Source organism: Aplidium turbinatum, chromosome 3 (assembly GCF_918807975.1).
Source record: "Aplidium turbinatum chromosome 3, kaAplTurb1.1, whole genome shotgun sequence".
Classification (NCBI taxonomy): Eukaryota; Metazoa; Chordata; class Ascidiacea; order Aplousobranchia; family Polyclinidae; genus Aplidium; species Aplidium turbinatum.
The window spans coordinates 7,230,650-7,300,027 of NC_137474.1; the positions used below are offsets into that span (position 1 = coordinate 7,230,650).

A 69,378-nucleotide genomic window follows, 5' to 3' on the forward strand; every position below is an offset into this window, starting at 1 on the left:
TCCATGTTTTCGCACCTGTGAATTCTATTTAATGTTGAGTAAGCGTTTTTGAGAAGTACCAGTATGGAATGTTTAGAGAATCATTATCATGGTTTCTTGTAGACAGGCTGTGAACCTCTTTGACATATTTAAAAAGGTTGGTGAAGCAATCTGGTAGTAAATTGTTGTGAAATTTAAACACGAAAACACCAATTTCCAGTTTGAACAAGGCAACTGTGTGGAAATTCATTGGCGGTGTCTTGCAACACTGATGTCACATATCCAAGTGGTACCGTATATATTACAGAAGCATAGTTCTACCAGCTTAGTGCTACCAAATGTTTCTTGACAGTCAAGTCAAGTGTAACAAGAATTGACAGCACTAGACTTGTTATTGTATTGCACAGGCGCGGATCTAGGATTTTTTGGGGGGGGGCCAGAAAATTTGAAAATGAATTAAAAAGTAAGAAAAAACAGATATGAACAACCAGTGGCGTAGCCAGGAATTTGGTTCGCCAAAGGCGTCACGCAGCGGCAGAGGGTCTGGAGGGCCTCCCCCAGAAAATTTTGAAAAATTACTTTGAATTTGGTGCATTCTGAAAGCATTTTCAACAAAAATATGGGTATAAATATTCCTGTGAAATGGTGCTGTCCGGTGGCATAGCAAAAGGATAACATCATGTTTTCTTCGTCATTTTTTCGGTAATACAGCTAAGTTTCTATGTTTTCTTGTTGCTAATTCCTAGCTGAGATGTTTAAATGTTTGGTGTTGGCAAAACTCGCTCTTTTAATGCAGTTTCGCTTCAAATTAGGCAAACTTTGTTTTAGAGACATGTAGACTGAAAGCATCATTCTCAATATCGTGGCACCACACGCGTGCCAAAGGGGGGGTTGTAAGTCCGCTGTGGGAGTAATATCAGCTGTTTAGAAGCATATCAAACCATTCAACAATTTCTCACAAAATTTCGGGGGGGAGGCCCGGGCCCCTTGGGCCCCCCCTATAGATCCGCGCCTGGTATTGCATTAACTAGCAGGGTGTAATGTGTGTAATGTATTGTTGTAAATAATAATTACAGGAAGCATGGTTATTGTAAATTATAATTTACAGGATATCTGGTTAAGGCTATTTTTTTAAATATGGTAATTTTATTAAAGATATTTTTTAATCACATTTGGCTTATTCTTAAAATTACGTTTATGGAACAGTATTCCAGGTTATATTATGGACTATTGTATGAAACTAGAAAAAGAAATATTACCCCAAAGATTTGCGTCAAAAAGAACTGGTGAAATCTTTACTTCGTTTAAAGCGTGGATTGAAAAAACATGTTTTTCCCGCTTTCTGGATAATTTAGAACATTCTGACTTCAATGCAGCTGCAAAAACATTTTTCAAAGAAGTTGAATACACGTTTCAGCATGCATTCAACCAACAAAAAAATGGCGATGAATTCTTGATGATTATGCAATCTGCATGCTACATTGTGCTGTTTGAGTCACTTTCTGAATTCGAAAACGTTTACTTGTCGTTTCATGGAAAGATTTCTTTCCACATAAGCTTGATATTGTGTTACTGTACATTATTAAATGTGAAGAATCGAATGTTTTTGGAATGGTTATCTGCAAATGTGAATAAAAAAGCATTACAAGCCAAGTATCTCATGTTGAAAAATTTTATAAGAGTTGCATTAGCAGGTAAGATTGTCATATTGTTTTTTTTTTCCATCAGAATAACAGTAATGTCCTTTTATTTGCTAGTTTTGAACTTTTGAATATAATTTTTGTTGACCTGTATTGCAGGTGACCCCACTCAGATCATTTATTTGAAATTGTTGGCAGAGGAACTCGGTGATCCAGTTCTAATTCGAAAAGTTGCAAAAATACTGCAGAGCCAGACAACTGATTCATTGCGTATTAAAATGCTTCCAAAGTCACAAAAGGTTAATATCATAAATGTTTGTGTTGAAGATGCATTATATAATATAGTGACAATGACACATAGCCTACATGTTTTGCATTGTATTAGAGTAAGCGTTTTTTACTGTGTGGCTTACTTTTTAAGAAATGCTGTTCGTTGTTTATAATACAATTATATACCTTTTTGCCTTGCTTATGTAATTTTAATGTTTTTCAGAGTGAATCTGACATTGAATGTGATGGGAATATCTATGACAGGTACTCATATTCTGTATAATGCATTGTATAATGTATATATATGCCCATATTGCTTAATTTTTAATGTTCATTATGCCAACCAAGAATTCTGACAGTTAATGTAAAGGTTGTTATGAAATTGCATTTTTGTATTGCAGACTGTAAGTTACATGTTGATTTTCAATTTAACAGAGCTAAAGATCCTCCAGGGCAGCAATCTGTCTACATTCCTCCAGGAGACTCTGCAAAGGAATCATACAGATTGAGTACTTTTCTAAAATTTCCAAGCAATGTCCCTGTAAATTTCCATCACTTGGCAGCTGCCGGTTTCTTTTACACTGGCTACAAAGACAGAGTCAAGTGTTTTTCTTGTGGTTCAACTGTGGACAGTTGGTGCACCAATGACGATGTTTGGTCTTCGCAGTGGCATAAACAAAATTGCTTGATGGCAAAGGGAGAGGATACTACAAACATAAAAATAGGTAAACTAGCTGAAACAACATTGATCTTAATTCTTGATTTTGTAAAAGCATAAAATACCTTCATAGCTATATTTCATTATAGCAAAATCTGATGATATTAGATACAAAGGTTTAGGTTTTACAAAATATTTTTTAAAGGTTAAGTTAATCTAAGAGCCAAAATTTTACATCTTCTGTTAATTCTGTAATGTCTTTTAATTGCAAAATAAAAGTTTTGCTGTAAGTATTATATATCCTAAATTTTGTGTGATATTGCACTTGTAACTGTCTGCAATGTCAAGCGAGCCTGTTTTTAAAAGGAGCATGTCTCATTTGGGTGTATTGTTTACTTATGATATGCAATAAAGGCGTGACACATTTAAATTCTGCAATTTTAAAGACTCTATATAGTTTTATTGCTGTTGTAGTGTGCACTGTGCATATGCAGCAGGTTTTAGCCATGGAATCACACAATGTTTACTCATATTTTATTTTTAGAAAGGGCTACGTTTTCAAGACCACCTGTCTCTCAACAACCACGACATGCACAGACTGGAAGTGTGGAGTCCAGCAGATTACCAGTAAATTTATTTAAATATAAAGAAATATTAAGTTAGTGTGAATTAAAAACATTAGTTATGCATCAGTTGAATAAGCATTTAACTCTTGTACATTACACTTATGTTAGTAGCTTTAGTGTTTCTATAAGACAAAGATTTATCATAATAAACCATGTGAAAGCTTTTAATGGATTTTTTGAACTGATGTTTGCAGCTTTACTCGCACAACTGCTAAAAGTAGGATTAAGCTACATTTCAAGCTTTGCTTCATGCATATAACAAGTGAAAGCACCGTTGAAACATGTAAATTTATTTACTGTCACTGACTTCTTTGTAATGGAACGCACATGTTTTCACAGGCTGCAGTAAGCAGTAACAGACCTTCACCAATTCCACGACGAGCTAATTCATCAGGAATACCAGCAGGATTTCTTCTAATGAATGCAATGGGTGAGACGTTTGTTTGTTGTAAATCTGCCATGTTTATGAAACCATGCACCATCAAAATGCGTTGGTTTTATGATCATAATTTTTTCTTAATGCATTTATCACCGAATTTTTTAACATTTTTCTGAAATAACCAACGATTGGACTTCAGAAAATACCTGTTTAGTGTTTATAGAAACAAAATTATTTAATTTTAAGTTGTTTTAAATCTCAAAAACCTATCTCATAGCATCACAAAAACGTTTTTTACTGCACCCTACTTTGCTGTTTAACATGTGGCATGCAAAGAAAGGTTTTAAAGAAATTGTATTTAGTCAAATATTTGATTGACAGGTGGAAATAGTGAATCATCACCTCAAATGGCAAGATTAAACCTTCATGGAAATGCTGAATCTAATCGATACCCGGTATGGACTGAAATGCAATTCATTATTAATCAGTATTCATTTCTGTGGTATGAAGTGTTTCGTTGGTCTCTTGTAATATCCAGGCTTATGCCCGGGCAAGGAAATCTATTTGCGTGTCCACCTTTAAGCATCTCATGAAATATTTTACCAAAACACAGCTAAGTGCTTCCGGCAGGCGTCGAACTGATGATCTTTGGAGCATCTATCATATGCTTTCACTGCTTGATCACACGAGATACTGGGTGACCAAAAGATGATTTTTTCAAACTAATTTTTTTTCTCACTCGCAATAAAATTATCGCTTTTATTTAGACTTTTGAGCTGGCAACAGTGATATCTTCCCAGCACAAGAATCTTCTAGGAAGCTTGGATTTGCGAAAAGAAGCCGACAGGGTGTAAGATTTGTTTTCGTGGTTAGATTGAAAACTGAGAAGTTTTTATGTGTAATGCACATGCTTTGCGTCATCGGAAGCGGCTGTCTACTTTGCAACGCAATTAAACCACAATGCGTCACGCCATTAGTTCCAAACTTTTTATGACTTACAGCGACTACTTGACAAATTAGTGAACTTTGTCTTAAAGAAAAGGCTTGAAAAGATAGACAGTTAGTTTTTAACGGCTCAGTCTTCATTCTATTTTTTTTCCTTGCTTTATGTTACTGGTTAATCTACAGTATATGTGCGATTATAGTACTGTAAGTAGGTTTATGGTCTACAAAATCACCAACACAATAAATGCATGAATTCGTCATAACTGCAATAGAACATTAACACATTCTTGCTGACTGCTTTTATAAACATAGCAGATGGCAATGCCGCCCTTTTTTCCACCTTAGCAAAAGCAAAAAAGGACTAATTTTTGCATTCTGCAATAAAACGGCCAAATTAACGCTTATCCACTTTGAATCAGTGTAAAAAAAAGATAAGTTTTACCATCTGGGATGTCTTTTAACTTGGATCATTCTTCTCCACCATCCAGTTTTGTTTTAATTTTCTCAGGAAAACATTTGACACCTGGCCAATGGAAGCTGGTACTGTGCAGCCGAGTGATCTGGCTCGTTCTGGCTTCTTCTACTTAGGCAACTACGATCGTGTCCAGTGCTTTTCATGTGGCGGAGTTCTGAGAAACTGGAAATATGATGACATCATCGAAGATGACCACAGAAGACATTATCCCGATTGCAGGTGCAGCCCAAAATTGACACCAAATACATAAAATACAAAAAGCTTTTTCACTGAACAACTTTTTACCTATCATACTTCTTAATCGTTTTCATATTGTTCTCAACTTGTGAACTGGTTTTATAGAATGGCCAGCCGGACAGATGACCGCAATGTCCCTCTAGAAGACAACGTGCAAGGCCGTCTTCCCATTTCCAGGCCGATTGCTCCACAACGGCCTATTGAGCTTTCCGAGTCTGAACAGGTTGGAAAATGTTTTTTGCTTTGAATCCATTGATGTTTCTCAAACACGCTCTTGGTGGGATGAAAAGTCACTTTTTTTGGCTACTACGTCTTCAATGATATGCTTGAATGAATAGACACGACGTTTAGTTCGTTACCTCCCACCCATTTGTTCGAGCGCAGTATGCAAGTTCCAGACAAACCAAAGCAAGGTAGCAAATATGACAAATGTAATGTGTTTATTTTCTTTCGATCACAGAGGGAGTTGGAAGCCATGTTTCCTTGCCTTTACCCTGCAAATCCGCACCTGAGGAATGAGCAAGTCAGGTTGGAAACGTTTGACCATCGGTGGCCACGAAGCAGAGTGAACGCAACTCCAAGACAAATATCAAAAGCTGGCTTCTTCTTTCTCGGTGAAAGAGACAAAGTCAAGTGCTGGTATTGTAACGGAGGCTTGCAAAACTGGGATCCGAACGACGAACCTTGGACTGAGCACGCAAAGTGGTTTCCTTCGTGAGTAGTGAAATTAATTTTCTGTTTTTTTTAATACACTCTAATCTCACAGACTATACAGCAACAATGCAACATGTGTTTTGTTTTGATAAATTTGTTGATTTTATAACGCTCTTTTTTGTTGTGAAAACGTCAATTTGTTTGATTTTGTCATTTTCATTGGTTTTGGAACTTTGTCGAAGCCGCTGTTCTACGGCGATATTCTCAATTTGGAGAAAATTTGAATTTCGAAGACGTAGCAAAAGCACTGGCTGAAAACTAAAGTAATGACGAAGAGTCATGTTTTTGAATGGGTGGTTTTCCCACGTTAATATTTTCACACTTGCACGGGAAGTATGCAAGTAGTTGCAATTACCAGTGTTTTTACTGGCATTGTTTAGACAAAAGCACCTTACAGTGACAAAAGCGTTGGAGGAATTAAAAGTTGATTAATGTGCGAAACAGACTGGCACTCATGTGATCTCCATAACTCAGATACTACTCATTTTGTTTTTGGTGCAACCGCTACACATTGTACTGATGACACTTTGTGATTGGAAAAAATTCCCCTGATGACTATGCAGAACTTGCTGTAGTATCAGTTATGAATAACAATAGATTGTTGTAAAATATTACCCGTATCTTACGCATGGCTCAACTTTTCAAATGCAGGCCAATGTGGTTCATGAAAACGTCAAAATTTGTAATTTTTGGTTACACCATTGAGTTCAACATACCAGAATAGATGTCAAGTGTTGTCAGTTACCTTTTCGAATATGTCAGGCATCCAAATATAGAACAAGAAGGAAAATGTCACAATCACCAGCAATTCGAAGCACCGTTGCCAAAACAATGTTTCTGACCGGTATTGCAAACTCGGACATCAAAAACTTTTGCACAGAAGTTATTGAGTCACACAATGTCAATGCTGTCAAGTGACGTGAGTCACTTGACACCCAAGCCGACTGGGAATCGGATAGGGTTACTTACATCAGAAAGAATGACTGGTGGCATAGCGCTTATGTTCATTGTTGGATACAAAGTGTGACTATTCGATGTGCAATCATACACTGCAAGCTTTCTCTCGAGGTGGTTTAGTTTTGCGTCAATTCACTGATACGTGATTTTCATAACTTTATACGAAAACAAGGATAACATTTTGTGGCGGTTTATGAACACAACAAAAAACCCTTGTTCAGGCCAAAAAGCAATGTGGTGTTACAATGGGAAGAAGGTCGGACAAAGCTTCTTTCAAATTCATTCAAAGATTTTGAAAACTGCGCAGATGTCTGGCTGGAAATCAGTTTTCAGAAATCAGAAATTCAACGTCTGCAGACGTTGAATCAAAAGAAACTGATTTGCTGCCTGAGATACAACCTGGAAAACTTTAAAACTTGAAACAAAAATTGGAGTTGGTTTGCATTTTGCAAACGTTCGAAATCGCAACATAAGCCGTTTAGATGGATTTCAGGTTAAAAATTGAATGAGACTGTTCACGAGGCATTTAGTTCAATAACATGATATACGTTCTTCTGGTGCAAACTAAGCTGAACTATCACAACATGTGATGTGATAGTTCAGCTTAGTTTGCACCAGAGGATTTCAAGTTGTTGAGCTTTAAAAGCCATCCTTGCGCCAGTTTTATAATCTACATTCCCACACTAAAAACTGATTGAAAAATGTTTCCAAAAGACTTATGCATAAGTGATGTGATTAGTTGGTATTTGTCCTTTGAAAGAATTTACCTTTGAATTACAATGTCTCGTGTTACATTGTGAAATGACATGTGTGATAAACATAATGAGGCAATGTGATGTAAGAAATAAGGTCAACCAAGGATACTTATAAAAGAGACAATCCTTTAAGTTTTTATTACATTGTGTTGGCGAAACAAAGGTTGCTTGGAATGAAGAAATTGCTTTCTACTTTTGGAAAGCGATTTTTAATCGCCTGTTGTATTGTAACAAGATTTTCATCCCATATAAAATGCTTTAAATTCCTTCTAATAAAGCTGTGGCGGCATCAAGCGGTGTTTCAAAAATGTTGAGACCGATTCAAAATCTCACTTTGTCACTTTCTTTGTAATTGCTATGTATTTTCAGATGTGACTTTTTGCTTCAAAACACGGGTCGCAACTTTGTGCAAAGAATAGTGGACCGTTTTCCCAGCCTACCCCGGCCGATACTACGAAGCTCACACGACGTACCCCCCGGAGAAAGCCAGAACCGTTTTCGGCCCAGTCAACTCCCTACCTCGCCCCCTCCTCAGATTCTTGACTTTAAAGTAACACTTTGTTTTGCTATAAATATAGATTCATGTTTTTAAATGTAACTTTAATATTTCGTAAAGTTTCTTGTCATAAAGGTGAAAGCAAGGGTATTTTGAAGCTAACAAAATAACTTTACGCGGTTTAAACCAGGGCTGTGGAGTCAGGCTAAAAATACACGACTCCGACTTCTCGGTTTACAACTGGCCGACTCCCGTGTTGCAGGACTTTTCTAAATTTTTGTATCTTTTTGATTTTTTTTTTTAAATTTAATTTCACTTCAGTTTTGAAACTGCGACTTTCACAAAAACTGACAAGAACAAATACTACAGTATTTTCTGGAAAACATTTAGATCGAAATACGGAGGACAAGAAAAAATATTTTGAAAAACGATATTACAAATAACAATGTTATTAGCCATCGTTTTTTATCAAGTGGGTGTCGGCCGTTTTTTAACGACTCCGTCTCCAGACACGCCAAAATCTCTCCGACTTCACAGCCCTGCCTTTAACATTGCATGTAAGATTGACGCAGAAGTTTGCGCTGTTAAGCCTCGCCCATTGTGCTTCAACAGTTTTCACATTATGTGAATGCATTTGCAGCGCATACCTGACCAACTGAGGAAAGCAATGTCTTCTGAGATGGTGAAATCCGCAGAAGAACTGAGTTTTGACACCTCGCGTATTCGTCGTGTTTTGAAAAGGTGAATGTACAATATTTTCAAATTCATGATTAGTCTATTGTTACAATACGAATTGTATGCAACTGCATCAAATGGCTCAGTAAGCTTCCCCATACCTTGTCTCTAACCGTTTCCATTTGTCTCAGAATTGTATTGATTTTTATTCCTGAATTGTCTTGATCGGTTCTATGGTTGTCTACTGCCTTTCTTGAATATTATTTTGTGTGACCATAAAACAGATCAAATGCAATACAGTAGTACGGAAAAAGTACGTTGCGGAATGTTTCAACTTCATACTTTTGTCACTTTTCAATCAGCCAACAAACTATTGTTGTCACATTGATTCAACGTCTGCATACGTTACGTTGAATCAATGTAAAAAATACTATTTCACTATCTGCACAATTTTATTGATTCACGCTAGCCATGTGGTTTTTACGTCCACAAATTTTCATCTGTTCACTCAAAAGCTTTTTGTAAACATGTTTTATTCATGAAGGAAACAGCTGCGTTTCATGTCTTAAGTGGGAAACGCTTTCACTTTTTGCTGATGCAATCTGGCCATACGCTTGCTGAATCACTGTTTTCTTTAAAAAAACGTGAAGTGGTAAAAGTTGTTTTTTGTTTGTTCGTAGGAAATTGCAACGCGATGGATCAGTGTTCCCATCTCTGACAGATCTAATTGATGCCTTGACCGCCACTGAAGCGCAACTCCCTGACAGTGAAGATGAAAACGAAGCTGGTTCTTCTGCAGAACCAGTTGCAAGTTTTCCAGGTTTTTCGTTTTCATTAAGTTTTTAGGTTTTAACTTATCTGCCCAAGCTAAATCTGCCTGACGTAACTTTATTACCCTGAGTTGAACTTTACTGAAAGCTTGTACTTACACTCAGTAGCTAGTCTAGGTGAGACACACGGCTCACATTCTCCTTATCCCGTTAAAAACACTATTTTCGTCTTTTTCAAATTTCCAAGTCCTCAAAAATTAATTTCGGCCCTGAGAAACATTTTCTTCTTCGCATTGCTTATTTTGAAATCAAGCTCTGTTGCTTGCTGAATTGTTTTTTATCGATCTGCTACTGCCTGTACAAGTGGATGGTGTACAGTGGATGTGGATGGTGTTAGAAAACATATAACTGTAACTTCAGCTTTAACTGTAGCTTCGATATATTCCCAACAAGTTTGTGATTGGGTGTTTTTTGTCTTGCGCAGGTGTATCTCAGGTCTCCGAATCAAACTCAACTACCAAACCACAAGTTTCTACAGCAGGTATTCGATTACATTGCTGCGGCTGCAATGAGATAACAGACCGTAGACTTTGCCCGATTTGACTTAAGTTCTTCAGTGTACAGCATCCAGAAGAAATGTAACACCGTTTTTACGTGAAAGACGTCGTAAACACGCATTCAGTTATTGCTTTTACGTGTATATCTGAGGTACTGTGAAATCGAAATGCATAAGATAAGGCTCATTTGGTTTCTTTCTGTGAGGACTTCATAGAGACAATGTCAATATTCTTAAGGTTTGTGTGCATTCTGTATATGTTTAAATGGCACATTCTACACACAGTTACATTGTGATAGTCAAAGTCTGTTCTTGATACATGTGATATATAAACATGTCGTTTTTTAGTTGCTCATACTAGTGCTAGCCCTTCGTCAACTGTCACCCCCAGTTTGGCAGCTACTTCAAATGCAGAAGGTATTTGTAGACAGTTATTAACTTCGTTAATTTTGGTTGTCTTGTCGCAGCGGGTATTCATTTCACAAATAGGCTCATAGTTCCAGCAGTTTCTACTTTTCTTTTCCATAGTTTTCTTTTTACTTGGTTCCTAAATACCATAAAGCATCATACGGCATGAGATACATCTTTCACCTCGGTTTAACCTTAAATTACGAGCAACCATAACTGTATGCTGAACATTCCCTTGCTTTATTCTTTTCTTGAGCACTATGCTGAACATTCCCTTGCTTTATTCTTTTCTTGAGCACTTTGGTTTAACCGTACAACATAGTTTTAGCCCCCGATAACTCTGTCGGTTAAGCTCTCGACTTCGTGAACGAAGAAACAGCATGACCAAGAGGCGCTGGTTTGACTCTGGAAGTGCGCTTGAGTAGCGCACTTCAGGGACAGCTCTCCATTCAGTGGCACCTAGTGGATGGAATAATTTACAGACAAGAAAACTTCGAACAGTGGAAAGCTTTACTTTGTCATTCTCGGTAAATGGGCCTACGTCAGTGGTTCAAGGCCTCTACAAGCATGCGAAATTGCCACGATTGAACTTCCATCTAGGTTTTCTTCATCATCATCAATTTGGTCGTGCCTTAGTCATAGGCTTTCTTAATCCGAGAGTAATGATTTCCAAGTCAATCAAAGAGTAGGCATAGCTTGTGACTCGTTTGTTCAAATCATTGTAAAGACTCTTTTTTAGTATGTTACCGTGACAAGTACACTTGGTTATTTAAATTGAATTCACCAAGACAACGTAGTCCATGCCTTGTCACTGCTTTGAAGTCTCATTCCATGCCAGGTACCACCGATGAAAAGTTAGTAAATTGTTGTTGTGTGTTTGCAGAAATATCTCCGACCATAGAAAAAAAGTTTGAAAGTTTGCAAGAGGAACGAAAGTGCAAGATATGTCTGGACAGAGACGCTGAAATAGTTTTTATTCCTTGTGGCCATTTTTGTTGCTGTCAGACTTGCGCTGAAGCGGTCAGGCTGTGTCCAATCTGCCGAGCAAAAATAGACCGAGGCATCCGAGCGTACATGTCATAACCGGTACTAACTGCCCTTAACTGGTTTGGAAAACATTGCTGTGTTCAAGATTTTGCCACAAAGTGTTACTTTATCATTTTAAAGATGCTTTATCAACTTCTTCAATAGCAGTAAATCGTCCGCTTCCACTTTTGTCGACTAACATGTGTAAAGCTATGACTACAAATGAAAAAAAAAGGATTTTCATTACTCTTCAACCAAGGACTTCATTGTGTCACTTTTGAAATATTATTACTATGATATCAGTACTTCTACTATATGTATTATTCTTTTTATATCATCGTATGACTGACTGCAGTTACAAAGCACTAGATTCAGCCTGATAAAAAAATATTTTTTTCAATACAGTAGCAACACTAGTTTGTGCATGCTGTAGTGCTGTTTACCATTTCTAAAAAAAATTACGTCTAGTATTTCCTCTTTTTGTTTAAGTGCTATGTTTATGAATATGCAGTTTATGCACCATTTCATTTTGTGGTGTTTTGATAGTCACAGTGTTGGCATGCTGAATGACACATTTGGCAGTCAAAACATACAAAAATTTAAAGTAATTTATTAAAACAGTTTATTTTTTTATTTTTTTATACTCGGCCAGTGGCTGGGTTGGATTGTGTGTATTTTTATAGGAGACATAATTTTATTTGTGAACGCAAAAATATGTTTGCTGTAATTTTCTTTTCCAATTTTTTGATTGATTTTCCTTTGGTGTTCATGATTGATACTGTAGCGTAATACATGATTTTATTTTTATGTACAAGTGATTGAAGTTACTGTATTACGCCTTCATTACCTTGACTTATATTATTATTGTTTTTAATCCATTTATTTGAATACCATGAATCATTGCTAACAATGGTATTCTCTCTACACAAAGTGGGATGGTTTCGTCCGTGCTTGCATATTATTTATTCAATGCCATACCATATTTAATTGTATTGAAAATCGTTGAACTTTGCCATCCGGACAAGTTTAACGTTCTTTATTATCATGTATAGCACACGTGATGTGCACACATAGACCTTTCAATATACGTTTAATGTACGACAAGTGGTAAATAACAGCCGATCATACGGTTCATGTTAGAAATCAAGTAGTCGGATAATGACTTCCCGGATAATGATTACTGATGATAATGGCACTTAAAGAGTCAATCTTTTCCCAGCCACAAATGTTTTGGTAAAAACGAAAGAATCCGATAATCTACGAAAGTGTCCGAAAAACTAAAGACAAAAGTATCCGATATCTATCTAAGGAAAACGTAGCCGACGCGAAATAAGCCATAACCCTCGGTTTGGTTACGTTTTAAATCTGTTGGTGCGATTGCATTTGACATTGAAAAACAGTCGCAGTGAAGTAACGTTTTATTGTATGTACAACAAAAATCGACACCCCTTTGCATACTTTAGCAAGACAGCCCATCTTTGAAAACTGTGCCCAAAAGGCTCTTCCCTGATGCCTGGCAGCGTACAGCTAGAAAGCCTAGTTTCTTTATCCTACCTACAGAAACTTAGACTGCAAACGCAAAGCAAAAAAGTAGGACTTTTCAAGCCGGACAATAGAAGAGTTCATGGTTGTTAATGAATAATTAATATTTATAGAAAAGCAATTAGTTCATGTCAAGCAAAGGCACTGATAATTAATTTATTTTAGAGTTACATGTGTTCTTTCCTATTTTTTATTTATTGAAGGTGGCGGCTGACTTAGTGACCCTTTATGGTTGGTCTTTTCACTGTCTCCTTTTCGTCCAATATGAATTAGTTATTAACTCTTTCATGGTTAGTAATTTTTCTGTATCTAGTGGATGGAAAGATGGACCTGATTGATTTCCAAATGCATTCACTTTGTAAGTTTCCATAAGATGTTTTTGTAACGTTTCTTCAATCACGTTTAAATTGTTATGCATGTCTTCAAACGATGTATGACCTTGTTACAATGTTAGCTGGTGCTATCTTCAGATAAGTTGCTAAAGTTATCTGCTGAAAGATTTAATTTTCTTAATGTGTAAAACTTGTGTATGTGACTGTAATGCACATTTTACGAGATTATGTTCATTCAAAGCTACTGTGTATTTTAATGATGCTTTTCTTCAACTATTGAAGCCTGTCCTTGCTGATTTTGTTTATGTTGTAAACTTGTACAGTTGTACACGCCCGTTGTCTTTTCATTTTTTGTTTAACCCTTTAACTGCCACGGGCTCTTTAAAGAGCCCGAGTCCTAAAAAATACACACTTTTTGCAATCACCATAACTCTGGTCTTTGTTTGCCAAACTGCATGGGTCTTACTTTTTTTAAAAAAAAAGGAAGACTTGTATTGTGTGAAAGTTGAAAAAAATTACTATATTTGTATTTGAACTTTTCCTGCAATTTTCAATCATTTACAGAGAATTTTTATTTTTTATGCAAAGTGAAGTTTATGCGGCTCTTTCTTTGCATGACGCATAAAAATCACTGTGACAACTTTGCGTGGAAAGCTTGACACTTGCCTGACGTTTAGCTGTGACGATCACCGCAGTTTGAAAGTGTTTTTTTTCAGATATCTAAACGGAAACAAAAAAGTCAAAAAAACACGAAATTTTTGTAGTTTGTCAGAAATTTTTGTCATTTGAGGCATTTTAAAAAATACACAAAATTTGTAAACATATTGTAAAAGTAATACAATTTGGGTAGAGAGGTAACTCTTTTAAACCATAAACAGACATAACTCAGCAACAACACTACATTTAACATTATAAAAACAAAAAGCGAACGTTTTCGGCTAGTCATATAGCCCTTTTCAAGCCTATAGGAAAATACATTTTTAAAAGAAATGCTAAAGAATCATATGTTTAGATTTGACCATATTTTTGCTGTGATACTATATGATTCTTTAGCATTTCTTTTAAAAATGTATTTTCTTATAGGCTTGAAAAGGGCTATATGACTAGCCGAAAACGTTCGCTTTTTGTTTTTTGTTTTTATAATGTTAAATGTAGTGTTGTTGCTGAGTTATGTCTGTTTATGATATTGTAAAAGACTGTTGAAAATGCAACAACTTTCATGTTTTAATTTTTTTTCTGGCAGTTGCCGTTCTCAAAATACAGCAGTTTAAAATCAAAGCCTTGCTCGAGCTAAATTCTGAAAAATGCATTAAAAAAGCGTGGCAGTTAAAGGGTAACGCTCATTTCAGAAATTAGGAATTATTGGCGTTCTATTTGAATAGTACGATCACTTGCATGACGAGGTAGCCTAAGCCGTGATCCAAGGCCGTAAAAGAATAAAACATTCTGAGGGTGCAAACAAAATTTGCCTAACTCTTTTTTCTTTGCCATACATTATTAAAAACGCAACAACTTACAACTTTCCCAAGTAACTGAACATTTCCTCCCAAATTTGTGACGTTTCTTTTGTGGCGGGTATGCGACTATACTCTCTGCACCCCAATCTACGGCTATGCATGTCATGCGGAAAAGATCGTTGTATGCAACACGCAAATTATTTCTGGAAACACGAGAGTAAGCTAATTGCACCAAAGGTGACATGCGCAAAAAGAAACACAATGCGCTTGAAATAACATGTTTTTGACAGAAGTTGTGCATTTTGAAAAATTTACTCTTAATTTATTGCCAACACAATGAAGATGTCTTGTCTGCTTGTCTGTGTCATCGCTGCCTTTGAATGGTCTATTCTCGGCTCATCTGCGTGGTAGTGGCGCTTACAGCTGTCATCTTTGCCTCACTGAAAAGCTGTCAATCTTTCATACCGCATCGCTTGCGACCACTCATTGAATAATGCTCTCTTGAATATGTGTCATTACCGTAGAAATTTTGAACTCAGATGTGTTAAATAACATTTATCCCGTCGTTTGTGGCGATCTTAGATGTTTGAAGTTACCAATATAATTGTGAGCAGGATGGTGCATTGAATGGCGTAGGTTTCAGTGGAGTGGCGCCTCACTCCACCGGCCCGTGTTCAATATTCCGTGCAGTCACGGGAAGCCTCACTTAACTCAAAATCTTTACTGATTAAAATTGCAAGCTGTAAAGGTAGATATTATCCTACACGTCCTGCAACTGTACCTATAAGATATATTCAAATGGTAGAACGGCAAAACAACAAATTATTGTTACATAAGTAATTAAATAGACTAGCCCACAACTAAACAGTCTCCACAAGAGTTGAAAAAGGAAGGGGTGGCAATGTTTATTTAACGAAGAGTGTGATCATTTTTTGAGTATTAATTTTTGCTTTGATAATTGTTTGCCATTTATTTTCGTGTAAATCGAGTAATTTAGTCAGTAAAAAATTGTTTGCAGTTAGTTGTCAGGTTACCTCATGAATATATTTTGATGTAGTTAATTATTTTCGTCTCTATATTTGCTAGAATAGGCGCCTTATCGGTTAAAGCGCAGACTTTATCCTTTTTGTCAATTTAACCAATTTTTTGCGTATTGTTGAATATTGATGTTTCCTGATTAGGCTTATGATGGTACAATTTTATACCATACTGAATTTACTCTTTCGTGGCATTTTTCATTTATTTTGCTTTTGGTTGTTATTCATTCTTTCGCACCTTCATCATTTGATTTTTTGTGCTGTTTGCTTTCAGCTTAACTGAAGATGATCTAGCATTCCAGCTGATCGAAATCGATTTTTAGCTGTTTATGATTGATCTGACTCGTGTGGTTTGTAACCTAATAATGTAACATGTAACCGAGTTGTTCATATCAAGTATTGTTGTGGGTTTGACACCTGTCAGAAGATATTTTATCATAACCAACTGAACAATTGCCTATGCTACCGGTTTTAGGTTTAGCCTACCACTGCCAACCCAGTAAAAAGGATACCCAGCTCTAGCTTTCTTGTGGAAGGTTTGACAGTATTATTCTATCTAGGAGTTGAATGAGTGGACATTTTCTTATGTAAATGCACTTTTCTTGAGGAATCTAGGAGGACCTCTACAATCACAGAATTTGTCAATCTCCCTCAAATGAGATTCATCAAAGCAGAGAGAGTTTTGACAAAGACAAAATTAGCTTGCAAGGAAATATGAGCTAATCTGTTATGGGTTTCCTGAGCATAGCATTCTAATTGCTGATGGGATGCGACTTTCCAAGTGATAGCACAGTCTCTATTGTAATATAGAGACTGTGGTGATAGCACTTGAATTGTTATGTTTGGGATTGACGAGATCAAATTTCGGAAGCAGCTTGCAGTTGAAGTGAACCGATAAAGGACGGAGGTCAGATATAATGCAATCATTGAGAACTTCTACATACTTAAGTCAGTCAATTTATTTTATAAAAGTTAACTGTAAGACACCGCCAACCAATCAGAACATATGCTTAAGTGATTACGTTCAATTGTGACCCCTCTGACATTCAGTCAGAGAGTTGAACTAACTTTGTTTAATAATTACAGAAAATAAGAGTTATGGCAGGGGTGGGAAGCGAACCAACGTCATGGAAGTGTATTCTCTAGCCTTAACCCACTTGACCACGCTGGCTACGGCGGAATATTCACTGATTTTACTTGCTATCAGAAATTTTGCTTTTTTTTTTCTCTTTTTTACCTGTAACTTTCTGATTGGTTAAAACGCTGTAACTTTTGATTGATCCAATAGCTCAGTCCGCCCCAATAGCTCAGTTGGTTAGCGCGTGACTTCTGGAACGAAGAAGCTTCAAGATCAAGCAGCGCTGGTTCGACTCTCGGGTGTGCGCTTGAGCAACGCATGTTAAGGACTGCTCTCCATTCAGCGGCATCTAATGGATGGAATAATTCCCCAACAACAAGACTTCAACAATCGGAAACTTCACTCTGTCAATCTCGGTGACCGGGCCTGCGTCAGTGATTCAAAGCCTCTACAAGTATGCGAAACTGCCAGGATTAAGCTCTCCAAGAAGCTTTCCCAGTCCGAGGATAAAGATTCAATCAATAAGTTATTTGTTTTACCCCATTTATTAGTTGGAGTTTGGCAACACTGCTTTCGTTTTCGGTTGCTTAGCAAAGATGAAAAAAGACTTGGATTGAAGAAATTCTGCTAATTTGGTTATTAAGCTTAAGCTTACTTCAATGTCTATCTAAAAGTTATAAAAAAATTGATTGTTTTGAATTGATAAATTTGTTGCATTTAAAACCTCTAACCACACCAGTACACTGTTACTGACAACTAAACCATTGATTGATTCAGTTCAGTTGTTTTTATTTCTGACCATCAAAGCAAAAACAATAGGCTACACGTCTACATAGCAAAGGTCGGGAAAAAGGTAGAAGCGACAAATGGTTGATTGATTTCAGATTGATACAGTAGTAATCCTTTTACTTTTTGCTATTAGTAAAATTGTGCTTATTTAATACTGTGAGTGAAGCTTGTTGCCCAATCAATCACTCAAGTTTATTTCGGCATAGCTCCACATTCATTTTCAACGTACACATCAGAAGATTTAACAAATAGCTTTTTTTTGATATGGAAACTACACCATGGAGGCACCGAAAAACCATGCAGTTATCTAAGTCAAGGTGCCCAATACTTGAAATATCACTGCTATAGCACACATTAGTATTTAGAGGTTTGTAAAATCGTCCCCTCAATTAAAAGAAGCCTATACAATATATAGATGTTTTATTGAAATAAAAGCCAAATGTCCTACTATTGTAAGTTGTTAGGCCTTTAAAATTCTAAAGTGTTGTAATATTAATAATGTGAGTCGGCAGTAGTCAGAAAGCAACCAACGAGAAGAAGATTTAGCAGAGAATGTAAGAACCTTAATTTTCATTCTAATATTGCAATGAAAAGAGAATGTCATATTTAGAATAGAGCTGTGGTTCAGATGTAGAGAAGCTTAAACTCAGTAATTGAACAAGCTTAAAGTACAGTAACCAAATAACCTAACAAACAGAACTTCATTGGTGGGAATTATCAAGACATCATAACTAGCGAGTTTGACAAACAATTATGATTTATGTAATTCTTCTTGCGAGTAAGGTGGTTGCAGTCACATTATTCCATCCAGGCACTGCAGGCATTGGACTGTATTGCTATCAAGCACTGTAAATAGTAAAACTGTTAATAGTAAATGAGCAAGTGCAAATATATAAACAATTTGTACCATAAATGCGAAACATTTTAAAGAAAATCATATAGACTAATTTAACACATTGAATAGGCATCGTATAACGTCAAACAACTCCAACAGTAGGCTACACTTGGTGGACTAGCATAGAGATAGGCTTTGCTAAACTTTATTTTGGTAAATAATGTCTCATTAATTTACATAAAATTCCCAGTTAATAAGTTTTTTTACTTGTTCTTAGGTGCTTCAACCTTTATGTAACTTAATTTTTATGCAGAGCAATAAATGGGTCTTAAAATATTTTGGATGCTAAGAATTACAAACTCAATGTTTTGTGTGAAAGATGTCAGCTTATCATACTAGCACTACAAATCTTGAGATAGCCAAGCAAGAATGTGATGAAACAATACGACCAAAAGATGAGATTAAAAATGTAACATTGGAAGGTGTAGAGACAATCAAAGATTCGAAAGACAAGCCCAAGGAAGTATACGTCCATAAAGCTTTCCTGGTTGAAAATGTAAGAGCAACGTTGGAGGATTTACGAATTCATGATTTGGAAAATATATGGTTGACAGATGAATCATTCAATGAAAATGTTAAAAGGTTTTATACTGCTTTTCTAAGTGTTTGTTCTGAGGCTCTGAAGCGCTTGAAAGAAAATGAGAACACCGCTCCATGTATTGCTGATTCCGTGTTGATTGCATTTCATGTTGTCTGTCATTTATCAATAAAGTCAGTAAAGGAATTGACTAAGAGGTGTACAGCATCTTGCTGTCATGTAGTTGCAAATAATGAAGATTACTTGAAGTTCATTTGTGTTTTGCTCAATCCTGACAACAGAGGATTTTTGGAATGGTCAAAGCGTAAAGTGTTTACTAAATGGTTTGATTTAAAAAGAAAAATTGTAATAGAATTTCTTGAAGAAAGAAAAAATGGTATGTTATGTCTTAATTAACATTTTATGGTTTTGCTAAGATGCAAGTTTTATTTTGGATCAACGATATCTGTGCTTAATTTAGTCTTGCTCAAACCCTGTTATCTTGATTATAAGCCACCAATCCAGCCCAAAATGAAAGCTACTGTATTGTTTTTTTTAGCTTTAAATTGGGATTCAAGCAAATATTATGGCATTTCATCAACATGCAGATAAACATGGTGGTCCATAGGATTAACCAAGTATTTTGTCATTAGTTATGTTTGTCTTTATTATTGTAACTGTCTCCGCCGCCAGTGTAGCCAAATTGTTTGGCATCCGCTGGCTTTGATCAGTCTTTCAACAAGGTTGATAGGATCTCCATTCTGTTTTGTCCTTTGCGATGTTTTGCAATCGATGGAGATGTGGTATGCTGAGCAGGGATCCCAGGCCAGCTTTTCTGATGTCAGATCTCAGCAGTTGTAATAAGTTGGTACGGTGACATCCGGTTTGGCCTTGGTATTTTTTGCTGCCAATTATCGCAAATTGTTTGTCTGATGTTTGTCTTTACACTTTGCTATTGCTGTATATTTTTCCATTTGCCATTCTGTGTGTTTTTTCACCCTTACAATTAAACCAATTTGTCCACCCCAATAGCTGTATTGGTTAAAGAGGGACTTTGTAAATAAAGAAGCTTCAAGATCAAATGGCACTGGTTTGACTCTCGGGTGTGCGCTTGAGTAATGCATTCTAAGGACTGCTCTCCATTCGATGGAACCTAATGAATAGAATAATTCCCTGGCATCAACACTTCAACTATCGGAAACTTCACCCTGTCAATCGTGGTATCCGGCCTTGCGTCAAAAGCCTCTACAAGCATGCGAAACTACCAAGAATAATCTATCAAGGCTTTGTCAGTCCGAGGATAAAGATTCAAAACCAAAAACCTAACCAAGTGTTGTTTACACTTTCAGAAAACAAGAAAAATGAAGAAAAGATACACTTGTTTGAAAGCTGTTTAGAAATACTTGGGTGCCACAAAAGAAAAGTTCTAAAATATGAGCCGGTCACTTCAGATACAATTTCTCAGCGAGTGTTTTTATTTCCAAAAGTGAGAAGCTTTTTTACACTGCTGTGGCGCTGTATTTGTAGTAGGTATTTTTCTTTTTGCTATTAAAGGTGACTTCGATGCATGGAAGGCTAAACCTTTGCTCATCTTCACAAGTTATAGTTTTAAACATTATGTATATATATGATATAGACATGAATTTAAAAATCATGAACGCTTTTCATCACTTTACTAAAACTAAACGACTTTGATATTTTCCATGCAAAGATAAACATTGGTGTTGTAGTACTAGTGTATGTAGTGGCATAAATATTTATAGAAGATAAAAATTTTGTTTTAGCGTTTTTGAAACTACTATACTTACTTTACTTATAGGGTTATTTCTGTTGATTATAGCAAAGTACCTCAACCAATAACTCCATGAAACTTTGATTTTTTTTTGTCGTGACAAAGCTTATTTTGCAGAATGTGGAAATTCCAGTTGGTAGTGATGGCAACATTTATGAAGGGTAGGTAAATTTAAATGTTTTTCAGATTCGAATTATTTTTAATATGTATTATATAGAATTTTCTTTAAGTACAATATGTTTCACTGGGGTTTGTTTGACTCACTAGCCTGCGCTTGTGGGTTGTGGCGAACCTCAAGCAGCACTGCACATAAAACATCGCTGTTCAATTTTTCGACCTACGAGACATGTGGATCTAATAAGTCCCAACACTGATACAGTGCTCTGGTTGCTTGAATTACTGCCTCATAAGCAAGAAGAAGAAGAATCACATACTTTAAAATTGGTTACTTATCGGTACTTTGTTGAACTGCCTGGCTCGTAAGTCGTAAAAGTCAACATCTGCTTTTTATTTACTAAAATTTTAAAGGTTGATCGACGATCGTTCAGCAGTATTTTTTTATTTTATTTTAGGCTTAATTATATCTCTCGTGCAGATAATTTGGATGATACAATTAGGGAACTGTAGATAAAACTTTTTGCGTTCACTTAAATCATGTTGTGTAGTAGTGTCTTGCTTGGTCTCATCCAAGTATTGATTGAATGTTGTACCGTACTCAAAATTATTTGAGTAAATTTTCTCTTTTCGTCATTTTACAACTCATTACAATGCCCTTGACCTTGTTTGTTATGATTTGTTTCGAAATGTTTTACATAATAGAATACACGGGACAGCAATGAAAATGCAAAACTGGTAATTAGTGACTTGATGTTGTTAACCAGAGGCCGGGATCCTCCAGGGCAAAGGAGTGTGTATATTCCTCCTGGTGATGTGGCGAAAGAAACCTACAGGTTGAGCACTTTTATGAAGTTCCCTTTAGAAGTGCCTGTGAATCCTCGTGATCTCGCTGGCGTTGGTTTTTTTTACACTGGTTACAAAGATAGAGTGAAGTGCTTTTCTTGCGGTTTCTGTGTCGAAAATTGGACGGTTGTTGATGATGTCTCTTCTCCAGCTTGGCATCAATCTACTTGTCCGATGATGCTGCAGGAAGAAAGTGGAAACATTCCTATCGGTAAAAATAATAATTTGCAACATTATCACCCTTGAAACCGTAGTGCATTTTCTTCAAAGTGATAACTTAGCTTAGGTTACACCAGAAGAACGTATCATGTTATTGAACTAAATGCCTAGTGAGTAGTGAACATTCTCGTTCAATTATTAACGTTACCTTTCATTTATATAATTTAAATGTACGAGTCAATAATTTTTTTTTCCTTTCTTGAAGTTGTTGCAACATTCATCTGATAACTGTAAAAATAAGAGTAGAAGCATTAGAGTTCGCATTCATCAGATGAACGTTGGCACAAAATGGCACAACTACTGCTAGAAAGGATAATAATCTTGTTAAACATTCTAACTTTTCTGTATTAATTTTTAATTTATACTATTTTCAAGATAAAAACAAATTATGTAAAGTTTTTAGTTCTGAAAATATTATCAGTGATTGTCAAACAAACGAAAAAAAAATGATACGACCATGCTTTTCATTTGAAACCATGATTTGACGTTTAAATAAACGAATGGCCTATCATCTAATCATTAGTGTTTGCTTTCATAACAGGTGGTGGACTTTTTGCCAAACTAAAACCGAAACCCACTGCATCCCACCAAGTACGAGGAAATGAAAATGTAAGTGAAAAAAACAAAAGGAAGTGTTTTCATTGTTCCTAGTTTGTGCTAACAGAAAGGATTTCTGTTCTGTTGTCAGCACTGTACTGCAATTACGTTTTCAGCGATTAAGCTGTTTTTTCTCATGGTTTGTTGTTTGCTTAAATTAGGCTACATACATTAATAGATCGAACTGCGTCTCGGGCTAGACTTTAGTCAGTTTCATCAACTCTGATTTCTGAAGTTGCTCACATTGTGTTGTTTTGATGAATCACAACCATTTGTCTATTAATGACTTCAGAACAATTGGTCAAACATTGACCACAAAATGGACTCTTTAGGCTTTAAATGACCCTTAAACGTTGCCATAAAAAGCATATTCTACACGAGTGCTTGGGTACGGTAGCACCTCACTGCTTGACCAGAGTGTTATGGTGTCTCGATTATGGAGTCATATAGCTTCTCGGTTGGGAGGAGACTGTAGAATTGATTGTACTATGGAGCAGATGATAGATATTACCGCAATTACAGATCCAGAGAGAGACGACCCCCCCTACCCTAAGCACTAAAAAGTAACTCCATTTACGGTGTGTTTGCAAGGTTAGATTAATGTACACAATCTACACATTATTGTGTTTTGTTGAAATCACCCCCTTATGCAACTTGCTTGATTGCCCCTACTTCCGCTTGAAAATTTGTCCGGAGTTGCGACAACCTTACGGGAACACACTGTTTCCTTCCTTTTACCCTGTTGTTGCCTGCTGAGCATCACTTGTTTTATACTTAATGATTGCGAAATGCTTCACTAGGGTGAGGCATCGGCCTTTCCGCTGGCTTCAACCCCGACTCATGGAAGGGGTACACCTGCTGGGCAGCTGCTATTGCCGTTAAACGGTAAGGGAAGTAAACTTTTGCATGAAATTGATGTTTTGCCATTTTTTCCGAATGTTTGCTTCGTTGTATCTGAACCATGTGATGTAACTTTGAAATACGTATAAAAATCTTTGGAAGTACCGTATATTACTCACGGAATATGAGAAAAAAAGAGTGAAATGCATAATTTCAGTTTCACTGCTAAATTTCACATTAAGTGTAACTGTAAGCCTATGTTGCTTCATGCTTCAAAATAAATGTATTGAAAGCCAAGGATTTATTTGCGTATTGGTATGAATAGGTGGCTCAAGCTCTTCGACTGCTTTGAGACAGACTGCAAAGCCTGTTGTAGCCTTGCCTTCACAAAATCAAACTCCTCCCTTAACCGTAAGTACTTGTAAACGTGTTTGTATTCTGCACATTGCAATGAAGAATGTTGGTCAAATACTCGTCAGTTTGAAATACCATCAGCTACAATCGATCATTCATTTCTTAGTTCATAGTTACACTGCTCAGTTTCCCTTTTAAAACCAAGCTGTTGCCCATTCAAAGCGTGCGTGAACCTGCTTTTATCAAGACCAGGCCATGTCAAGACGTAGATCGTCTGTACTTTACAACGAGAATAAACACTATATGTAATGTGACAAATCACAATCCTCTAAAGGACGTACGTAGATTCGGCGCCCAATTGAGAACATGTTTGCCTCGTGTATGCAAGACATCATTGGTTTGCTTGAAATTGGGCAATTGGCTTCCTTTTTTTATCGCATTCAAATGTTCAGCAGTCAAGCATTCATAGATACAACAAAAATTAAAGTACGTTGTAGCATCGAATATGTGTTGTACTCAGAGAACCACTTTTGCGTCCATGCCGTCTGCGCGTCATGAAATTTTTGTGAAAAGTCTGGATTTACGCAGGGAGTCTGATAGATTGTAAGTATAGCCTATTGAAACACGATTTAAGACCATGATATGCTGTCATGTTGATATAAAAGCTCGTTCTATATTTTATGTTTGGTGAAGTTGATGACCTAACTATCTTGTAACTTTATTTACGTGATGCAAGGTTACGTTTAACAAGATCTTAAATCTAGTCTTTACCTTTAAAGAAATCGACTTTTGATTACTCAAAGATCATATCATAGTCTTTCAAATCTGGTGAGTACCAAAATAGAGCTGTTAACGGGTCATCGTGTCTTTGTTCTGTTCTTTTTAGTGAGTTAGTAAAACCTGATATCAGCTCAAACAAATTCCCTTTTCCAGTTTAGAAACTAGTATTACAAACTGCCATGAACCGTAATATATGAAACTTCGTTCATTCATCTGTGCCATTTGATTTTACTTTAATTTCCTCAGGAAAACATTTGACACGTGGCCTATGGAAGCTGGTACTGTGCAGCCGAATGAGCTGACGCGTTCTGGCTTCTTCTACTTAGGCAACCACGATCGTGTCCAGTGCTTTTCATGTGGCGGGGTTTTGAGAAATTGGAAATATAGTGATGTTGTTGATGAGGAACATCAAAAACACTTTCCAGGTTGCAGGTAAAGGAACGTACAGTTTTGTAACAAATCTAGGCAGATGTTCTTTTTATGTGGCACATCTCGTGAACGTCGCTATTATAATAGGCTATCTGCACTGGAAGCCAAACGCTAGGCCTCATCTTTGCAGCACACAGGTTTGCCATATTGGCAGTTTTAATGCCAACTTTTAGAAATTTGACGTATTTTTAATAGATTCTCAAATTAGAATATGGCACGGTCGCACCATTTTAGGTTATGGTAGTAATCATGCTGTTGACAAAATCAGCACAAAATGCAATATTATGAAAAGCATCATCAAAATTTGGGAAAAGTTGCCTTTTTAAACGTGATCTTTTGTAAATAAGCTACTACGCATTGATATAACTGAGTTTTTTAAACTATATACTTATTATGCTGAAAAAAATGAAAAAAAATGCCAGAAATATATCAAAATGCCAAAGTCAAAATAGCTTGCCAAACGCATTGAAAAACTCTCAAATTTCTCAAAATTAACGTTAAAACCGCCAATATGGCAACCCTGTTTGCTGCCCAGTTGAAGCCTAGCTTTGACTTCCAGTCCAGCTATGCTATTATAGCGACAGCAAAAGGAAGTGAGAAAATATAAATGTTTTTCGCGTCACTATGATTTCTATTCATGGCCATGACGCATAGCCCTGTTTTCTTTGTTGGGCATTAGTGAGTAAGGTCATTTGTATTTACGACAGTTTGCTGACGCCATGGTTCATGCTTGGTTACGTATTTTAAGGTTCATCTCTCTAACTTACTTGAATGTTTAAAAGCGTCACTCACCGTTTAAAACAACAGGCGCAGGCTGCATAAAAACGCAACGCTGGCTGCATTTGGCCCACGAGCCGTACATTAGCCACCCCTTGGGCCTGTAGTACTGTCGAAAGAATATTGACAAAAAGTGTCGGCTGCCTAGCCGAGTGGTGTAAGCCTTGGTGCGGCACTCGAAAGGGCGCCAGTTCGACACCGCTTAGGACCATGCGGCTGTTTTTGGAAGAACGCAGGCATGCCTGAAAGTGGACACGAAGAAGATTTACTTCCTTGCCTTGTTGTCCACTTAATCTAAATCTTCAACCACCGGCCGCAAGATACGACAAAAGTAAAAGTTTTGTGCTATGATGAATTGTATGTTTTTGTAAGATTTATCATTATCACATTCTGCACATCAATCGTACTGGAAAACAATCTTATTGTACAGAATGATGAACAAAACTGAGGGTACCAATGTTCCGTTATCAGCTAATGGAAGCTTCACCACCCAACCATCTCTACGTTCACCAACGGACCTTTCTGAATCGGAGAAGGTAATTGCAGATGTGCCTGAGTCTGCAAAAATGTTTTTTTGAATTGTTTTCCGTTTACACCTTTTTGGATCCGAGAATGTTATTGTGAAAATCACGTTAAATAGCATGGAACGGCAGAGAAGTCAGTAGTTTTGACAGGAGGCGTCCAAGGTGGTGTGGTTGTGGATCTGGGCTAGGATGACTAGGAGCGTTGACCTCTCCAAAGGACCCTGAAGCTTGAAGAAATTATCGTATATTCTTTGGATATACTAGTGCGTGTTTCTTAGAACTGTCTTGATTTAGGGCCCCCGAGGAACTCAGTGATAGGCTATATCGATGCACCGGTGGCAACGTTGTGGCCGGAGGCAGGATGTTCCGGCCTGAGAATTGCAACTCCAGCCGGGGGCCGGAACCTCCGGCCTTTGGTAATATCTACTTTATGTAACCAATGTTCCAACCATGCGGTTATATAGCACTCTTAACAAGCGCTCTAAACAGTGCCCCATGGCAATGTTTAGTGTTCTTTGAAAGGATCCATTCAGGAATAAACTTTTGAGTTAGATTTCAAAGTTGGCAATGTTTTCTATCCAGTGCCAATGTTGCAAATTGCAGCCCGTTGTACTGCTACGTATTTTGTGTTGGTGATGCTAGGTTACGCCTTTTTTGAAAACGAATTCTGACAACTTGATTTTTTATTACTTGGCCGCTACGGGTTGACCAATGTTGCAGGCAGCATGTGCACTGTGCAGCCTATTCTTATATTGCGCAGTAGGCTACCACAATGATACAAATATTAGATTTATTTAAGATCATGAACTTGACCACAGCCACGCACACAGTTTGCACATACACCTCCTGCTCCGGGCCGGAGCCACTATCACTTCAGGCCCGGAGCCGGAGTTGAAAAAAGTGGCCGGAATTTGACCGGAGCCGGAGGTCGTGCCATCACTAGTAGGCTACTGGGCCCAAATCGTCCTTTTAACGGCCCTGACTGAAGTGGTTCATTAAATTTATAAAAGAAAAAGTAAAATTTCAAGTTTTTGACAAAACGCTTGTTAGGCGTTTGTAATTCTGTGTTCGAACTACCTTGCACTGTCTGTGATGCTGACGTACCAAAGTGTAATGTTCGTATGATAGCACACAAAGTGTAATGACAACCCACCAATGACCCAGATGGCAACATCCGTCATTTTTACTGAATGTCGAATTTTGCTGTCGGGAAAACAGCAACCTAGCGTAACGAAGCTCGCAAAGTATGCTTCGATGCAAATTCAGTTTGTCTATGTAGTTTTGTTAAAACTGCTTTTAAATCCCTTCTTGCGTACAAGGTATTTTCTTACTTTTCTATTTATCAGTTTGTTGGTATGCCCTGGGCCCTGCATAGTTTTTAAAGCTTGTAAAATATGTTTCAAAAGCCAACACACCAAATACATTAATAAATGTTTGAGCATAGTCTGTAGTTACATCATTTATTTTTGACATAACTTGGACTGACATGGTATGCGCTGCCGATCTTGTCAGGTGATAGCATATTCTATCATTTACCCAAATAGCAAAAATTACAGATGGCTGCGAACGTTGCATCAACGTAAAAAGGACCAGTTTCGCAAGTCAGGTATGGGACCCTCAACCTCGTTCACGTGGGGTCAGCGCTTATGTCATTTCGTGATTATGTGATGACGAAACGGTTATCAAACAACAGAAGGTTATCGCCGTATAAAAATTTACGGTTTTGCTTGTTGTGGTTTATCACATACCAAAATGTGTCTCAAAAACACGCATATGCTTTTAAAACAAAGATATTTTTAATCTAGTCTAGACAAACAAAGGCTTCTATTTTCACATAGGGTCGAGATTTTTATCTTTAGGTTGCAGCAGTGCCAAACAATTTCTTTCGCTAGCTTATTGTATACTGCATTCTTTTTAAGTGCCATTCAATTCCTGGCCGAACTGTCTATGATAGTTTTCGGTGTTGCACCATCGTGATACATTCAAAATTATGTGATCGTTGTGAAAACAATGCTCTGTCCAATGTCCATGTTTTATAACAACTTTAACAATGCTGGATATTTCTATAGTGCCAAATGTAAGGTAAAAACCTTGCTTTTGGTTCTGTAGCCTACTTGGTGATATGAACTTATAATTCATCAGCTGGTTGGGTATTGCGACCACCATAGAGTGTTTTGTACAAGCGGTTGTACAATAGCAACTGATGTTGAGAATATAAAGCTTCGGCAAACCTATGATGTGGTTACACACATTCTCAACAAAGGTTGAAGTACTTTTGGCAGCTTAAATTCCCTTCCGCTTGGTCGACCAAGTTGAGCTTGTGAAAAAACGAATATTAGAAACATTCCTACCATATCTTTCTGTTGCAATGTTGCATGTCCATTGTCCAGTTACACATTGCACTTGCAGAAATGTTACAACAATTGACACCAACACGACCGATAAATAGTTTGCATTGTCGTTATGTTCGACAGCCGAGCGAAGTTAGAATTGACAGCGATAGACGCCGGTGTTCCTGTCATTGTGCTGGCCTCAGCAGTACATCACACCTCAGCACTGCACCGTAAATCTTATTTTTATGTCTATTCGTGAGTTGATACACAAGCTTCATTCTCAATGACATCGGTTTCACATTTGTTATTGCTTCCTTTTATTCAAATCCACAGAGAAATTTGGAAGCCATGTTTCCTTGCCTTTACCCTGCAAATCCGCACCTGGGGAATGAGCAAGTCAGGTTGGAAACGTTTGACCATCGGTGGCCACGAAGCAGAGTGAACGCAACTCCAAGACAAATATCAAAAGCTGGTTTCTTCTTTCTTGGTGAAAGAGACAAAGTCAAGTGCTGGTATTGTAATGGAGGCTTGCAAAACTGGGATCCGAATGACGAACCTTGGACTGAGCACGCAAAGTGGTTTCCAAGGTATCTTTAATGCATTTTGCAATTCAAATACTGCTTGCTAATACGTAAAATATGAATTGAAAACCGATCTTTATGAAATCTGTTGTTCTATTCCTTTGGTACGTAATTTTGTGGTTGTGATGCAAAGTTTAGATCATAATATTTTGTTTGAGACCGTTGAAGCCTGTCACACAATGGCCAAAAGGACCAGCAGTGGTCCTTGTGTTTTCTTATTCACTGCGTTGGTACAATACGATGACACCTACGCACACAATACGATGCTTTGGTTGAGTTGACTCAGATTGTTTGTGCGCAATTTCCTGTATGAGGCAGTACGCTTTTACACCATTCGAAAGTTATATATATATATGAACAATACAATAACTACACCTACACTTTCGCAGTTACTCTCTTTCTAACGCCTTGCTTTGAATATTTTGTGTAGGTAAACTAGTTCCTTATGATAACGCTGTGTCACCTTTTGTCTCCTGCATATCCAAACAGGCCTTATTTCACCAACTCGCTGTGTGCATTGACTTTGTTTTTCTTATTCAGCTGTGAATTTTTAATTCAACAAAGAGGACCCGAGTTTGTTCATCGTATAGTCGCCCTGTTCCCAACTCTCCGTCGCCCCGTTTTAAGGGGTCCCCACGATGTATCTCCACATTTTTCACAAACTCAAGTGCTACGAACTCACCAACAACGGCCCTCTTCCCCACCGCCCCCAATGATTGATCCCAAAGTAAGTTTTACTTGCTTGGTTGAAGCCCAAGAGCGAATGCTCTCGTGTCTGCATTTTTTGCGTCTTTAACAACTTTGTTTGTTGTAAACTTTGCAAAATCTTTGCTGGTGCATTAACTATCGTTAACTGGGTTTGTATTACAAGCTACGCAGCAAATTTGTTTATACTGAAAGTTCTTTTGGGTTTTACAGTCGTGTGAACTTTTGTTTTCTTTGTAAACATCGTTTTGCTTAATTTAACCCTTCACGTTTCTTTAGGTAGAATTACAGCGAAAGAAAAAGGAACTAGGGAAAGCCATTGAACACCCAATAACCAAATTAGCCTTGGAAATGGGATTTACTCGAAAATCCGTCAGAAAAGTATTGAAAATGTATGCGAATTTTTCTTATTTTAAAGTATGATTAAAGGATTTACTCTTTTCCTCCACTCCCGTATAAAAGTATCGTTCTAAGTTTCATATTTACTTTCATTCAAACACAAAAGCGAGAAGTACGAAACTCGGACACGTTTGCGTTAATTTTTGTATTTTAAATAATGTCAAGGTCTTTGTAGTTGATCAAAAGTGAGAAAAACTAACTGGTAAAGGTGATCAGGTACTATGACACGTCCTCAAATGGGCGATCAACCTAACACAGAAAGCAATCATTAAGAAAATAAATCAATAGTTTTTTTTCAAGTCTAAACCTTAAACCATTTGACCAGGTTAACACTCACAATAGTATTTCAAAAATTTTCTTAGTATAATTTATGTTGTGGAACTGGTCAAATGGTTTAAGGTTTAGAAAAAAAACTATTGATTTATTGTCTTTGTAGTTGCATAGTTTTATGTGTTTTTCTTACCTTATCTAAAGTGGCATGCGAACATTTTATGATATTTTAGTAAAGACTTGATTGTCTGAAAGCGTGAGAAATTAAGGAAAATTGTTTTGACCGGGTTTCCCCTGTCCAAATTATATAGTATATTCGTTTAGTTAATTTCTATGTGTTTTTGTAGGAGATTTGAGGAAGGCAATGACATGTACAATAATTTGCCCGATCTTGTTGATGACTTGACCATTCACGATAACATGGCAGAGAGTTCAGACGAGGAAAGCGAAACTCTTCAGACTGAAACAAGTACAGCTACATTTACATGTCATCAATTAACCTTTTTAGGCTCGTCATCATAAAAATACTTATTTTAATATACTTATGTCATTGCATCATATTTCTAATCACATTGCTGTACTTTTCTCATATTCAATAATACCTGCAGAGAAATCATATACTTGCCACTGGAAAGCACATTGGCTTTAATTGAGGTTTAAACTAAACGCGTTTTTATTATTGCCTGAATTCACCTACATGCTACTTTTAAGTTACTACACGTGTGTGTAGTATCACTGCGAGGACGATTGCCCTAATACTTACAAAGACGCCATATCCAATACATCCCCCGATCACAGTTATGTTATGCCTTGAGGTACATACTGTATTTGCAACCTCGTGATTTTTTTGTTTTTTCAGATAATACTGTTGCTTTTTCCCGGACCGGATCTGAAACGCCCACGCTTCAATTGCCTGGTGGTAGGACATTATTTTCTGTTGTTGTTGTTGTCAAAATACGATCGCAGCTTAGTTTAAGCAGATCTTATTTTGGACGCACTGTATAACTTGGAGCTGCAGACCAAACACTGCGCATACGTCTCATGTGAATGTATACTATGCATTTCAACGTATATGTAATTTTACAGCTGAAGAGATCAGAGGTGTTGCTGCAGCAGCTACGCCAATGCACGTGGACGTATCATTGTCAGAAGGTACTTACGACTATCCGTATCTATCTGGTACTAAACGTAATTGGGACCTTTTTTGAACAAAGCAAGCTATCTCTAAAAAGTTTTTTTCGATGAAAAGTTGGATGTTTGATCTATGAGGAAGGACACCTTAGCTATCACAGTGAAAAAATGAAGACATTTACAAAAAATTTCCGGCCCTCTGAACAAGTATCTGGGTACCTAAAGCGATCCCGGTCCCTGGTCTATAAGTAGCCTACTCACGGAACCACCCATGTCAATGTCAATGGCTACGATATACATTGAGTGTGACTATGCGCTCAACATTATGTAATTGGTAACGAAACTTAAAAATAAAAAAGTAAGCATAAAAAGTGAGATATGTGTCTAATATCGCTGTTTTTTAAATCGCTAACCTTGCGAAAATTGTTCAAACTTCCTTACAAATCAGTCCTTTTTGCATTTATTTAATGTTAGCAAAATAATTGATTTGCTGGCTAGTTTACGAGAGCTTGCAATATGTGTCTGCCAACACGGTAGCACTGTTTCTCTCACGAATTACAGCGTCACAGTTTTAGTAAACCGCTGTGGATACGTCATTCACTGTTGTTCAATGAGATACCTTTAGCCAGAAGCTAAAGTTATTTCTTGAACTGGATAAAGTTTTACCTAAAATTTTTACATTTTGCTTTGACAACAAGACGAAAAAATCTTTATAATCTGTAGAGATTATTATAAAGTTAGGTAGCGTCATAAAAGAAGGGTTTTAAAATCCCAGCTTTTGTAGTAAAATTGTGATTCACTTAAGAACAGCAGCAATAACATGCAGTTGGTTTTTTTTTTTCAACAATATGTAGCTTTTCTTCAAACATACAAACTGTTCACAACCCGACACGTGGCAAGTTGAAGTCACATATCCATACTTGCGTGACGAAAGTTTACTCTGAAACGTCATCAAAGTCTTGTTGATCTGATGTCACGATTATGAGTGGACAAAGCTTGCTCCAGGGTTGCGGAGTTGGAACAAAATGCAGCCCACCCAATTTCTCAACTTATCAGCATCCTAATTCCGCAACGAACATTCATCTGGAAATATAAAAATTATTTTGAGCTCACTATCACGATATCTGAATTAAGGTATGAAGTCGGGCAAAAAAACAGGGAACCAAAAAAAAAATTAACAGCAAATTCATGGCATGCCTAAATTTTGGTTCCACAGTCTGTGTTTACGTTCCACAACTAAACCTATTCAAAAACTCACAAAAATTATAACATGCTTTTTACGTACTGTTTTTTGCTGTTTAGGTATGCCACCCAGCATGGTTGCCAAAATCCAAGAGTTGCAAGATGAAAGAAAATGCAAGATTTGCTTGGATAAGAAGGCGGATGTTGTTTTCATTCCTTGCGGGCATTTATGCAGCTGCACCTCATGCGCAGCATCACTCAGAAAATGTCCCATCTGTCGTGAGAAGATTACAAAGCAAATGCGCACTTACATATCTTAAATCCACTCATAAACTTCTTGTTCCCACAAGTCAGCGTTATTCAACCTCTCTTCTGCCACGAAACACTTGATAGAAAGTGTTTTATCTTAAAAGGCTTCCTGATCAAGTCCACGTTTGGAAAAAGTCTTGCAAAACACCTGATAAAGCTCAGAGAAAATTAAGTTGTGTTGCGGCCTAACAATAAATTGAATCACACTTAGTTGAATTTCTACTTCTGCAATATGATATCTTGTCATGATATCTAGCTTTTGCTGTGAAGTGTAAATTGTGACCTACTACAGTAGTCTTCTATATGGCAAAGACAAACCTTACACACGATTATTGCACTTAAGCCAGCAAATGCGCAGATCTCTTCAGTATTGTATTATGATGCAGTAGAGCCTCATGCTTATGACAATGCCGCATCATATGTGAATCACGACTTCTTTGGGGAACACCTGGTGATCTTCCACTGAACTATGATTCTCCTCGGAACACAGTTTGAAAAATCATTTTTCTTAAGTTATTACTGTTTGATCTCTACCAGCAGAATGTTCTCTTTTTCTTCTTGATCAGTGCCACTGCCACTGCCCAAGGGTGGTAAAAGGCAGAGCCCCTCGACCCTTGGAGTGGCGAAGAAGGTTCAAACGAAGAAGAAGAAGTAGAATCTTGATGGGAACCTTTACAGTAATGCATGAAAGCAAGTTTTGAAGAACATGCCTTTCTATATCGCATTTTACATAGTTGCACTCGTGCTAGAAACAGATTTACCCAAATCAAGAAGGGTGGAAAACTGGAAATATGGAAAGTTCTTGGAAGTTTTTCTTCTAGCAGAACTTTACAAAGTTGAAACAAACAACTCATTTGCAAGCAGAAAGCGTCTCTTCTCAGTTACTTGTATGTGTGGGTTTGTCTTCCTACCGGCTGTCACTATTAGATGTTTTTTTGCCCATGTCAAGAGTCCAATTAAAATTGCATCACTTGTCACTTGAAAGTTTTTTTATTACGATTATTTTTGTCCTTCCACTGCTGGAAATACTCTGGCCTGGGGTCGACAATGCTTGCGCACAACAGAACAACGCTTTAAGCGTTGTGTGCAAAAAATATTAATTGTTAGCTACTGTGTAGTGTGTTTTAATGTTTATACAATATACAGTCGCACCAAGTTATATAGTTGTTTATACAGTAGCTTGTATTGTTTATATCGTAAGGTAAATATTGTAGCCTACTAAGTTCTACTGTTAAACTTTTAAATCTTAATTTTATGTTTTGATTTCTTATGCTGTATTTTGTATTAAAGCAAATTTTGTGTTTGATTTAACTGTAAACCATATCATTTTAACCGTGATGAGTTGACCACGGTATCTATTGCTATAGTGACTGCGTTGTCTGGATAAATATAGCCTACTTGCTTTGTTTGAAGTATTCGAAACAAAAATATTTCAAGATATTTAGTTTTAGCGCCAATTCTTGTTTCGTTTTACTTTGAAAAAAAAGCAATTTCATTTCTTTGTGAAATTGTTTGTACCAAAAACATAAATAGCTTTGTACTGATGTGAAACATCGCCCGTGGTTTCAGAGCTAAGAGTTGATTTTAACAATCTGTGAGAACATTTTTGCACTTGCAATCGTTGCGATTGAAGCTACCTTTAGGTATGTTTAATTATTTTGGATACGTCCTCGATTTTTCTATTTGTTAGAATAAATATCTTTACACATATTTATTTGTATTGATTAGTTGCCTTGAAAATAATATGCAAGTTTGATAAAGATTTTGTTTTTAAAAGCTTGGTCCATGTTTATTGATTTGCACTGTAGTTTTAATTGCTTGCCTTGGTAATGCTTATCCAGCTGAGAAAATAATCTTTTTTATATCCATTCAACATCTTTACACGTACACAACCACAAAATTATTGCGTAACTTTCACCCAGTGCTTTTTACTGGTCCTATAGGCTACACTACAGTAAAGTCTAAATCCACTGTATCGGAAATCTAAAACTTGCATATGTTTTTGATTAGAATCGATTGCTAAAACTAAGCTAAATTTTACTGTACGTTACAGTGTCAGAGGTAGATGTAGTCTATCGAGACAAATATGCAATTTAAGGAAAGTTCTATTGCACAAATTTTTGATTTAGTTATGATCATAGTGAAATCTTTTTTTATGCCTGACATAATGTATGATATGCTGTCATCGCGTTGAGATGCTTTCTATTTTTCGCACTTGTTTAGCTTTATTGTAGAAGCTTTAAACTATTTGTCAACTTTTATATGCATAACGGTATACAAATCAACTCCTTCTCATTCGAGTCAGTTTAATCGGATTTTGCTTGAAATCGATTTTGCTCAAAGCGGCTCAACATATAGAACCACAAAAGTAAAGTTGTTAAATATTGCTTTGTTTAGGGAGTGAGCGATTCAAACAAATCACAAAAACACAAGAAAATTTATGATAGCCTACATGAAACTAAAGAATGAAACTTTGCACCATTCATTGCGCCACTGGTCAGCGCAAAAGCAGAATCGAAATAAATCTGATGTAGTAGAGTCTCATTATGATAATCATGGTAAAATTGATAGCCTTTTTAGGTACCGTGACCAACTTTTTTTTTTTTTAGTAGGTGTGTTGTTAAAGCAATAATTTAACGTTTCAACTCTTGCTCACCTTTCTCGTATCGATAACTAAACATGATTAAACTAATTCGGGTAAAAATATAATGTAACTTGCAAGGCTCAGGGTCGTAGCCAAACGAACCCCTCCTAAATTTTGATACGCCTTCTCCATTTTGACAAGCGTGTTTTCAGTTGATGTTTATCTTGTTTTTACTGCTCTTATGAATTGATAGGTCCTCCCATGGCCACCTAAAGATACGGCCTGATTTGTCACATTTTGCAGAAATTTCGAGGTTTTTCTAACTTTGGGCGAATGTTTAAATAAATTTTTCTAAAAATTAGATTTTTACGCGTTCTTTTCTCTTTTCCCCAGATGACACAATAGGTTTTAACATCCTCACATGTTGAAAAACAAAGAAAACTTGATTTCGAAGATTTTAGTCAGACTGTTAATTTTTCAATAACAGTCTGATTTATCGTTTTTCAACTTACTTTTTTTCATTTGCTGCTGCTTCCCTAAGGCAACAAAAAAGTTTTATGTCATTAGATAACAGCAAAAAGTAAAAACATCTCAAAAAATATCAGTCAAGCACTAGCAGTAGCTGTAATCAAAATCTGCAAAATGTGACAAATCAGGCCGGATCTCCAGGTGGCCATGGTCCTCCTAACAGCAATTTAACTACGGCTCTGGCGAGACATATAGCCTAGCCGTTCATATCGAACCTATTGTTGTAAGCGTGCAACTGTCAGGAGATGTTTTTTGCATAGCAACTTATTTTTACGAGATTTTATCCTTCAATTCAATAGATATTGCATAATTAAATTTTGAATTTTTGTACCCTGTTTAAATATGAAAGCACCTGTTTTATTACTACATAACTTATATTCAGGCCTAGTTTAATAAATGCTGGTGTTGAAGCGTAAATATTTAGCAGAATTTAGTCTTCTAATCTGATTGTATTACCCGGTAGCCACTTTAACAAGTCGAAATTCTGCCACTAAACTTGACTAGAATGAAACCGCCAACCAATCATAAGCTACGGTTTAAGTGACGTAAAAAATGGCAAAAAGAAGATGATAGAAAGCAAATTAAGTGACGGATTTTTTGTCAGCTGGTTGGCTTAGGGGTCAGGGTTAGGGCTAGAAAGTAGTCATTTCATTGACGCGGGTTCGATTCCCACCACTGCTATTGCTCTTTTTCTTTAATTACCAAATAAAGTTCAAAACAAGCATTAACTCTCTGGCTGAGTGCTAGAAGGGTCACAATTGGACGGTAGCCTCTTATAACATGTTCTGATTGGTTGGCGGTTGCATTGTAAGCTTAGTCATTCGCAGTGGCAGAATTTCGACTTGTTTGTAGCTACCGTATTACCCACCTTTGTTATTGAGATTTATCCTGTAATCTCTACCATTGTTTTTGTTGTTGACGCCTGTTACACAAGCATAGGCTACACTGTAGTTCACTAATCAGAAATAAATCAAGCTATGATGGCACTAATAATGTTTTTGATGGAGTTGGATGTAGGCTATTTCAATACTCGTATCGCTCCTAATCGTTCGACTCGACAACTGACGAAGAACACAACCAGCTACGAGAATTGGCGCATAGCTTGAAGGTGTTAAAATGTTTCCTACATAGGCAGGGCCGGATTAAGGGTACTGTAGGCCTAAGGCTGTTTACTAGAGAAGAACCTAATTTTGCAAACCAAGCTACAAAAAGAAATAAAAATGAATACATGAAAAACTGAAATTATTTGCTGCAAAGTAACATGAACATAACAGAAAAATGGCAAATGATGGCGCATAATTGGTTTTGGAAACAAATACAATTCAATTTATTTTTCATTGCTGGCGCGAACATGTAGAGAACAATAAAGTAAACACACGAATTTTACACCAACAAAAGGAAAAGATGACAAAACCAAAAGGTTTAAAATATGTAGCTAACTGCTCTAGGCTGCTGCTGAGTCAGAGTCTGCCTCTGGTTTAAAATATGTATCAATAAAACAGTGTTTGAAAAACATAATCTTAAAAATGCACAGCCACCAAACCTAGAAAAGAAAGCGAAAAAAGAAAACTTTTATTTTCTCGATTGTAAAATAGACCTACAATTAACACTTGCAAGAACAACAAGGGCGATTTAACACAAAAGAAATTCAAAAAGTGACAAGTTTCCCGAAGTTTTTACTTTGAGAGTCTCGCATTCAAAAACTTGGTTGTGATGTCATAAAAGACTCAGAAAAATTGCAGGAAACCGGCTCATAAAAGACTCAGAAAAGTAATAAGACCATGCGGATTCAGAAAAAAGTAAATAAAAATAGAGATTATAATTAAATATAATAAGATACAGATACTACTTCTGTTCAAATAAACTATGTTCAATTTCACTTTCCAAAAGTTACAAGTGAAATAATTTTATAGCGATTTAAAATTTAAATGCAGTTATATTTTCACCAAAAAGGTACCGGTAATGATTAAAAATGCAAAAAAATTGTAGTCAAAAGTTGAGTAACCCTGAGCTATAGCCTAGCTAAATTTAAATTATTTTTCTGCATAGCCTACGGTACTTCTTAATGTAGATATTAACGATCTGTTTTAGGCTAATGCTGCGAGTTATAGCTGCAGTAATAGCGAATTGCATTTCTATGTGCAGCTGCACTACACGTAGCCCATAACCAAACAGCCCGAAACAATGGGATTAACATCTCTCATTTATACTGTCCACGATTATTTGCTGAGTAGGCAATAATCTGCTTGAAGCAGGGTTTGCTTTTGCACACTTTTAATGCAGCAAGAAAACCGCGCGCTCTTTATTATGGTCTGCTAGGAACAATGCGCGTAATCAAACAAAACTCTGCAAACAAGAAAACGCCTTATTGTATGCAGTTGAGATTGGATTGATGCGAGTATAATTTGGGCCCGGTACCAATGAGATTATCGAGACACCTCTAAGAAACACGCATTATATCCAAATACACTGTGGTTTCGTCAACTCTTTGGGCCGCTTAGAAAAATTATGGAGCTCTAAAATCATCCCGGTCTGTAAATAAGTTATATATCCGTATCCTCGTAAATGCTACTGGTTTTATGTAAATAAGCTCAAACTTATACTGTAGCCTATTAGTAAGTTATTCTATCTCACTCTTTGCATATATCAAAATTCAAAACTGCTTCTTCTTGCAACACTAAAGTAGCCTATTGGCAAAATATCGGTATCGGCCCAAAAAGTGATATCGGTGAAAATATTGGTATCGGTACATCTCGTCAACTAGGTTGTTATGATGTCACAAAGATGTTTACGGGTAGTAAAACTTGACCAGAACAATGAGTTTTTATGACATAACTCTGTCGTACCTTCTGGAAGTTACTGATCAAAACAAACCTGCTATAAATAGTGGCGTAGGCTAATTGAGATTATTAATGAAATGATTATTAATAATTGAAAGTTGAATTGAAGTTATTGAATACGAGTAGATGAGAGTTGGTGCTATTAGAAGTGAAGATCGAGATTAGAGTTGTATGAGCTGTGAGTGAAGTAGCCTACTTTAAAGTCGAATATTAGAGTTACAGGTGTTGGAAGCTATTGCTTTTCACAGTTACTTTGATTATTAAGTGAATAAAAAAATAACAGTTAACCTCTCAAGTACATGTAGCTCCACACAGAGTGAAATTTACATGCCTTTTGACTCTTTTTTATTTCTTTAAAAGTATTATTGACTCAAAAAGAATGTCTAAAAAGACATTACGAAAAGTAACTACGGACAAAGGCCAGTGTTTCGATCTTCCGATCTCTTCAGCGTAGTAAAGTGAAAGTAGAAAGTTGTCTTGAAGCGTTGGTTGAGATGATGATTTGAAACTTGAGTGATTGTTGTGAGACAATGAGACTGGATTTAAGTTTTAACTTTGAACCTCAGCGAAACGTAGTTTTACAGCCTATTAGAAGGTGTGATTTTTTTAAGAGAATTTGTGCTTAGAAATGGCAGGAATTTGTTAAAAATAAAAACTAGAAAAAAAGACAAGAATTCGCAACTGAGCTAGGACAAAACAATCATCTGAGATGGATCTAAAATACAAGAAATTAGATTCTAGCGGCACATATAAGTATTAAAATTCAAAGAAAATGGAATTTTCTTTGAACTTTGATTATTGGAAGTGCTGGGCCATTCGTTAATAGTCCAGTCGTTGAAAGGTTTTACCTGTGACTTAATTGGTGTAAAGCTGAAATTTTGTACATTGGTTCTTTTCATTGTGTACAATGACCAAAAAAAAATCCCCGTGAAAATTTTTTGGTGAAAAAAAGTTATCCGCTTTTTTCGAAATTCCGCCATTTTTTTCAAAATGGCGGATGTCCAAATACTGAATTATTCAATTTTTGTGAAATTATTGTTAGTGTTGGTGCTCATTTAAAAGTAAATTTCATACTGCAAGTATTTCACATTTGCAAAGTTGTGGTCCGCCGTGATTGCCGGAGGAAGTTTACGGATACACGGAAAAAGAGTTCAGGGAAAATGCCTGCAAAGAAATTACGCTCTGTGACAAGGAAATTCAAGCTTCTGAAGCCTCCAGTATACTGCGTCAAAAGGGTGCTGATGGGATTAATGCTGCCAATACTAATAGAAGGGACAACACTGTTGCGACAGCTGGTCGAAAAGTACACATAGACTGTCGTAAACATTATAGGCCTACTAAGCCAATCGATGTACAGCTTAAGAAGAACAGAGAGGAAAGTGGGTCCTGCGTCACGAGGAAACGAAGTGTTCGAATTCTTGATGGCAATTTTCACAGTAAGACTCGTTGTTTGTTTTGTGGGACTCGAGTTCTCACGGATAGACCTGGCTTTAGTTTTGTTAAAACAGATGTTTTTGCAAGGAGTATATTAGAGTGTTGTGAGAGACGTTCTGACGATTGGTCATGCGCCGTGAAAGGTCGTATTGAATACTACGGTAGCGATTTGCATGCTGCAGACTGTTTATACCATCATTTTTGTAGTGTTACTTTTATATATGGATTTAACGTACCCTTGCAATGCGGCGGAGTACCAGAGGCAAAATGTCGAAAATTTGGGCGACCGAAGGATGAGGAACAGGACCAGGCATCTCTAAAGATGTGTTCTCATGTTGAACAGAATGATGAAGAACAGTTAACGATATCAGACCTCAGATCTAAAATGAAGGAGTTTTTAGCAAATGATGATTGCCTTCCTTATGGATCAAAATATCTGAAGACCCAATTATAGAAATAGTGTTGAATCTATTTATGTAAATGAAGGTCAGGGCCTTCATTGCATTGTCACTATGAGAGAGAAGACATCCGAAATCTTCCGATCTCATTTCCTAAAAACAAGGCATGAGGATGATGAAGAGTCACAAAGGAGAGAAATAATTAAAACTGCGGCAAAGCTCATTAAAAATGGTGTTCCATCTGTTAATGATCACTATCCAAGCACAGACGCACTCAATAATAATAATAATAATCGTGTTTTATTTGCCCCCATTGCGATACATAACATACAGTAACACTGCGATCACAGATGCGATAGCCTACAACAGACGACAGGAAGCAGCGAAGTGACATATAGGCCTAGTCTTCGAGTCAGCTGCTCCCCTTATTTCGGCTTGCCATTAGGCCTAAGTGTCTGTGCTGAGACACAGCCGCGTGCTCTGGAGCAGTGTCGAACCCACGTCCTTTCGAACGTCGCGCAGACGTTTTCACGACTCGGCTACGCAACCGACACTCAATCTCGGTCCTGCTCTAATGTAGCCCACTTGCCTGAAACTTTACGAACACTGTTGAGTTCCTTATTAGTAGGAAAAGACACAAAGCAAAATGTTGCAAGTAGGCCTATTGGCCAAGTTGTCAGACCACGAGCGGTGATTGCACCATTGCAAATTGGTCTTGCTGTTCAAGGACATCATTTGTACAGGTCGAGATTTCTTGTTGATACTTTACAGTTTACACAGTATGGGATATTGTTCTTCTTACGCAGAAGTCCTGAGGTTTGAAAAGAATGCAGCTGATTGTGTAGCGTCAGAATCCATTGTTCAAAAGAACATAGACCTACTCGAAAGTACAATGTTATTTGCAGCTGATAATGTTGATCATAATATTATCACCCTGGATGGGAAGGGGACTTTCCACGGGATGGGAATGATTGCTGCCTTGACCTGGGTCAGAAAGCAAACCGTGTGATTCCAAGGCACAACATATCACAACTCAACATCACAAAGAAGACTAGGATTGAAATCATGCAACTCCGCTTTGCCAATGAAGCGCAGAAGACATCACTGGCTGGTTATGTAGCCTACCTTTTTCTTAGGATCAAACCCTGAGCAATATTGTGAATGGTGAGGCCGAGGATGACGTTAATGTGCATGAACATAAACAAACGAAAAAATGATCGACTTGATCAGTAAAACATTTCGGGGTAGTCTAAAGGCTGCAAAGTGATCAATGCCCCAGGGGATGCTGATGTGCCGATTGTGAAGGCTACTGTTCTTAATGCAGTGTCACACTCGACAACGTTGATTGGAGAAGACACAGTTCTGTTGGTCCTGCTTCTTCATTATGCGCAACAAGCAAACAAAGATCTATATTTCCGTTTCGACAAGGAAAATGCTGACAAAGTGTATCAAAAATGGTGATGGGTGAAGAATTATGTTCCCAATTACTTTTTCTATATGCCTACACTGGATGTGACACAACATCAAGAATCTTTGGTGTGGGTAAGAAAATCTGTGTTTCACAAGCTGGTAAAGGGGGATGCTACTCTGAAAGACTGTGCCAATTACTTCCTTCTTCCAAAGCATGCAGTAGCATCCATTGTGAACAAAGATTGTCAAGCGATGGCTGTGATTTTTGGGGGCACGCGGACGGACTCCCTCTCGTCAGCACTACAGAGTACTAAGAAAAAAAGTAGTCTCTTCCCAATCATTTGTGACACCAGAACGCCTACCACCTGCTGAGTCATCGACAAAATTTCACCGTCTAAGGGTTTACTACCAAATAATGGTCTGGCTAGGACAGAAGAGTGATATGGAAACTTACGGGTGGGGTTGGAAACTGAAAGGCAGTCAGTTTGTGACAACAGAGTCGGATATGAATGCGGGTATGCGGCCCCAGATTCCCTGTTATAGATTATCCACTGCAACTGCCTGTAGCACTGCCAGGTGTAGCTGTAGGCAGAATAATCTACCCTGTACCTCAGCATGTAGACAGTGCAACTTGATGCCTGTGACAATACGTACAATGAGTCATTACTGGATGAAGATGATGACCAGGACTTATTAAGCAACTGAATGTAAATAACTTAATAAGTGGTCTGCGATTCTTGTACTGCCAGTGTTTCACTATTGGTTTTGTTTCATATAAGTCTTTCCATTAAACTAATTAGTTAATTTCATTTTGAATTGTCTTATTGAATTCCTTACCTTTGAATTGTCTTATTGAATTGAATTCAAAACCTTAAACCTAGGGATAGACGCCAGAATTAGAGCTCTAGCATGAATATTAAGTGAATTATTGTCATTATACTGTTTTGGCGGCCATCTTGAAAATGACAACTTTCCGGTGCTCTGATGCTCCTAGATTTTTAATATATTATTCTTGATAAAAGATACTAGAAAAAAACTTTGGAAAACCTTTTGTAGCAATTTTTTTGGGTCAAACCATATATTTACCTGACTGTAAGTGAACAAAATAATCGTTTTTGGAACAATTATGCATTATCGTACCGGCAGGCTATTATATAATATTTTGTTAATGTCACTTCGTTTAAAGTCAAATATAAATGTTATTGAGTACCTACTTGCTTATTAATTGTGACAATGATAATATCATATTTTAAAGAAGCCATAGTATGACGATACTTCGAAAAAATATTCAAATTTTGTTTATCCGCCAATTTGAGAAAAAAAAATGGCGGATTTTCAAAAAAGGCGGATAACTTTTTTTCACCAAAAAATTTTCATGGGGATTTGTTTTTGGTCAATGTACATAATCAACAGAAACAATGTGCAAAGTTTCAGCTTTACACCAATTAAGTCAAGGTTCGGCCCTTTTTTTCGCTTCAACGACTGGACTATAAGGTCTTTCAAAAATTTTCATTTATCATCTCACTAGTAGAATTATTCGACCATTTATTTGACTGTTTTACGTTTGATGTCTCAATAAACTACGTCATTAATCTTTCCCAAATCTCTTTTCTGGTAAAAGATAGGAAGAATCTTGACATTAATGAACACTACAAAGAAACGATGTATCTCGTATAATCTTACTCTGAAATTATACGCCTGATGTGTCTACTTGTTTATGCTGGCATAGCCTACGTCTTATAGTGCATGTTGCATGCAAGTGAATTTGTTGAATTGTTCTCTTCGCTTCATATGGATTGCAAGGTCTGAAATAAACTATGCCAATGTCATTGCATCTCAACATTCTTAGAATTTAGTTCTGTTTAAATTAGCGGTTCAGTTTGTTTGCATCTCAACATTCTTTGAATTAGCAGTTCAGTTTGTTTTTATTCCTTGCTATCACAATAATAAATAGTGTAGGCTATGTCATCGTTAGAAGTCAGACAAATGATAGGAGCTACAATCAGTGGCTCCGAGAGGGGGGGAAGTCGGGCCAGTTTCCCCCCTAGCAAAACATTGTAAAGGAAAAACGAGTAGTTTTTTGTTTTTGCACTTTTGAGGGGGGCCCATTTTTAGTACTAGAGTAAAAATGTACCAACTAAATAATCAACAAATTCTTAAATGAAGTGCGTAGTTCCAAGTATTTCTCATTCATTGTAAATGTCACTCTCGATGCTTCTCATCAAAAACAAATCATTTTCGTGTTAAGGTAGGCGATGTTGAACAGCTTCAAAACGTAAAATCTGAAGCTAAAATGATTTCTGTATCACTGAACGGTTTCGATTGTATTGATAGTTTCAACTTGAAAATTGGCGCTGTTTTAGCTAAGCGGGAACTATTTTTGCTTGACAACTGAACCTTAACTTCAAAATCTGCGTTGGCCAGGCATAGGATGTTGTATCCAACATAAGTTATCTGGGAAAGTTAAAGGTATCATTCCAAGCACGATTAAAGAAAGTAAATCCTGTATATTTTTTGTTTATGGATCATCATCAGTCATTATCTCCGCCTGCAGCAGATTGCGCATCAACATGAGTTATTTGCTTCCAAGAGTGGCGATTTTAAGCCAGCTCGCCCAGTGTCGCCAAGTTGAGTCCGGTCCATGATTGGATGTTGTCTTGCCATCGTTTTGGTTGTCTGCCTCGTTTTCTTTTTCCTTCTACTTTGCCTTCTGTGCAAACTTTGCTGATTCCGAATTGTGATCTTTTAGTGTGGCCAAACAGTTTTAAAACTTTTGATTTTATTAACTTATTGCTGCAATTGGATGTAATTTTGTCATAGTTAAAAGATCTTCTGTTTTCGTGTGGTCAAGTAGCCTTTTGTTGGTCATGCTTCTCATGATGTGATTTTGGAAGGTAGTGAGTTTTTTTCTTTATTTGAGTTTTTTGTTTATGGATGTTGTTGCTTGAATCTAGTTGGAATTCATAGCCTAATGTTGCCTACAGACAGCGTTGTTCAAATGTCTTATCATTTTTGGTGTAATTGATTATCTGTAAGCTTGGGGCATCTTTAAAGTTATAGCCCAGTCAGAGGAAAAATTTTAAAAAATCTAAAGAAAGCTGTCCTATCATCTTGCAAAGAAAATTGACTTCGAGAGGGTAATCAAGGCGTGGTGCAGTCAAACCCAATGCTTTACATCACCCTTCTGCAATTGAAGCTCTAAAGACGTTTCTTAAATGCATCAAGTTGGAACCAACAAGAGCTTGATCGGAAGGTGAGTCAATGCTAAAGTAGCCTCCAACTAGCAGTTTTAAATTTGTGACTGCTTTGTATTATGTGGATTACGGTCCTAAACAAGATTAAACTGAGAACTCCCTAAACTCCTAAACTGAGAAGAGTAGGCTACTACTCGCAAGCTAAAGTTGCAGTGACAATTGTAAATTTAAAAAAAAATGACTTTGTTTTCCTGAGGATAGAACGCTTTTATAACTCCACTTAACTAGCTGAATCATTCGAAGGAAATGTATTCTATCGTACATTGCAAAGGATTCGATAGTTGTTGGAATTGACAAATGTATGAACAAACTTAAACATATCGACGATGAGTTTGAAGTTCCATGACAATTTCATCGTATGTCTGTTGTGCAGGTGCGGGGATGTGGGACAAATTTAAACCATTTGTAGGCTACAACAATGACATTTTTCAAGACATTTTGGATGAGTTGGTACTTTTGACAGAAAGTCACACAGCAAACTTCAGCTGAAAACTAGAACGAACCACCCCATAATCTCTACACAAGGAATCATTGATTGCAACTTTCGAAAGATTTTTACAAATAGTTTTGTTATGATTTTGTTTTGTATTCCGGTAGCTACCTCCAACGGCTGTGCTTTGAGAACGTGGTTTTAGCAATTACTGAAATTTGTAAAGATTTGTTTGCGTTCCAGTTGGCCTATGACTCAAAACCGATTGAAAAGCCTAACTATACATGTTGTGCATCAATTCAGACGTCGCAAAATTTTATCATTTGATGCTATGATCCGTAACTTTGCATTGCAAAAAGTCCAGAAAAGGTTGAATTAAATCAGGGATGTCCAAAGTAAGTTTGAATTAAATCAGGGATGTCCAAAGTCCGGCGCGCGGGCCAACTCCGATCCACGAGACGTTTTGTATGGCCCGTACCTGTTGTTGTACGATGTGTTATTTTTGGCCTGCAGACACACAAAAATCATGTAAATTCAACATGCAGTTTTCAGAAAAATCATTGTGGCTGTTGGCCCGCGAACACTTATTATCAAATCTGCATCGCGTGGGAAAAGTTTGGACACTCCTGAATTAAATGCTTGGTTGTGTAGCGATCCATTATTTCAACATATCAGTTTTCCTGCCTTTTACTAAAGTTTCTGTAATTTTCCGTGTAAACTGCTCCCGAAGTAAATAGAAAAAAGGGAACAGAAAATAAAAGGGTTTGTTCGCCCTTTGACGAGAGCTCTATCAAATCGGACTAGCTTGATCACATCAAACCAGCTCAATTAGACAAAGAGCTCTATCAAATCGGACCAGCTTGATCACATCAAACCAGCTCAATTAGACAAAGAGCTCTATCAAATCGGACCAGCTCAAGCAGAGCTCAGTTAGACCAGTTCATCTCTCAGAAAAACATTAAATTGATTGTTTAATTAAAATGTAATAACTCGTGATAATGTTTCACTATCCTGTAATTTCATTATTCTGTACTGTTTGAATTCAAATTGTGTTATAATAAGAAAAAGGGAACACAAAATGCCTTTTAAAGATCTTTGCCTCAATGGCATTTTTGCTGCAAATGTAACCCAGTGATTATATATTGATGATTTTTACATTGAACGAAGTTCTTTTCATGCTGAGGAAAGTATGCTAATTTCAGCTTAACACGAACATGCAATGCAATATTTGCTAAAAAATATTATGGGGCCCAATTTTCGTGTTGTTTCCCGACCAGTGCTGATTTCTCTCGGAGGCCCTGGCTACAATACGTAGAAACTAGTTTTATAGTTAAAAGTTCTCTCCAATTACAGTTTTAATAGATTTTAATTTTTACATGTTGATTATCATCTTATTATCTAGTGTATTGACCTAAAGTCTTATAGTTATGTATAATATTTGATCTTTTCTATTTTTTTACTATATTATTTACTTTTTTAACACTTTCATTAAATTTTATAACCATCTTAATAGTATATCATTCTTTATTATTGTTGCAGTTTATACTGATGAAGCCACACTTGTGTGGCGAAAGCTCTGTATTTAAATAAACCGATTCTTCTGATTTGGTGTGATATTGTTTACTTTATCTGAAATAAACGTTTGACAATCTAAATAACAACGTTCGTGATGTCATAGAGAAGCAAAATGCAACAAACCGCCAAGGTAAAAAAACAAATTTATGTTTAGATTTGTTGCGATGACGACATTTACTCACCAGTTCAAAACGCTTGTTAAGAAAGTGGCTACATTTAATTATATTACTTGTATTACGGATTAAAACTGGACTACTACTAGTACCGATTTGGTATTTTTGCATATTTTTTAGGACCTTCTGATGATCTCCCAGTAAGGGTGAAACAGGCTGTAGGCCTAAAAGTTTTAGAAAGTATTGTCGGCAGCAATGGCCGAGTGGTTAGCGCGTTGCGTTCGCAGTCGAGAGCCTGCATGTTCGACTCCAGCCACCCGCACTTGCTGTTGTTTCTCTGGGCAAGAAACTTTACGATAATTGCCTCTACCCAGTGATCGATTTCGAGTAATGGGTAGTACCAAATTTAAGTCGTAAGTAGAGTAGACAACCGGAAAAGACATTGCCGTCGGCTGCAGCGTGGGTCAGGTGTACGTCGGAAGGCGTACACCGATGCATAGCGCTCAAGTCCGCTTTCCCGCAATGCAGGATAAAGATAAACAAACAAACAAAAACTGTATTTTGTTGCAATTACCTATGCTTGGCTTTTTTGCTTGGCATTGAACACTTTTTGTAGTACAGTATTAATGGCATTTATTGTTCCAGTATTAATGGCATTTATTGTTCAAAAACTCTATAAACTTATACATTGCCTATCCGAATACATCAAATATAGTTATTACTTTCTAAAACCTCTACAGCCTGTTGCACCTTAAAAGAGGGATCATCAGAAGGTCCACCATACTAAGTCGATATTTTAAGTGTCTTTGGTACACTGACACATAAAATTACATTCGATGAAGACAAAAAGCGGATGTCAGTGTTGCCACTTTCAATAACAAGAATAAAACATAGCAGACAAAAAAAATATCAACACCAAGTTACAATATAAAAATATGTGTGCATTATTGTTAAACAGCACTAATCTCAAATGATAAAACAGTATCAACATTTTCCTTCACAATTCGTTTGATCTTTTTGTCTAAATCTTTCGATGTTTTCAGATCTTTTAAAAATGCCATGCTCACGTGATAAAGTCTCTTCACACAATGATTAAACTTGACATGATTTTTCTTGATGTTGTTTTCTGCCAAGACAGCAATGACAACATCTTGCAACTTCTTTTTATTGTCCTTGACATAAAGCTTCTGCAAAGATTTTCTAGAATTGGGTTTTGAGGATTGGTTTTGAAAAAAAAGATTTCTCTTGCTGGTCACTGGACTTTTAGGAAGTGCTTTCGTTGGAGTTGAAGAACGCAGCGACATGCTATGAACATTCGGAGATGACATTACCGACTTATTCATACTTTTGCACTGCTTAGTTGGAGTTTTGAAAGTTGCACTGTCTGGTAGTTGCACTGTGGAACATTGACTGCTGCGCTTTTTATAAAGTTTCTCGGCTACTTTGACCAACTTAATCTTTTTTCTAGGTGTGCGATTTGTTTTTTTGGGTTTTGTTGGGGAGTATTTGATAATGTTAGCTGTCTGTGGAGATGGAACTTGAGATTTCGATCCAACTGAAAATGTTTCAAACTTCACTAACTTTTCAACCAATCTTCTGCATTGGCGATCTTTCTTTTCAGAACCCTGTGCATCGACATTATAATTAATACCATGATATGACATTGCAATCGCTGAAGCATAATCAGTGAGATGATTTCCTGGGGGTGTATTTATTGCTTTTGCGTTCAACACATGTAAACTTTGTAGAGGACTCTTTGATCTCAATTCTTCAAATCGATTCAAAATATCTTCAATGAATGTAGATCCTGTAGACTTTGTTTGAATTAAACTGTTATAATGCAAAGGGGGGTCAGCTTTTTTGTCATAAGTCTCTGGCAAGCCATACTGCTCTGCCTTTTGGAGACATTCTACTTCAGGCAAAGTTGTGTTAGAAAAAGAGTCATAAGTGGCTTTGTACTCATCATACTCATGTAAAAGTTTTGGTCTGGGTGAAGATTGACTGAAACGCTTCAGAAACTTTTTTTTAAAGACCTTTGAGGAATCCAAAATCAAAGTTTGTATAATGGCAGGAGTTAATTTTTCAGATTTTTTACTAATCCAAGTTTTTAAAACAAATTCAAACAATTTCCCAAACTCTTCATCTTCTGATTGCAGCTGTGAAACGTTAGGAAATGCAAAGCTGAATGATTGCTTTAAATCTTGTAAACAAGTATCTAACTTATAAACCGAGTTCAGCTTTTGCTCAAAGTACAAATGTGCATCCAGCTGGTCAAGAATTTGCAAAGCATGTGCATGAAACATAAAATGTTCAGTGATTTCTTCTTTTGTGGCACATGTTTCTTCAGATATGGCAGTTATCACAAAATGAATATTTTGGGGTTGTTGACATAACTTGATGTTTAAAGGATATAATTCTGTTGGCGTCTTCAAAACAGCCTCTTTCCATTTGTCAGTGCTTACTTCCATGCATGGTGGAAAAGGTTCTGTAGTACAAATGTTTGCTAGTTTGCACAACATCCCAGAATTTTTATGATTTCTTAAAGCTCTTTCAAGTTCCTTACCAGCATGATTGCTTTTCTTGCATTGCAAAAGAAAAGTATTTCCACTCAGCAACATTAAAGGTATAGTGGTAACGTCGATAAGTTCCAGTGCTTTCATAGTGTTTCCTAACCACACATGTGAATCTGCATCCGAAAAATACTCACTGTTCCCAAAACAATCATAAAACACAGGCTGGCAACTGTGTCTAAGAAGCTCAAAGTTTGGAGAATGTGTCGGTTTTATACTGCATGTAGCATCGATGCAGAGTGAACCTTTCCAAATTAACTCTTCATTCCAAAAGGGTAACAAAACATCAGAACTTAAAATTTGTTTCTTACTAGCAGAAAGAAACCTTGCAAATAACTCTGCTGAAACTGATAAGGGATCTTTGTACATTGTCAAAATATTTATTTCAGCATGATGCCATAACTTCAGCTTCTTTAAAACACCTAATAAAGGAGCATATATTTTAAAACATTCCTCCTGCACGCTTGCACAATCCCAATAAATATCTAAAAAATAGGATCCTGGCAGAGGCATTTTGTCCATTAAACCAAAAATAACTTCAGAAGCACGCATAGGTGATGCTGTTACAATAGTATATTCTTTTAAAGTAAAGGTCGGGTTCCAGAGATTCCAATCAGCCTTGGAGCACAAATTTTTCTTCTCATTTTGCTTTAAACGTAGAAACAGCAAATATGCTCTTTTTTGCTGTAGTTGCAAAGTTCTAAAAATTCCTTTGGTTGTCGCATGACCAGCTGAAAATCTGGATAAATTTCGATTGTAAATTATGCTATCAACATTCCAATAGTCCTCATTTTCACTGATTACAATTGTGTACTGATTCATAGCAAAATAAAAATCTAAAAATCTGCAAGTAAAGTAATAATAATCAATGTATGCAATGCTGAAAAGTACCATACAGCGTGATTGTAATAGTATAATGCAAAGCAAAATAGAAGATAAGATTAGAAACAAAGTTATCAGCTAAACAAAACACATACAGTAGAATTCGCCTATAACGGCTTCGTTTATAACGTCAATTCGCATATTACGTCACACTTCGCTCGGTCCCGGCAGAATTCCTATCTTTTACGTACATTGTAGTTCGGCTACAACAGCATCGCCTATAACGTCAATTTGCATGCAACAGCACCCTTTATTGGTCCCCAGACGTCTTTTGTTCGTTTATAACGTCACTTTAAGCCATCACCTTCACCACGAACGGTCAGTCTTTTAATCCAGTTAGCGCTGCTGCTTGCAAAATGTCTTCCCTTTATTGTGCTGCGTCGTTCGCAGCAGGGACTTTAATTAACTAAATTAACTTTTTTCCCGCGTGAAAAACTATCACGTGTAAAAAGCAGCTCTACAGCTGACCTTTAAACAACAGTTGTACGTGCAGTACTGTATAAACTAGAAGCCGCAGTGTTACATATTAGCCTACAGTAACTGTAGGACAACTGTTGTCGAAAGAGATCTCTGAAGCAAAATGCCAAACAAACGTATTTTCTGCGTGACTTTTGTCAGTTTGGAGGTACACAGTAATCCTGACTGGATTATACACTTCTTTCTTTATTCAAAAGACAGTTTTGGAAGTTTGCGGTAGTTCGTCTATAACGTCAATTCGGCTATAACGTCAGTTTTTGCAATCCCCTAGAGGTGCCGTTATAGGCGAATTCTACTGTATATACCAAAAATTCATTGAAACAGTAACAAATCTAAAGTGGCAATGAATAGGGCATGTACCAACTAGGAAAAAAGATGGTGAGATGATATTGAAGAAAAGATTGGTATCACTTGGATGAGAATAGTGAAAGACAGAATGGTGCGGAAACAAATGAGGAGGCCATCTGTCGGCAGTGACATGACTGGTTGATGATGATAATGCAAAGCAACAAAATAACATGTCTTAACAGGCCTCGAAATTCCGGTGGTCATGACCTCCGGAATGACCTCGAATGTCTGCCGAAGCCGACTCATTGGTCGGTCATAAATGACCGCCGCAAAATTCTTGACAAAAATAGAGCTAATGCAGCAAAAATATATTTTTAATTGGAATTGTTACAATTGTTTGTTTAACGTGAACAAATACGGAGCTGAAACAATAATAGTACAGGCAATTGCTTTAAAGATCACATTAGAGTGGCGTGGTTATTACTGGTTAACAAGCTGATGGTAAAAGTAGCCATTTTTACATCATTTCAACGCCTTGCAATGTTGCCTTGAAATAAAGTGGTCTGAACTTTTCGGCAGGATATGTATTCTAGTTTTAACAATGAGGATTATTGCGTTACATTGATCGTTTGTTAAAAAGAAACGTCACAGAGAAGCAAGTCTTAGCTGGGCTCCGCACGTGCTTAGGCGAATGTGGCGACCTTATTCACGCTAATACTGATAGAAATAGAAGTTCTGCACAGAAGGGAGGGTGTTAGACTAACACTATTGTGTTAGTTAGTTAACACTAACACTATTGAGTCACTAATGCGCATTTGTCTGGACAGTCCTGACATGGAGATTTACGACCCCACGCCGGCAGTAATCGCTTGACACAACGATTCTATAACGCAAAAACCACGGAATAAATGATCGGAGTTGCTTTTGTAACAAGGAAATTTGGATAAGAAAAACTGTCATTAACGCACTGATTTATTTGCAAGCAAAAAATATGTCCGGTTGAGATATTAAATGTCCGCTGAAAGGGCCAGTCCGGTAGGACATGCTTGACCGCCGGAAAAAAGTACACATTTCGAGGCCTGTCTTAAGCACAATACAGGCTATAAATTGACTATCTTTACTAGGTTATTACACCTGTTGTTTGGGTCTTGGTTATTACAACTGTGTTTAAAATAAAAGTTTGTATGTAACAAATCTTTTTTATGATAACTAAAGTCAATTGAATATCTCAGTAGGCAAACATTGAAACTGAAAGTTTTAACAGTCGTATTGCATTGCTAAATTGTCAATTGTCATTGCATCACACTTAAACCTACATACCATTTTAACCACACAAATCATAATTGCATTGCATTAAGCTTAAAAATCGGATGGTATAATTTGTGAAACTGTTTGATGGGTGATCAATTGTATGTGTTATAATACAAATTCTCAAACATTAGCCTATTGCTTTATTCTGAATGGCCATAATCAATAGTCTCACCAATTAGAAAACTTTTTTGAATTAAAACAACAAATTTTTTTTACACAAAAAAAAGAATTTTACATCAAAATTTAAGATTTTAAAATTTTGTAATGTCTTCAATGTTTTTTACTTCAAACAGTCCTACGACCTACAATCAAATAACTAGTATACAGACTACTATATGTGTTGGCAAAATTATGCTTTTGTTGTACTTGTAGTAGCCTAGTTGCCAATTGTTTTTATCTTCTCAACAGTCAAATTATCTTGTTTCAATAGCACCATATATAAACAAACAAGCAGATTAGCAGAGTAAATGAAAAGTAAAAACAATGTATTGCAAGTTACAGAGCTGCAATACGGTATGTTCTCAACAGCAGCACCACAGCTTTAATGAAACCTTAGCCGCAACAACACAGTTAAATGAAATCCATACAAATCTTGTAAAAATTCTCTACTCATTACAGAATCTAAAGATGATTAATCTATGGCAACCTTGCATAAAATCCCACTATCATACTGTAAGGCTAACAGCTTCTTGGCTTGATAGATATGTAGTTTTGTGCTTAACCAGACGTCAGCATCCGCTGTCCGCTCAGTTTGTTTTAAATTTTTAACCATGAACTGAAAGCAATACATAACTAAAATTCGTTTCACAACATAGGCAGCTTATGAAGTCTGTTGTACACAGTGCTTCCACTTCTGACAATTGATAAATCCTCTTCAATTTCCTTTTTTGTCCTGAAAAATCCCTTTTTTTTCAGTTGGAAATCTTTTAAAATTTCCTTCATAAGCGAGGTTATTTTTGACATTATTTAGGTTAAAAAAGGTGCTAATACAACTTTAAAGTTATTATAATCTCAGTTAAAGCCATTGTAATCTCGATTTTATTCAGTAGCACCGGTATGTCGAAGCAACGTTGTTTTATTAGAACAGTAGGCTGCACATACGCAGCACATGCACATACTGTTACAATAACATGGTTTACTTCCTTTGTTCACTGTCCAATGAGTGTCCATCCAAAAAACTGCTTGTCAGTTAGTCGGTTCTGGGACATTTACCAATTACCACTCTCATCTTTCCTACCCGGACTCCTAACCTATCCCTAACAGCAAAAATGTACAGGTGGTAAATGTCCAGTTTCAACAAATTATCTATCCATTAACAAAATTATTTTTGTGTTTAGTTTTCCTTGATGCGCTAAGCCGCTAACTTAACACTATTGGCTAGGCTATCTCTTTTTTCTCCTTGTCAGTACGGTACCGTAACTTCTTCACAATCATCTGAGACTGACGAAAAACTCAAGGATACTAGACCTATTCATGACACTAACTCAGTCTGACTGTGTACACTATACATGTTGTATACACACTACATAGCCTAGCCTCTATTACTATGACACCATATTCAGTTAGCATAGGCAAAAACTAACTTTTATAAACCGGAAGGATATCACTAGTCTAACCTTATCATACCTAACTGTACGTGGAAGGTCGAACCTCAGTGAACTTTGTCATTGCTGCTCAACTTCAACTGTAAATCAACGGATTACCTAATTTTAACTAAAAGAACTGAGAACTAACTCACTCACTGCAGTCTGCAATCACGTCCAATTCCCAAAATGGCGAGAAAAAAAATCAAGCGACAAAGGTGAGGATGAGAAAGAGAGTAAGAGGGGTTCCGAATGTCGAGGGACGACGGAAACCAGCTGATCATCGTTATTCCAGTCGTTGTTAGAATTTTTGAAAGGGAATATTAAAAAGTTTTTCTTTAAAATTGCTAAAAACAATTCCCTTTTTAAGACAAAATTTCCTTGTAAAATGGTTAAAAATCCTTCCTATCTTCATTTCCCTTTTTTATCCTTCGAAGCGTTGAAAAATCCCGATTTTGGGATAAAATCCTTCAAAGTGGAAGCACTGGTTATACAAAACAATAAGAAAATTTTGATTAAAAAAGATGAAATGCAGAAAGTTTGAGAAAAATCAGCTGTGTAAACACGAAGTTGCCAGATTGACATTTATTTTCTTTTATTGACGATTAATTTTTGTTTTCAAATGAAATAAAGTTATATTTTTTTAATTTAGTACAAAAATATACAGTAAAACCACAACCAATTTGTTTTATAAGACACCATTCAAAAAATGTTTTGATAAAAATTATTGTATTTTTTTTTGTTGTTGATAGGCTACAATCTAATTCAAAGCAATTGCAAAACTGGTTGGTTGGTTTTGAATCTTTATCCTCAGACTGACAAAGCCTTGATAGATTTCAAAACATTTTAATATTTAAAAGATTGGGAAAAGATGTAAGTTTACTTTGAATTTATTGACATTCATACAAATAACTCAAAATGTGAAATAAACTGAAGTTGCTTCAAGAAAGCAGATCAAAAGTTGCCAAATGTTTGCAACTTGGCAACTTCCGTCAAAACTGGCGGGAACCGAAGGGTATTTCCCAGATTCTAGATTCATTTCCAGCCAGCTGTCAGAGCAGTGGTCGGGGACCTTTTTGAGTAAGAGAGCCATTAAAGCTACATTTTTGGAAATACATTTCCGCGAGGGCCATAGGTTATACTGTAATGCTTTAACACTTAATACAATTAACACGTGGTGGCACTGGTGAAGTTTTGAAAGTGGCAACGTGTCTTAGCAAGAAGAGAAAAACAGCGGGGGGTTTGGGTGGTCTCCCCTACCAAAAAAAAAAGAAAAATTACAATTAATTTGGTGCATTCTGAGCGCATTTACACCTCTAAATTGTAATAAAAAGTTAACATAAAACTTTTACGGTTTGCACTTTACAAGATTGTTTTTTTTTGCGAGCCAGATGCCGTCTTCAAAAGAGCCATATATGTATATGGCTCGGGAGCTATAGGTTCCCGGCCCCTGTGCTAGAGTAACAGCGTTACCAGTTTTGTAGAAAAATTGAACCATTGTTACCAATCAATCAAGCATATTTCTGCTGGCTATTAGCTTGCATGTACATACGACACGTTGTACACAACCGACTTCTATCCATATTAGCCAGAAATGTTTTTTTGTGAAGTTGTGAAAAATGTTTGCGTTTGAAAAACGTGAAGGCTCAGTGTGCCTGAAGCCTTCTCCTACACTAAGTGTGAGAAAACACGTATAACAAAGCATTCAAGAAGGAAGAATAAAAGCGTGGAAATATACAGGTTTGTTGGAATACTCCACCCATCATCGATGGAAGACATTCGTTTGTAGACACCCATTTGCAGAGGCCGCACAATTCTTCATGAAACCCACTGACGACCAATCGACCAGTGCGGTTTTCTGGGTGCAATGGCGTAGACAGGCAGGCCCAACGCGTACTTTCAGGCCCGGGATGATTTTAGAGACCGGTAGCCTAACATTTTGAAGAGGCCCGGCAACGAAGAGACCACAGCGTCTTTTGTGGATATAAGTCAGGCATATAGGCTAAGTTGGTGCGTTTTTCTGGGAAGAGGGATTTTCTGGGATGGTCTGGTGGGATTTTCTAGTGGGGTCTAGTGGGGTTTTCTGGGATGGTCTGGAATTTGGGGCAATGAAGATTTCATTGATACCGTGCCGGCTCTAATTTCCTTTCAATGGTAGACCTAGGTAGACCACCAATGGAGCTCGAAGTGGAAGAAGAAATCAAGACTCCAAAATTTCATCTCCGACGTCACCCAACCGGAATGCTTATGCCAATGAAGGCCTGGGCCCGGCTTAATCGTTTGCGCACTGGCGTCGGACTATTCTATTCCAACATGTACAAATAAAAGGTTGGTTTTATCCGCGATCTGTGAGCGTGGCTAGAAGGAACAAGCCGCAGGCCACACCATCTGCAAGTAGGCCTACCGGTACCGGTACGTCAAATTGTAGGCTTGTTTGTTTGTTTGTTTATCTTTATCCTGCATTGCGGGAAAGCGGACTTGAGCGTTATGCATCGGTGTACGCCTTCCGACATACACCTGACCCACGCTGCAGCCGACGGCACTGTCTGTTTCCGGTTGTCTACTCTACTTATGACTTAAATTTGGTACTACCCATTACTCGAAATCGATCACTAGGTAGAGGCAATTATCGTGAAGTTTCTTGCCCAGAGAAACAACAGCAAGTGCGGGTGGCTGGAGTCGAACATGCAAGCTCTCGACTGCAAGCCCAACGCGCTAACCACTCGGCCACGGCTGCCGACGACTATAGGCCATAGGCTACGTAGTCTGGATGACGAATCAGTTCAGTGCTGGCTGCTTAACACCGGCCCGATGACTAGGCTAAATGACTAAATCGTCTAAAATTGAAGCTAATACCTCATTCGAAAGATAATTTTATGTTGAATCACTTTTACAAAAGAACTGTGGTCTAAAAGTGCCCACTTTTGATGTTATGATTCATTGAAGTGTCATAAGTTGGTCACAGCGGTAAACCATAATCTTTTCGTGGGAAAATTGTAACATAAAGTTCCCGAATCCGTTTGTCTGCATATAGTGACCGAAAGGAAACACTCCTTGAAACGTCTATTCTTAAAGTGTATTCCTGTAAAATTAGCCCGCGGCTATCGAAATCGAAATGCAACGCCTTGCACCTCTAAAAACTGTCACTACGATACAGATTACTTGGATAAAAGACGGAGAGTTTGTCCAGCTAGCAAGCACCAAATAAACCAGTTAAATGTGCGACCGACTTCCAACAAACAACTTCAAGAATGAATCAGAAAAATTTGTGATAACTCAAAGGCACGCCAGCAGTAGCGCGACGCAACAACATGTCCAAACAGGTTTCAAACTGAAACAGGTTTAAACCGGTTTGACACAGGTCTTACGAACGATGGCGCAATTTTGGCTCATGTTTTAGGAATTTCCATGACGTAATATTCAGTAGACTTGAACGGTTTTTATATGACGTTTGACCAGGCGAACAACCGTCTGGAACATAGCGGCCCCTAGTTATGACAGTCTGACATGGCATAACTAAAAAAGAATTGACGACAATTGTGAGCCAATGAATAAAAACACATGATACACAAATTGTTTGAATCACTCACGTTTAAGTTAATACGCAAATACAAAGGGCATGCAAAGAATGAACAGCAATAAGAATAAACACGACGATACATGAAATTGGTACCATAGGTATTAGGTACACGCAAAAAATGACGCTATATACAATGGTTGCGATAATAACCGACTGTTCTGGGCTCAGACAAGTGTCGGCCACCGCAGACAAAACCAGGCTCAAACCCTAACACTTAGGTGTTCTTTACGGGGGCGAGGCACGAAATATCCCTCAACACATAGTCTACTTTCACTTTCCCCGTACTCTCATCATAGTTGCAGACGGCAACTTTAGCTCTACGAACCACAGGCTTCCCTTTCCTAATTTGTGGAACTACCTCATGCACCCTCCCAAGTTGATACTTCCCACGTTTACCAATGTCCTGGAGAGAACCTACCACTACAAGTTGACCAGGCTCCAAATTCTCGGCCATTTTTAGCCATTTTTTCCGGCCCTGAAGCCCTGGCAAGTAAAAATCGATCCATTTACTCCAAAACTGATGAGAAAGTGACAAATTGAACCGATAATCCCTTCTTAATTGGTCACGATCATGTGGTTGCCCAACAGCACAGTATGGGTCTAAGTATGGGGTCAAAAGTGAGGCAGGGGTGATGACAGTAAAATCCCTAGGGTCGTCACTCAAAGGTACTAAAGGGCGTTCGTTCACGATCCGAACTGCACTGCCTGTGTACGTAAGCAGTTCAATAAAATTGGGCTTACGAATTGAAGAGTCCAAAATGTGAAAAAATGCAATTTTAAATTGTTTAACCATTGCCTCCCAGGCGCCACCTTGCGCCGGAGCATACGGAGGTATAAATTCCCAGTTTATCTCTCTCTGTCTCAGGGCGTTGTGAAATTCAGCTGATTCTATCAACTCGGGTAACTTTTTTTGAAAGAAGCATTTAGTCACATCAGCCATGAGACCAAATCTACCAAGCCGAAATCTAGCCAAGACATCTACCAGAGGGTTTAACAAGTCAGGACCCGAAAACATTACATCATTAACACAAGTTCCTCGAAATTCAGACTTGCCATCGTAAACAATGCGCTTTTTTAATTGTAACGTAACAAAGTATGGTAAATACCAGTACGCTCAATATAGCCATTTGATTTAAGATCTTTCATGGCGTCAGTAAGGAAATCACGAAGTTCAGGTTGTTTTAAAGCCTTCTTCCTTAAAGCAGCAACTCTATCTGACGCCAACACAAAATTGTTAGGTAGATCAATATCTTCCTTCAACGGAACAGGTATCTCAAATCGACCATCTTTCAACTCAATATTCGGTTCAACAAGTTCTCTAGCCAACTTATCATTGCGAGACAATTCACAGGTTTCATTTTGCAAGGTCAAATCCTGAATGACTTTATTCAGGTCTACTATTTCCATATCGCGAGACTCAATTTTACGCTGAAAGCCAGAGATGACATCCGACTCTGAAGACGTCTGCACTCTGCACACTTTAGCAACGCTTTCATCTAAGGGTGACTTACCACCACAAGCCAACCAACCGAGAGGAGTGAGCAAAGCATGTGGTTCACTACGATTTTCACCAACACGCTCTTTTTTTGCACACATCAAATAAGCGTTGTCGTTGCCAATCAGTACATCTACAGTACTACAATCATTCAAATGAAACATATTCACGTCATGAAAATGACGGAAACCATTTAAATCTTGTTTATGCGGTAAAGTTTTAACATCGTCAGCCCAAGCTGGGTTAACCACCGAAGTTATATCACAAAACAGTTCATCTGTCTCTAACGACTGGATGTTGAGTTTGACAAGGTCAGCACAAGTAGCTTTCTGACCAGCCAGGGTATCCATTTTAAACGACGCTTTATCGTACGGTTTAAGATCAAGTTCACACACCAAATCACTCGAAACAAACGTCAACTGCGAACCAGGATCATGCTGACAATACACCAACTTCGATTTGCCAGTCATTGGATTCAAAACACGAGCAGCAGTAACGCGGTTAAAGGCTGCTTTAACATTTCCAATCTTAACATTACGCACAGGAACTCTGGCACGAGCATCATCTTTACCGACCGAATCCAGAGAATCACGTGACGTCACATAAAAATCATGCAGAAGAAAATAGTGTTTCCTATCGTTGTTAGGCCCACACTTACGACAGTTATTTGCATGAACGCAATCCCTAACCATATGCTGGCGCAAACAATTCAAGCATTTGCCAACTTTCACAATGACATCTCTCCGATCTTTAGGTGTCAAGCGCAAAAATTCTTTACAATTAGACAAAAAATGATATTCAACTTGACCACGTGACGAACAACAAATGCATGCCGGTAGGTTTTTACGTCTGGCTTCACCACCGCGCGGTGCGCCAACAACAGTCGAGTACTGCGAACTCCCTGACATCACATCATCATGGGGTTTTACGGACGTCTGCCTAACCGGACATGAAGGCAATTTTCCTTTGTCAAACTTTTTAAATTGCTGCGACTCACCAGAATCGCCCATTAGCATAATGCTAAAATCAGTCGACTTACGCGTTTCCTCCCGTACTACAAATTCAAACAAACTCTGAAAAGTAGGCTCATCAGTGCCACCATACTGATCACCTAAAAAGTCAAGATAACGCTGCTTAGCGTCAAACGGGAGTCGCTTAGCCAAATCCAAAACAAAACGTCCTTCTAATTTATCACGCTGACCATAAGCTTGCGCGTAAAGCAAACACTGCGATAATTCATCTTTAAACTCTTTCAGATCACTGGAAGAGGTCGAAGTCAATTTGCTACCATAGCGATACTTTCTAATTTCTGGTTCTGCGAAAAGACCTCCACGAACCCCAAAACGCTGGGACAAGCGAGCTAACGACATTTCTATCCTGTCTTCCTCTGACAAGCCAGGGGTGTCAGAAACCAAATTAGCAATCGTTTGCGCAGCTGTTCTAACACAAGCTGCTTGTAGCAAAGTCAAACAAGTCCCCTTAAAGGGCGAAGCTGCCATTAAGGCCGTAACACGATTTTTAAAGAAGATAAATGGCATATTATTACCATCGTAACCAATCAAGGCCGCCTTATCGAAAAACGTCCTACTATTTTGGTATTCAAAAAAGCAATCCTGCTGTTGAGAACTCGATTTAGCGGGAGAAGACAAGCTATATCCCTTAAGGGGCTGAGTGGGCTCAGTCACATGCACAGCCCGATCACGATCCTCACACACGTTAAAATCAGGAGACGCGATACGCCTCTCACAACCACCCAAATTACGTGTAGCTGGGCGATCCACAACTAGCGGCGCAGAAAATTTTGAAGGGGCAAAGCATTACTGCTAATGGCGGCCCCGTGACCTGTACGCTCTGGGGGAGGAGTTCGGTTGTAATTCACAGACCTTGGCTCTACAGCATTCGGAAGACCCTTAGCCGCGGCCCCGAGACCTCCTGAAACAGCTGGAAAACGTGTGGATTGCCCTGGTCCACTCACAGGTTGAACGGGCGTTTGGAAAAGGTTATGTAAATTAAACTGCGATTGATGTTCATTTCTGGAATGCCTAGAAGAGCTCTTCTTAGAGCTACGCCGGGAGCCCGCCTCTGATCGATATTCAGCTAAAACTACCGCTTTACGTTGTTCAGCCCTCAACTGAGCGTCTTTGAGTGCGAACTCAGCAGCTCTCGCTTCGGCTTTCGCGGCGGCCTCAGCTGCTCTCGCTTCGGCCTCAGCTCTCGCGGCGGCCTCTGCAGCTCTCGCAGCAGCCTCAGCTCGTATGGCCTCAGCTCTCGCGATGGCCTCAGCAGCTCTTGCTTCGGCCTCAGCTTGTATCTGGAGCTCCTCTCGTTTTAACTGTAGGTTAATTTGTGTAACTATCCGTGACGAGCTCTCAGACATCCTAGTGCTTACGTTTGAGGCGCTATCCTCAGGATGTATGTCAGCATCCAACCTATCTGAGAACTCACTTTCTTTTTGTTCGAAGTTATGTTTTAAAGAGTTAAATTCGGGATCTACCCTATCACGAAGTTCTGCCAAGATTGCAGAGTTAAAGATTTTAGTCAAAAGAGCATGGAAATGCAGTAATTCCTCTTCTAAATTAGATAAGTTAGATCGAAAATTTAACATTTCCTGCTTATCACTCAAAGAACCTAGGGCTACAGAAAGTTCCCCAATTTGAGTCAAAATATCCCGTCTAAGATGCCGGGCCTCTCGAACTGACTTAGCCTCATCGTTATTGGGTCCCTCCCCAGAATGGCCTGCCCGACCGCAAAGAACATCATCAGGCTTAAACTCAGTCGAGTCTACGGCGGTCAAGTCCTTGTCGCCACCGAGTGTAGACATATTAAATGTTGGGGCTAAATTAACAATTAAAAAAATTAAGTTACACAAACACACAAAATTATTAGGCTACAGTAGTTATAAAAAACTTAACTGCAAAGTCCGTAAAAATACAAAAAAGAATTTAAATGCACGATACCGTAGCTGTACGGGTATGAAGTCCTAAAGTCCACAAAACTTGCTTGGATTCTTCCACTTGAATCTACAAGCACAGATGGATTGTCTTTTAATCTTCTTTCTTGCCAATGAATGTCAAAGTTATTTTTCTTCTGTACCAAACTGAGAAGAAATGTTTTTACTTTTCTTTGCTTCTGTAAGAGTGTAGACTACCAACCAACAAATCTTCTTTTATTATTTCTTGTACTTCTAAGTAGTTCTTCTGCACTAGCTGACAACAAACACGTCGTTTATTTTTATGCCTTCAAGTGCTTCTTGGCCTACCAGCTAACAAATTCGTTTTTTATTTTTCTTGCTTTAATTTCTTCTTAACCTACCAACTGACAAGAACTCGTCTTTTATTTTTTCTTGCTTTAATTTCTTCTTGACCTACCAACTGACAAGAACTCGTCTTTTATTTTTTATGGTCACAGCGGTAAACCATAATCTCTTCGTGGGAAAATTGTAACATAAAGTTCCCGAATCCGTTTGTCTGCATATAGTGACCGAAAGGAAACACTCCTTGAAACGTCTATTCTTAAAGTGTATTCCTGTAAAATTAGCCCGCGGCTATCGAAATCGAAATGCAACGCCTTGCACCTCTAAAAACTGTCACTACGATACAGATTACTTGGATAAAAGACGGAGAGTTTGTCCAGCTAGCAAGCACCAAATAAACCAGTTAAATGTGCGACCGACTTCCAACAAACAACTTCAAGAATGAATCAGAAAAATTTGTGATAACTCAAAGGCACGCCAGCAGTAGCGCGACGCAACAACATGTCCAAACAGGTTTCAAACTGAAACAGGTTTAAACCGGTTTGACACAGGTCTTACGAACGATGGCGCAATTTTGGCTCATGTTTTAGGAATTTCCATGACGTAATATTCAGTAGACTTGAACGGTTTTTATATGACGTTTGACCAGGCGAACAACCGTCTGGAACATAAGTTAAGATTTAATTTTTAACGAAAACGCATGACATGATAGTGTGCGCCACTTATGGGTTGTGGGCTTTTTTTTGGTGACTCCACATCACCAATCGAACCTTCTGACAAAGTTTCAGCTTGGTATTATTTTTTTCCGGGTCAAATCATTAAGCGACTAGACTAATCAAGGCTTTTGTCAGTCAGAAGATAAAAATTCAAAACCAATAACAAGGTTAAGTTTCAAATATTAGTAGCCTACTTTATAGAAAAGGTTTTACTGTAACAGACTGTTTAAATATCGTGTTAAGTATTTTGGTAGAAGGCTAGAAACAGTCGTGTTTCCGGTTATATGCGTTATATGAACAGCCGTTTATTCACCGCAAAGTCTACAGTGGCCTATGTACAGGGCCGGATTAAATATTAGGCTAATAAGGCTATAGCCTTAGGCCCTGGAAAAATTCGGCCCTCAATTTTTGTAAGGCTGATAGTGGTACAGATCCAGTACAGTACAGTTTTTGCTTAAAAACGAATGACTGAGTTGAGTCAATAGGCCTACATTATGAAGAGCCCATTTCCAAAGCCACGTAGGCGCAACTTTTACCGAAATTGAGTTTAAAGCAGGGCTTTTCAACCTTGGGGTCGCGAGCCGTTTATCGGAGGTTTGCGAGGCGCTTGAAATTCCAGTGTATTGTTTTCAATTCTTTTTTGCCAGAAAAGATTAAAAACTGTGTTTTTTTCGCAATCGCCCATTCCTCTAATCGTTTAAGCTTTCAGACGCTTCAAAGGCTTTAACTAGGACTATAGAAAAGCATTTAATATTTTTCACCAAGTTTTTGTACGTTGTTTTGTGCAGACTAAAGTTAACCAGCAACAACGCTATGGTAAAAAAGCAAAATTATGTAGATTCCTATGCAAAATATAGATTTCTCAGTATCGTTTTCAATGGCATTGAAAAAAATTAGTATTGGCTATTTTGTTTGAAAGTTCTTTCAGCAACAGGTGCACGCATTGACAAACTTAATATTTAAAAATATGCAGCACCAGTCATCTCACTGAAATTGATTTAACACTTTGCTCCTCAAAGGGAGGCCAGATTTGGCCCCCCCCTCATATTTCCGTTGATTACTTGAAGCACAGTAACGCCATGCACTTGGTTTTTCTTGACTTTTCCTAAAATTGCCAGGCGGATCTGATGATACTAAATTTGATGCTAAAAGTTGTGTAGTTTTCTTGTAAATTCAAGATTTTGGTGAATTTTTGCTATTTCTAGCTAACTTCCAGCAAAGCGTGAAATGGATTACATTGCGATAACAAGCCATAAGCTCATAATTGCTTCGTGAATCCATATGCGCGAGCAGAGAGAACATCCTCTTGTTTTCCTTTGTTTGGTTTGACCTCAATAACAGAAAGCGCGTTATTTCTAATGCTACAAAAAGAGGCCAGTGGTCACAAAGTTGTTAATTAGAAACAATAATAGCAAACGTTTTTTGCGATATCAGCTTTACGAAGAAAAGCAATCTATGATCAATGTAGGCCACAAACTATTCAAAACAATTGTTTCAACCAGCAAATATCCATTGACAAATAAAAAGCGTTACAATAAGAAATCTTCCCTTAGGTAGTGAGTAGTGACATGAAAAACCTGGTTTCGAAATAAACGTTCTATGGAAATACTCTCATTGACAAAACTTTCCATTGAGGAAATGTATCACTTCAAATGCTTTTGGAAGAAGCTGAAAAAATGGCGTTTTTGCAAACAGTAATTGTGAGATACAGTATGCTCAAAATTATGAGATCACGTAGCAGCTTACTCGATGGCTACATGTCCCTTCGCTGCTTTATGTCGCCTACTTGTTATGTGTTGCATTTTTGTTCGACGGTGCACTGTGTATTGTTCCAAAGAGCGCAAAATAAAGATGATAATGCCTCGTCTTCACTACAAAATATTTTGTATTGTAGACTAGGCATAATGCTCGGTGTCACATCAGACAAACAACAAATCGGCTTTCTTGATCATTGATTCAACATCTGAATACGTTGCGCCAATGCATAAGAGGCCGGCTATTGTGAAAACCCGCCATTTATAAACGATCTGGTTATTCCTAAAGTGGGATAAACTAATGGGTCAAAGAATGAATAAACAATGCTGAGAAAACTAATCTAAGTGACGAACAATACCGATGTCTTCATTTATTTTGGAAAAATGCTGCCTAAACTTATTAACAAAAAATACCGAAAAAAACGGCAGGGATCCCGAAAGCAGAATTTGCTCGACTTTGGCATGAATTTAGTCAGACAGCTAATAAATCCACACATACAATAACGGCCACTCAACGGCTATAATATTCATAATCAACCTGGTTCTGGGCGGTTTGTGTAACAGTTCAAGGGAAGACACTACTTGAAATGGTGCACCACACAAAAAATTTTCAATGTTGATTGTGGATTTCTAAAAACCGGTGTGGATTGTGCTGCACAGTGACTTCAAGTTTAGGACAGAAAAGGCACAAAAATATCAAGATAAAAACAAAGACCTTGTGGGAAATTTGTGGGAATCATAACACGATGCAAATACCATAAACGCGTAGTTTGCATGCTGCTCTAAGCTGGCCGGTAACCACAAAGGTAGACAACAAAGGCAGTTTATAACTAGATAACAGCGTAATAAACATTATAAATACGTAACCCGACAGTTTTCTTTTACAAGCGTTTTACGTCTAACAGTAAAGTCTCCGCAAAATTTTTGTGAAGCGTTTACAAACCATGGTTATGTGAAATTATTCATCATTATTATTTTTACTTTTCGGATGTTGTAAAACGTCATCAGAAAAAATCACAAAAAAAACATTTCATTACTTCAATGCAGTAGGCCTAAGAATTTTTTATAGAATTGTAGCCACGTTTTATCAACCAAGAAGCCATTTTTTGGCAATATGAAGTTATACAAAATAATTTGCAATGCTGCAAATGTTTGAAAAGAATCTAGGAAGTCTTCTCACAATCTAGCACAAAATGATTGTGTTTATTGTATCTCTGCAATATTTTTTATGACAAATTTTGAAGCTTCGTTATAATCATTTTTATCTTTCAAGTCATAAGTCCATTTTTTTTGGCCAGAAACATAATCGCTGCTTTGCTCTTGTATCGCTTCGTCGCGTTTACGCGTATTTTTTGTGTTCCAAACAATAACGACCAAGTCAGCAATTCAGTCCTTTTACATTGATTCAACATTTGTAAACGTTAAATTAATGTAGATCTGCTGACTGTGGGTTTATTTCACATTTCCTTTGTTTACGCATGTTCCTCACTGCGCTGTTGAATTGTTTCGACGCTGGCGGACTAAAATGCATTTTAATGTAATTCATGAGTTATGTTTATAAACACCCGTAAGCCAAATTACTTATGATGTAGCCTGCATGATATTTGTGATGCGACTTGACACAAATCCACAATTCCAAAAGCGCCTAATTTGAACTTAGAAATTTCAGATAATTTCAACAGCTTGTTCAATTGTCTTCTCTCTACTAAAAATATTCATACTACAAACTCAATTGTAGACCTAAAATACACAAACGAAGATGTAAACAGCTATTCAAGTAGGCCAAGGTGTTACTTATGAGAAGTTTGGTTCCATAAAACAAGAAGCTGGCCATGGGTTTCGCAAAGCATTAGTTCAGGACAAAAACATAAGACAACGCTGTTTTGTTTTTTTCAAATTCATGTAACAATGTTACTCTGTAACTATTTTATAATTAATGAGTAGCCTACAATAAGATTTGCTCGCATGTCGTAAATCTTTATCGACGCAATGAGTCGGCACACCGCACACACACTTCGTGCGGTTGATCGAGCTCTTTGTCCTTTAGAATTTTGCATGAAATCGGATTAGCACGGTTAATTAAAGGCGGCAAGTTAAATCAAAATTGTCGTTTTTGGGTACCTTTGCAAAAGTTGAAATATCAAGTTTAACATATAAAATTTTAGAATAATGACTTTTCAAACTTATAGACAAATGAATTTTTTTCACACCAGTGCAACTTCTGTTGAAATAGCACCAGCGGATCACACGTAACAGCTGATTGAATTTGATCCAAAAACGGCCCCCCCTTGAGCAGTTAACTTCCAAAAAAACGTTGAAAAGCAAAGGGTTAAATAAATCCATAAAAGATTGCAATACCTAAATTCAACCGGTGAAAGTGCGAAAACGTGGATTATTCTCATTATTTTTTCTCCTATTAGGCTATCTAGCCAAGCTTGATAGAAAATGCAAATAACAATCGGAGAAATGTAATAACTTAAAAGCCGTAATAACATCGCAAAAAAAACGTTTTACGTTTCGGAAGTTTACGTTGGAATAGCAAAACTAAACAAGACTGGATGTCGGCATGAAGCAAATTTGTTTAAATTTTGCATTAAATATGCTTTTGTTGAATACTTTTATGGGGGGCGAGAGACAACATCGATTGCTCTGAGGGGGTCGCGGTGGAAAAAAGGTTGAAAACTCTTGGTTTAGAGTGTCATTAGGTAAAGTATTACCATAGGTAGGCTACCTAGCCTACTATCCATTTCTTTCCTTCCAAAATTTTTTTCATCTGCTTCAAATTTGACAATAAAAATTGTGTTAACTATAATAGGCTAACTATAGCAACTATAATCTTTCTTCTCTTTCTCCATAATTTGCTTTGTCTCAACTAATGTTAACAAAGGTCCAGTTTGAGAAGTTGAATATTTTTAGAGGTCCGGTGAGCAAGTTTCCAAAAAGTACCTTAAAAAATCCTCTATGTTGAAACTTCGGAAGAACAAAGGAAAAACGCAAATGCTAGCTAAACTAAATCATTGGCTGACTTGGCGCAGAGGGATAGGGCGATGGTAGTCAATTCATTGATGTTGGTTTGATTCTCACCACCATTGCTATTGTTCTTTATTATTTTGAACTTTCTTTGGTAATTACAGAACTCGCTGGCTGAATGGACAGACAACGCAATATCTGATTGGTTTGTGGTTGAATTGGATATCTTCATGTTAAAGTGCCTATACCCTACTGATCAGCGCGACTCTGATTGGTCAAATTTCTAAGTAGGGAATTTTTATGGTACCTTTTGGAAAGTTGCGTCGGGTGAATAGGTTATTTCACACGCATCTACGAAAGTTAAATTATCTGTACCAAATTACTTTTTTTTAGGTAAAATCAGGGATATCTAGAGAAGGGGATATGAAGGCTCGCAGCGATTGCCTTATTCTCATGACACTACCAGGGCGGTAGTTTGTAGTGCTTCAAACATGTGGTTCTTTTTAAAATTGTAGAAAGTTTTGTAGTGCAGCTGGTA

At 37.4% G+C, this 69,378-nt stretch overlaps 3 protein-coding genes across 3 annotated transcripts; 2 read left to right on the forward strand and 1 right to left on the reverse strand.

The window, feature by feature from the left end:
• Positions 1–1,793: 1,793 nt before the first annotated feature.
• On the forward strand, positions 1,794–16,420 carry LOC145766997 (baculoviral IAP repeat-containing protein 7-like). Its single transcript, XM_082578722.1, has 16 exons — positions 1,794–1,918; positions 2,113–2,153; positions 2,325–2,614; positions 3,092–3,174; positions 3,513–3,603; positions 3,934–4,007; positions 4,320–4,402; positions 5,006–5,191; positions 5,315–5,432; positions 5,670–5,923; positions 8,005–8,185; positions 8,772–8,872; positions 9,487–9,626; positions 10,061–10,117; positions 10,481–10,549; positions 11,424–16,420. Exons 1-16 carry the CDS (start codon positions 1,898–1,900, stop codon positions 11,621–11,623), a joined length of 1,989 nt encoding a protein of 662 aa, XP_082434848.1. The 5' UTR covers positions 1,794–1,897; the 3' UTR covers positions 11,624–16,420.
• Positions 16,421–18,917: 2,497 nt separating this feature from the next.
• Positions 18,918–37,488, forward strand: LOC145766996 (E3 ubiquitin-protein ligase XIAP-like). The gene is made up of 17 exons (XM_082578721.1): positions 18,918–19,610; positions 20,563–20,699; positions 21,123–21,166; positions 21,887–22,176; positions 22,726–22,793; positions 23,582–23,666; positions 23,947–24,032; positions 24,496–24,578; positions 25,002–25,187; positions 26,392–26,497; positions 29,152–29,405; positions 29,940–30,126; positions 30,384–30,496; positions 31,121–31,242; positions 31,633–31,692; positions 31,860–31,925; positions 33,207–37,488. Exons 1-17 carry the CDS (start codon positions 19,016–19,018, stop codon positions 33,404–33,406), a joined length of 2,682 nt encoding a protein of 893 aa, XP_082434847.1. The 5' UTR covers positions 18,918–19,015; the 3' UTR covers positions 33,407–37,488.
• Positions 37,489–48,020: 10,532 nt separating this feature from the next.
• LOC145766165 (mdm2-binding protein-like) lies at positions 48,021–51,353 on the reverse strand. The gene has a single exon (XM_082577818.1). It carries the CDS (start codon positions 51,351–51,353, stop codon positions 48,912–48,914), a length of 2,442 nt encoding a protein of 813 aa, XP_082433944.1. The 3' UTR covers positions 48,021–48,911.
• Positions 51,354–69,378: the final 18,025 nt, after the last annotated feature.

Excerpts from the sequence above, each read along its gene's own strand:
- LOC145766997 (XM_082578722.1), top strand. The coding sequence starts at position 1,898 with ATGCTTCCAAAGTCACAAAAG. Across the intron at positions 2,615-3,091 it reads TACTACAAACATAAAAATAG|AAAGGGCTACGTTTTCAAGA; the intron begins GTAAACTAGCTG and ends TTTTATTTTTAG. Across the intron at positions 10,550-11,423 it reads AGCTACTTCAAATGCAGAAG|AAATATCTCCGACCATAGAA; the intron begins GTATTTGTAGAC and ends GTGTGTTTGCAG.
- LOC145766996 (XM_082578721.1), top strand. The coding sequence starts at position 19,016 with ATGTCAGCTTATCATACTAGCACTACAAATCTTGAGATAGCCAAGCAA. Across the intron at positions 26,498-29,151 it reads ACCTTTCTGAATCGGAGAAG|AGAAATTTGGAAGCCATGTT; the intron begins GTAATTGCAGAT and ends TCAAATCCACAG. Across the intron at positions 30,497-31,120 it reads GTCAGAAAAGTATTGAAAAT|GAGATTTGAGGAAGGCAATG; the intron begins GTATGCGAATTT and ends GTGTTTTTGTAG.
- LOC145766165 (XM_082577818.1), bottom strand. The coding sequence starts at position 51,353 with ATGAATCAGTACACAATTGTAATCAGTGAAAATGAGGACTATTGGAAT.